We start from the raw sequence: 72,089 nt of genomic DNA, 5'->3' as shown, positions 1-72,089 counted from the left end.
TCCTCACTTGACAGGTATATATATATTCATGGTTTTAAAATTAAAAAGAAAAAATTAAAGCCAGGCATGTGTGGTGGTAGAATATGGCCTAGTCTAGACTTCAAACTACAAGATAAAAAAGACAAATTAGCAATGTTAATTAATCTTGTAAGGCAGAGCCTCCCAAACTGGGGCATCACAATGACCCAACCAGGGAACCTGTGTCACTGCCCCCATTCAGGGTTGGGGCAACAGTGATGGCAGCGAGGCAATCATGGCACCACTGGGGACAAAAGGTTTTTTCTTACCTGGTGATTAATGTGGCTCTCCAAGGAGCCTGTGATCCTCCTGCAGGCCTCCCTGTGTCTTCAAACGGCTATAGGTGATAAAAGGCCACTTCTAGTTCTTAAACCAGCTGCCATCGCTGTTGCCCCACCCCTGAAGGGGGGCAGTGACAGAGGTTCCCTGGCTAGGTCATTGTGATGCCCCATTTTGGGAACCTTTGCCTTACACCAGGCGTCTCCAAACCCGGCCTGCGAGCCAGATGCGGCCCGTGACCAGCCTCTATCCGGCCTGCGATAAGCCTCTTGTCCCCTGAAAGTCTCTGACCCACTCAACTTAACACGACCAAAGCTGTGCTCTGGTTGTGTCTGGACAGTGTTCTGAGGTCCAGAGAGGTTGAATGAATGAGCCCATTCATTCATTTATTCACTCATCTACGTTCCATCTCTAATTTATTTATTTAAACTTTGTTTAAATTTTGTTCTGGCCCTCAATACTATGCCAGATATTTGATGCAGCCCTCTGGCCAAAATGTTCGGAAACCCCCTGCCTTACACAATAACTGCTGCTGTAAGATGATAAAAATCTATTATCCTTAATTAATATCCTTATTAATATTATTAAAACCTGCCAAGGTGGTGCTATCCTATTATAAACTCAAATGCAGGTCATGATCTGTCTGATGGTCCAATCTTATCCAATGCTGGCACAGCAGGGATGCCAGGCCCAGGAACTGAGCAGGCAGGAGGTCTCCTTGGGGTAAGGGAACATTTGTTCCCTGACACTGTGTAGAGTCCCAGTCTGTTCAATGGGGCTACTTGAATCTGTGACAGGTAACTCATTGGCACAGAACTGAGTAGCCCCATATAGGGCTTTCAGGCCCGAGATGGGGATTAAGGATATGGCAGGAGCATCCTCCACTGTCCCTACCCCCTTCTGGGCCTGAACTGCCCCGCCTCGCCCTCCCTCACTCCAAAACACCTCTTCGCTGCCTCTGTTCCACCCTCCCTCCACTTCCCCATCACCTGGCACAGCACGTATCTTCCCTGGCAGCCATGGGCAGGATGTGGCACTCGTGGGACAGTGCAGGCCTTCCTGCCGGCACCATTTACTCCCTGAGGATCAAAAAGCACTTTATGACAAGGCCACAATTCTATACATACTTACCTGGGAGTAAGTCCCATTGACTATAAGGGACTTACTTCTGAGTAGACATGCATAGGATTGGGCTGTAAGACACCCGGCACTCTCGAAGCATAGCACTGGGCTGTAAACTGTGTAAAAGGGGGGAAGGAATTGCATTAGGTTATTCTTTAGTTTCTTAAGCCTTTCTGCTTTCACTTTCCTGAACTGTGGTTTCACAATTCATTATTTCTTTTGTTCTTTTATTTTAACTTAACCTCAATTCTTGTAAAAGGGCATATTTTAAGTATGAGTTGATCTGAGAAATTTAACACATGTAAATCTTGTCTTTTTTATTTTAACTGAGAAGTAGCATCATGAATGTTGGAGACCATGCTCACTGGGTAGAAAAAAGTGGCTAGTGATAGATGGAGACAAGGGGCAGGAGAATAAGAGATAGTAATGATGCTCATGGTCCCTATATCAGTAGTTCAGATTAATAAAGGTGCATGGCTTAATGGTTAATTAGTTGGTTATGCAGTAAACCAGCTAGTAGATCAATTCACTGACCACTATCAAATAAAAGTAAAATGAATTGTAAACCAGTATTTGCCCTCCTGGCATCTTTTAAAAGTATGAATCATATATTTGCACGGACTGTTTTATTAGTCATTCCATATAGTTATTGTCATTTGACTGCTGTGTGGTTTTATTCAGACCTATGTTTCCTCTCTGTGTATCATACACAAACAGTGAATCTATGTTGGTGAGACAATTCACAGTAGTGGTGTAAAACCACAAAGTAGTCTGGGGAACCCATAACCTCTTATGGTCAAGAGGTATTTTTAATTTTTAAAAGTGGAATGTAGCTTGCTGCCAATAGCTGCCATTAGAGATTCAGAACTAATTTTCAAAAGTTCTTGAAATTCTGTTAGTATCTATAGAGTACTGAAAATATAGTATCTATAGAGTACTGAAAATATAGGTTCCCTCTCCCTACTCCCAGTCTTATATGTGTATACAGCAGTAGCTCACAATGCAGGGAATCCATTCCTGGAAGTTACACAGTGTGCAAAACAACACTATAGAATACATCACAGGTTTCCAGATGGGGGCATCATGATGCCCCAACCTGTGAGAACCTTCTCTGTCCCCTTAAGGTAGATGGCAAAGTTTGTGATGAAAACCTGAAGCGAGTCATGATCACATCAGCAAGCCATTCTGAGGTGCAGGGAGGCCCACAGAGTGGGTCACAGCCCCCATGCACTCTCCATGCACTCTCCATGCACTCTCCAGAAGGCCCATGCAGTCTCCGGTAAGTCGGAAACCCCCCTTTTTCATAGTGGCAATATGATCCCAGGAGTGGTGCTGCTGCCACATGCACGCACACACACGCACCCCCCATGCAAATACTTAGGGAGGTCCAAACTCTCCTGCAGAATTTGGGAACCTCTGGAATACATCATTAATCTAATAGGCAGGAAATAGGAGTTGATTGGCCCAGAGTACACTACTCTGATTGGCCATTAACCCATTTCTGCCCAGCCCACAGGTGTACATATTTGATCCCTGTTGTGTATATGCAACATTGGGCAAATATAGCTTCAGATAGTCAGTCGTGATGGGACAAAAAACTCTGTAATGAATCAGTGCTTAAACAAGCAGTATGATGGGAGGTATTACTTTTTAGGCTGCTGGTTGTATAGCTGAAAAACATCTTTGTCTTCTGCAGTCCTTAATATTGTACAGTCTCAAAATCACAGAGAATCCCCCCCTTCCCTTCAGCTCCCTTTTTATTTTGGAAGCTTCTGTAAAGTAGTGTCTGAGAGACTGACAGCCCAATCCTATCCACACTTTCCTTGGAGGAAGCCCCACAGACTTTAATGGGACCTACATCTGAGTAGACAATGCATAGGATTGGGCTGTCAGGTCTGTGAACCAGGAAGTTCTTGGAGAAAGGGATTTGTAAGGCTAAAATAACCAAGCAGCTGCAAGCAACTTGCAGAGAGGCAAGTTGTCAACTAGTCCTCAGATTAATTTTGCAGGGAGAGAAACAATCAGGGCTGCAATTCAAGATATACTCGGGTATTTGTTTTGAAATTAGTCAGTGTTCAATGCAGTTGCAAAATATGCTCAGCAAAAAAAATCACATTCAGCTTGGCATACCTTTGTTTCTCTTGCTGCTGTTGCTTCCAAGTACCATTCTTCTCCTTGCTCTTCTTTGCCCTAACTGTTCTCAGCCACCTTTTCCCGCAGGGTCACTTAATCCAGTAGGCTGCAGTGACCAACACGGTTTAATTCCCTGAAATTCATAACAGATCATCAGTGGTGCACAAAACAGCATATTCACAATGAGATTCAAAAACTGCTGAGGATTACAAGATGCTTTTTAACACTCATGAACGTGAAAGGAGTGTAATTTTCTTTCTTAAAATGTACAGATTCACACTGAATTTGTTTCGCAGACAGTGAATCTACCTGACAGTAGTGTTCCTCCATTCGCGTTGTTAAGGCTGGGTGTGTGTACAGGTCTGGGCATCCCCAGATTTTATTTGACCTTATATGTTTCCCATAAATTGGCTGAGGATTAGCTCATTGTCAGCATTTTTAGAAATGGCCACACTTTAAAAACATAACATCTTTTCAGGCCACAGCAAGTAAATACAGTTGTTGTGCTTTTTTTTTTTTTTTTTTTTTTTTTTGCAAGAAATGAAATACTTTATGTGGCAACCAGTGTGCAAAAAAAAAAATCATTGTGTCTGCAACATGTAGAAAGCCTTCATAGTCTCAGGGCCAGTACTTACATGTTTGACAACTCAAAGCAACAGTTGTAGGCAGCAGACAATAAGGCAAGAAGATGTTGCCTTATATCAGCTTTGAGAGGGGGGGAAAAACTATTTCATGAGATGAGCACATTATCACTAGATTTACTTAACTCAAGTTGAGATGTTAATTCTTTGCACTCAGGGACATGTAAGGCATCTGTGACATGTCTTGTCAGGCAGGGCTTTCCATCGAAGGAAGGATGCCAGAATAGTTTTAACTCATGAAGTTCTGCATTTTATCTATGTCACGAAGGCATTTTAATTGTTGCCTTGACCCAACCTACTGTTTTTGAACCACTTTGTTTGGCAAACATGCTGACCACATTGGGCTAGCAGTTGTGCGATTTGGTTGTTTAATGGTTATTTTCCCCTCATCTTGCCATCCATTTCCCCATCTCCACCTCATGCCTGGCTGATACCTAGCATGGTAATCATTCATATCATGCTTTATTACATCAGCAGTAACCATGAAGGAAGTTAGCAGAACAGTGAATTGTTTGAGCCTCCACCTCTATTCATGCTGGTGCTCCATGGGCTAGACTAGAGTCTGGTGTGGATGAGGCCTTGATCCTCAGCTTTGGTGGAGGACATTCTGTCCCTTCTAAATGTAGTTGAGTAACGAGCAGAACTGGGGAGAATGAACTCTTATTACAATGGAAATTTCACTGAAATAGTTTTTATGAAACAGCACCAGTGGCGGAGTGAGCTTGAAGGCAAGGTGGAGGGTTGGGGCTTCAACCTTCTCATTCTAGCTAGGGCAGTGGCGTCACTAGGATTCGCGTCACCCGGTGCGGGAGGCCTGCGCATCACCCCATGCAGTGGGCAGGGCAGCACCCCAGGTGGTGGGCATGGAGATGTGCAATCGCCCTGCCCCGCTGGTTTTTTGGCTGTACCTTTTGTTAGAACACAGATATTTCAATGTGGTTTGCTTCATAGCATTCTGTATGAAATTATGCATTGATTGATATATAATGTGATGCTATTATAACTCCAAACTCTGATTTTAGTTATTTTGAAAACTTGTAGAGTCTCACACATACGCATCCCTTGTCAACTTACTAACACCTTATTGCAGCAGTTCTCAAACGTTTAGCACTGGGACCCACTTTTTAGAATGACAATCTGTCCAGGACCCATTGGAAGTGATGTCATGGCCAGAAGTGACATCATCAAGCAAATTAAAATAAATAATTATAAATAATTAAATTAAATTAAAAGAAATAATTAAATAAGGGGGAACAAGTCCTGCTCCACCAAGTGAATCTACTCTGAAGTAAGTCCTATTGTGGTCAATGGGGCTTACTCTCAGGAAAATGTGGAGAGGATTGCAGCCTGTGAGCCCAATCCTATGCATGTCTATTCTGAAGTAAGTCCCATAGTGGTCAATGGGGCTTACTCAGGAAAGTGTGGGTAGGATTGCAGCCTGTGAGCTCAAGCCTATGCATATCTACTCAGAAGTAAGTTTCATTGTGGTCAATGGAGCTTAATCTAGTCTGCCTGCAGTAACAACCCCTCAAAAAGAATCAGTGAGATTTCCAGCCCTCCCCAGTGCCCAGTTTAAAGTTCTTCTGTTTCAAGCATATCAATACAAAGACCCACCTGGCTTTACAAGTGCAAAATAGAAAACATTCCCCTTACCAGTTCAAGCCTCTTTTTTTGGTCCTTTATAGTGTGGTGGGGGGGAGAGAAACAAGATGCCTTCTGGAGCATTTGTGCTCCATTTCCATCAGATTGGGAACATTCTGGTGTCCTCACATTCCCCTTTGTCTGGTCTGACCACCAGCCAAGGCACGTCTGCCTACTCATGAGTAAGCGTGACCATGAGGCTGCTTTGCTTTCCATAGGGCTCAATAGACTGCAGCTGGGAGGGGGGACCTCCTTCGTAGGTGTTTTGGGGGGCTGCATTCATTGGATCGGGACCATTCTGGTGTCATTGAATTCCTCTCAGCCTGCCCTTTCCAGTGGACTAAGGCAAGTTCACCTACTCGCAAGTAAGCACGGCCACTTGGCTTCACTTCGGGCTCAATAGACTCGCAACTGGGAGGGAAGGATCTCCTTCGCAGGTGTTTTGGGGGGCTGCATTCTTTGGATCGGGACCATTCTGGTGTCATTGAATTCCTCTCAGCCTGCCCCTTCCAACGCCCCTTCCTACTCACGAGTAAATGCGCGATACGACTCACTTTCACTTTCCATAGGGATTCATTCATTTTCTCTTTCTGATCCATTCATTTTCTCCTTTTCTTTTGAAGGAAAGGAGCTATTTCAATTCTGTTTTTTCGCATTGCATTCTACTGTGAATCCTGCATCCAATGGTGTATGGCATGACAGGGTAGCTCCTGAAGCCGCGATGCTAGCACATCACCCCCCCGGGTGCGTCACCCCTGGCGCGTCACCCGGTGCATCCCGCACCCCTCTGCACCCCCCTAGCGACGCCACTGAGCTAGGATCCTGTGTCTTTGAAAGATGTTTGACAGGTGCAACTTTCCCCATCATCTCCCTGTTGGGAATCATGTTACATTAGCATCTGTCAAGCAACTTCCAAGGGCATACGACAGAACTCTACTAGATCACACATGTGTCAGCACCATAGAGAAGCTGTTGGCTTCCTCTGACTGGTCACCGCTGCTACTAGATATGCATAGTGGTCTGTATGGCATGATTCTTAAGTATATAGAGAATATCCCTTGGTACTTTGCATGTTGATAAGAGAGACTAAAGGAGCATGGAGATGGGCGTGTTTAGAAGCTGCCAATGGTGATTTTTAGGTTTAGGTGCTCATTAGGAGGAATTATTCAGTAATTTCAGAATGAATGTCATTCCTATTCAATATTCCTTAGTCTTGCTTCATACTTACTGGGTGTGCACTTACTTGGTAATTCTGCTATCTGCACATGGAGATTCACCTACCTAAGGCAAAAAGATGTTGCTATCAAGATGTTGGTCACTCATTCAATGGAGAGGGTTGCACCTACACTTTATGTTTGTCCCACTGCATTTTCCTTTCTATTAGTCTGCAAGGGATGTACATCAGAGATGATTGTTTGATCAGCAGTACAAAATGGTGAATGCTTGAAGACTGTTCGTCCCTGAAGTCCTTCCTAATGTATGGGAGAGGCTGATCTGCATTACAGGGTTTGTGGCCAATATGACCCCTTTAATGCAAGCAATGTCTTCTTTGTCAGAGATGCTCTGTAGCCATGTGCTTGGGTGCTCTGCACACTCATAGGGGAGCTTAGAGAGGAAAATGCAGCCCAAGGTGAGCCCATTTCCTTCCCTATCTGTGCTTTATCCTTGGAGTCCTAGGTGCTGAAGTGGAATTCTCACTGATGTTTTTATCTAGAGTTCAGAGGTAGAGTTCCTGTTAGGGTTCAATATGTACAGTACGTCCTATGTTTACTGTTTACTGAGATCCACTGCAGAAACCCTGTTCTGTGGCCCACCTTTAGCCAGTGATCAATTGGCAAGTACCAGGAGCAGGGCCTTCTTGGTAGCAGCACCAGAACTATGGAAATTTCTTACTAAGGAGATCAAGCAGTCTCATTTTGGGTTCAGATGAGTTCGCTTTTCTACTTTCTGTTTAAAAATGGTTTATAAGTATTAACAACAACAACAATAATAGTGAAGACTTTTATATTTCTGAAAACTTTTAGGTTTGCTGCATTTTGATTCAACTGGTCTAAAACTCAGCTGTCTTAAAAGCTTCTTATTGTTAATTATGTGCTAGTTTTTGCTATGTTTCTATTTTTATTGTTTTAATATCTTAAAGCATGTTTGAAGTTGCTTTGATTATCTTGATTAAAATTAATTAAATTAAACGAAGTTTTCATTAATTTTTTTTTAATTTAATAGTTGTTCCCGTTACTGGAAAGTCCTTTGTTAAAAAACTTTTGTCATTTTCATTCTGCCCACTATTACAGTTAATGAAAGCTGCGGAAGCTACTGTTTTCTATGACATGCATGTAAACAAAATCATTATTAAAATATGTCTTTTGAAATTGTGGATTCAAAAGACTCTTTAAACTCTGCATGAAAGGGAAGTATTTCAGTCCCCAACATGATAAATGATATATGATAAGTGGTGTTCAGTAATCTGGGTGGGGAAGAAGCACCCAGATGTAGTGCACAACTTGTTGTCAAAAAAGCTAAAGATCAAGTAAAAATAATGTTGCAGTTGATTTAAAGTTAGTGTGTTGAGGCTTGCCTGCTGCTGTTGCTTAATATGTTAGAAAAACAAAATTCCATCTGACTTTTTAAAATTCATCTGATTGCCATAATAGATTACAGTGTTAGTAGCATATTATGCCAGAGATGATTTGCATCCCAATTCTCAAGATCTCTGCTTACAAGACCAGTTGGGATATGAGCCATTAGAGCATTTTCAGAATCCAACTGCCCAAAAGTTCAAGTAACTTCATGCTTAGACAGAAAAAAATCAAGTCACGTTTTCAAGATATTTCATTCAAAAGATGGTTGTGTTACTTTGTAAAAAAGAACAATAATCTCTGTAATGTTCCTTTTTAAAATGTAGCTAATCACAGCTACAGAAAGGGAATATGTAAAATTACAGACTGATCTGAATGAAATAGAAAGAAACTTAAGAAGTATCCTGAAGATGTATCAATAAATAATAATGAAGAAAACCTTAATGTAATTTGTGTTAAATTGTATCTCCCCTTTTGTCTAACTGCCAAGTTTTCTTTGCTTAGTTTAAGAATATGCATGACATCTGTCTTAATATCTTTCTAAACAGTCAGTTCATTGTATACTTTGAATGGTTGTGATTAGGAGTGGTGCTGCCAATATATATATTTTTATAATGAGCTACATGGCGTATTTAAATAATTACAATCAATTTCACTGTTGGAAATGCCAACTACTTAGATGCCACAAGATTAATGTTAGTCTTAGTGTCAGCCAATTATAGAATTTTCATGACTGATAGTCTTCAATTATATAATTTATTGAATGTGTATCTCATCTCTTGGCCTGCACTACACAATTAGATGGTATATATGATAGCAGTAGTGAGACATGAGTATGGAATATGTATATAGTTATTTTTCACATTTGCATACCACCCTTTCTCCAAGGAGCTCAGGGTGGGGTACATAGTTCCTTCCCTCCTTTTGTCCTCACCATAACTTGGTTAGGTAGGTGAGGCTGAGAAATAGAGACTCAAAGTCATCTAGGAAGCTTCAAGACTGAGCAGTGATTTGAACCTGGATCTTCAGCTCTCAAACGATTACACCAGAGGTTTTCAGACTGAGGTGTCGCAACGCCCCAGCCTGAGGGCCCTGGCCTCTTTACCTTTAAGGTGCAGGGGCAGCCAGGAGGCAGGGAGAAGGCAGTGGTGTGATTCCCAGGATCGTGCAGCTCAGGGGTGCCGGTTTTGTGGAGGCAGAGCGCGATTGCTCACTTTCACTGCTACTGACCTGGGGAGGCCTGCAGAGGCTCGCAAAGGGCTCCCCGCACCCAGGGACAGCTGCTGCAGGGACTGGAGGGTGCACCCCAGTCCCTGCAGCCCCCTGAACAGCACGATCCTGGGGATTGCGTTGCTACCTTCCCCCACCCCTGCTGCCTCCCCCCCCATCCCCACAAGGACTTACTGCAGGTTTCAAACTCCTGGACAGTTTGAAAACCGCAGCATTGCACCATCCTGGCTCTCTATAGATTATGGAAGCTAGCTGGCATAATACACCAATTGCTACTGTCTGTTCTCCATTAACTTCATTAGGACTCATGTGAGACCAGAAGGGAAAAAAATTGATAACCCAAAAGAAATTTGATAGCAACAAACTATTTCCCGCTATAATACAGTATTATAGGCACAGATTAATGGTTTGGATTGACTAGGTAGCAAATGAAATTATACCTGACAGGCATTCCAATCCTAAACTGTGCTGGCAGAGTGGGCTGCATGTCCTGTGCTGCACCCAATGCAGCTTAGGAGCAGACTGGAGGTCTCCTTGGGGTAAGGGGATATTTTTCCCTTTACCCCAAGTAATGCCCAGCCTGCTCCTATGGGGCTCCTTGGACATCAGCCAGCTGTGAAGCTGGCGGAAATCCAAGCAGCCCTGCGTATGGCTGCCAGGCCCGGAGGAGAGAATAGGATACAATGGAGGAGGCCTCTGTCAATCCTGCACCCTTCCTGTATCTGATCTGCCCTCTGTTCCACCCTTCCCCAGTCCAAAATGCCTCTCCTCGCCTCTGAACCACCCTCCTGCTGCCCCTCCACCACCCAGCATGACTGTAACTGCACAGTCCAATGGAAGGCCTGGATGTAGCATTGGGGGGACACCGGTCTTCCCACTGGTGCTGCTTGTTCTCTGAGGTTGTGATATGCCTTACAGGACTGCTGCGCCAGCAGATCTTCAGTTTAGGATTGTGCTCTCAATGGATTAGCTCAGTGGTTTTCAAACTCTCTTGGAGTGTTTGCACCACTATAAATCCTTGCAGGGGTGGGGGAGGCGGCGGCGGGGGGAAGGCAGTGACGTGATCCCCAGGATCACACCGTTCAGGAGGACTGCAGGGACTAGGATGCACTCACCAGTCCCTGCAGCAGCTGTCCTGGGACGCGGGGAGCCCTATGTGAGCGTCTGCAGGGCTCCCCAGGTTGTTAGAAGTGAAAGTGGAGCAATCGCGCTCCACTTCCGGTTTGCGCAACCCAGGAGGGCTGCTGCAGGGACTGGTGGGTGCATCCCAGTCCCTGCAGCCCTCCTGAGCGGCGCGATCCTGGGGATTGCATTGCTGCCTCCTCCCTGCCTCCCTCCTGCCCCTGCCCTGTAAAGGGAAAGAGGCCAGGACCTTCAGGCTGGGGCATCACAGCACCCCAGTCTGAAAACCACTGGATTAGCTGATCAGTAGGGCTCATGTGAGACAAGAAGCTGATTCTTTAATGTATTTTTAACAGAAAATAAAACTATATATTTATGCTTGTATCATATACAGTATCCTAATTACTGATATGCGTACTTGAATTGTTGTATTTATACTGCTTACTCAATAATATGAATTTGTTTTACACAAACCATTAGCTATTCATTTTTATGATTAACTTTTTTGCATGAAATTCAACTGGATGCAAGAAATGTTCTCTTATGCACTCGTTTTATTTGCTTGCTGTATGTAACAGTCACTACTTAAATTTCATAACATTTCCCTTGGTAACTTATGCTTTTCTGCAGTGAACTTCAATGCATCTTCACCTTCCCTAAGGTGACTAATCCTTTCTTCTTTCTTTCCAATGCTAACACCTCTGTGCATCTTCTAATGTCTGGCTCGCAGGATGATGAGGAGGGTATATGGGCATAACCGGTTCCTTTAAACCAAAGTTCCAGTTTTGTTTTGAGGGGTGAGATACCATTTTTATTATATTTCAGTGCAATATGTTTGACTTTTAAACTGCATTGGTAAGCATATCTGATGAACATGTGAAATAAATGCTTTCTTAAGGAGTGAGAGAATAAACGTAGTTCTGGTTGAGCAAAGTTAATTATGTTGTGTGTTAGCTGAGCTAAAATGTAAAAATGCAGTGGTTCCCCCCCCCCCTCATAATATACCTGGCTGATTGCATGTTCCAGTCTAAGTCCCTTTGTCTTTAATGAGATTACATCAGCACATGGATTGCACCAAATATTTTGTTGCTTTTGTCTTGGCACAGTTCACTCATGCCATCCCATTGGCAAATAATGCTCCCAAAATGAAGTGATTGTTTGTCAAAGGAAGAACTGCTAGCGGTTCTATAATGTTCTAAAACACATGATGTACATTCAAAGTTCCAAACAGGAAAAATGTATCTTGTTATATATTCAGTATATGTTCGCTGCTAGTTTTCACCTACTCCATATGTATCTTCTTTATATGTACTGTCTTTTAAGGTATATCATTTGTATAGTTCACTGGTCCAGTCATTAGGGATGAAGTCTGTCAACCCTATCCTACCTAACTCTGCATGCAATGATGCAGCAGCACCAATGGGGCATCTGCTGTATTCTTCAGGAGAGTTCTGTTCTCTAGAGGCCTCCTGGAGGCAAGGGAACATTTATGTGGATCTGTGAAGGTGGATTGGACCTGGGATGGAGGCAAGGTTTCAGTAGATGCCACTGATGCAAATCCAACCTTCTCTCCACCCCCTGTCACCTCCCTGTTCCACCCACTTCCCACCTTGATCCATCCCCTCCCTGCCACCCTTCTGACCACTAGGCAGTCTTACCTGCAGTGGCAGGTGTCTATTGCCATGCTGACCAGGCTGTTCGCCATTTCTCTTTGTGGCAGTGGGAAAGTGCATTACACTTCTGATACATACGTTCTGGCGGCATAATTGAAGAATAGGATTAGACCATAACTTATACCAAAACCAATCTTATACCAAAACTACTGAGAAATTTTAAATGGAGTCTATATGGGTATAGAGGGATCTTTGAGCAAAAGATAATGAAGCCTGCAAAATTCATTTGTGCAAACCTTTGTGCACTGTAGGCCTAGGGGTGTGCAAAATGGACTTGAAGAATTTCAGTCTTCTGTTTTGTATGCTGAACCTGAGCGGTGAAGTTCTGGGAAAACTCTCTGCTAAATGAAATTTCCACTGGAGCCAGTTCATTCAATATAAACAATTATTCATGTTGGCTAAGTGATACTTTTGCATATGAAGATGTTATTCACCATTATGGGCTTTTTTAAATTGATGTCTGCCTGACCAGTTGTTCTCATGCTTGTTTGCTGGCATCAAGGAACATAGAGGATGGAGGCAGTTTGGCATGACAGGTTCAAAATATCTCAAGAGAACCTAACAGTTTGTTGTGAAAGGAATAAAATGGGGGAAGGTGTACACAGCTTGTTGTTAAACTGAAATACAAATATTGTGAGAGTAATACTCATGTAAGCATGACTCAGTCATTTTGGGTTCTCTCTCTTTGGGTATGTGGGCGTGTTAATGAAAGTATTTCAGAATTGTTTTTTAATTCAGAAGAGACTGGACCCCATTGTTGTTCAGTAGTTAAGTCATGTCCAACTCTTCGTGACCCCATGGACCACAGCACACCAGGCCCCCCTGTCTACCACTAACTTCCAGTTTGTCCACATTCATGTTCATTGCCTCTGTGACACTATCTAACCATCTCATCCTGTGCTGCCCCTTCTCCTTTTGCCTTCAATTTTTTCCAGCATCAGGGTCTTTTCTAAAGTGTCCTCTCTTCTCATGACATGACCAAAATATTTAAGCTTCAGCTTTAGCACCTGTCCTTCCAATGAACAGTCAGGGTTGATTTCCTGTAGGACTGACTGATTTGGTCTTCTTGCAGTCCAGGGAACTCTCAAAAGTCTTCTCCAACACCATAATTCAAAAGCCTCTATTCTTTGGTGCTCAGCCCTCCTTATGGTCCAGCTCTCACAGCCATACATTACTACTGGGAAGACCATAGCTTTGACTATACAGACATTTGTCGACAAGGTGATGTCTCAGCTTTTCATTAAGTTGTCTAGGCTTACCATAGCTTTCCTCCCAAGAAGCAAGTGTCTTCTAATTTCACAATTGGTTGTGATCCACACAATCAAAGGCTTTAGCATAGTCAATGAAGCAGATCTAGATGTTTTTCTGGAACTCGCTTGCTTTCTCCATATTGTCAGCAAATGTTGGCAATTTAATCTCTAGTTTTTCTGCCTCTTCGAAAACTAGCTTGTACTTCTGGTAGTTCTCTGTTCACATACTGCTGAAGCCTAACTTGTAGGATTTTGAACATAACCTTACTAGCATGTGAGCGCAATTTTGCGGTAGTTCAAACATTCTTTGGCATTGCCTTTCTTTGGGATTGGAACATAAACCAATCTTTTCCAATCTTGAGGTCACTGCTTTCCAAATTTGCTGACAGATTGAATGCAGCACATTTTTAGCATCATCTCTTAACGTTTTAAGGAGTTCAACTGGAATATTGTCACATCCGCTAGCTTTGTTGTTAGTGATGCTTCCATTGACTTAGCACTCCAGGATGTTTGGCTCAAGTTCAGCGATCACACCATTGTGGTTATCAGGGACATTAAGATCTTTCTCGTAGAGTTCCTCTTTGTTTTATTGCCACCTCTTCTTAATCTAGTGGTACTCAAACTTTTCCGGCCAGTGGCTCCCTTGACCCCCGTGGCTGTTGGCCATGACTCCCCATCATGTTCCTGAGGGTTGGAAGTGACATCATTAAACAGGAAGTGGCCAGAAATATTAACTATATTAATATTAATTATATTAATCATATCATTAAATGCAGATCTTAAAAATATTTTATTAATACACAGCAATATACATACTTTATAAATGATCTGCTGCTGATCACTGTTGGAGACAGGATGCTGGAGTAGGTAGATTTTGTCGATCCAGGAAGACTCATTTTTTAATCTTTGTAAGCATACCAATAGAATTGTTTTATCAAATGAACTTTGTGAACAACCAGTCTGACCAACATCACACATACACACACACCCCTGTGGACCCCAATTCAACAAGTCATTTCTCCCATTCTCCTTGAATAGGATCAAACCCTTTATTAATTTAATTTAATTTAATTTTTCCAGCAGCTGGTGGGGAAAACAAAAATAGACCATGAAAATATATCAGAGCTGATAAGGGTTTGGTTAGGAAGCTGATTTGTCTCCTGTACTAGGAGATGTACAGCCCAAACCTATGCATGCCTACTCAGAAGTAAGTCCCATTAGAGTCAATGGGGCTTACTCCCAGGAAAGTGTGGATAGGATTGGCCTGGCAATCACTTCATCAATGGCTGATAAGTATCTCTTCAAATAGCAAGATTCATTACTTTAAAAATACAGCCTTTCCTCTTCAGTCAAAGAGCAAGATTAAGAAATCGCTTTAAAAACAGTACCCTTTTTCTGCTCCTGGCCAAGTAAAGTGTGTGCTTGTCTCTCCTCTCCCCCTTTGCCAACTGCATGGAAACAACTTTAAGGGGGAGGAAAGCAGGAAGGTTTGGGGATGGAAAGGGGAGAGTGGAAGAGGGAGGGGGTTGAAAAGAGAGATTTCACTTTGATGAGAAGCGATTCCAGTCTGGGAACTAGGAATCAACCAGACAAGGATCAAGGAGGGTTTCTTTCTGATGGTCAGCAAGGGCAAGGACTGCAAAATGAGCCTGCTCCGTACTTGCCAGCTGGGGGTTGGAGTCGAAGAGCTTTGGAAACAACATGCAGCGAACACAGAAGGTGGCAGCCTCGGAGTGGAGGGAGAAGAGGGCGGGGCGGCAGCAGCCACTCTTGCAGTCACTCTTGGAGGGAGCAGCTGAGCAACTCCTGTTTCTTCTGCTTTAAAAAAAAGCACAGAAGACAGACTCATATTCTGCCCAGGGGTGTGACTGTATCGCTGTGAGAGGACATCCCGCGCCTCCCCTTTGAGTTCCTGGCGCCTCCCTAAGGAACTGTGCCTCACAGTTTGAATAACACTGTCTTAATCTTGTCTGCTTCCATTAGGTCCCTACAATTCTTGTCCTTTACATGCCCATCTTTGCGTGGAATGTTCCTGTGATAGCTCCAATTTTCTTGAAGAGATCTCTAGTCTTTCCTCTTCTATTGTTTTCCTCTTTTTCTCTGCATTGTTCTTTTAAGAAGCTATTCCTATCTCTCCTTGCTATTCTCTGGAAATCTGCATTCAGTTGGGTATATCTTTCCCTTTCTCCCTTGCCTTTTGCTTTCCTTCTGCAATTTGTAAAGCTTTGTCAGACAGCCATTTTGTCTTCTTGCACTTCTTTTCTTTAGGGATGGTTCAAGTTGCTACCTCCTGAACAATGCTGCAACCCTCTGTCCATAGTTCTTCAGGCACTCTGTCTACCAAATCTAAACCTTTAAATCTATTTGTCAGTTCCACTGTGTATTCATATGGAATATGATTGAGGTCATACCTGAATGTCCTAATGTTTTTCCCTACTTTCTTCAGTTTAAGCCTGAATTTTTCAATAAGACACTCATGATCTGATCCACAGTCAGCTCCAGGTCTTGTTTTTACTGGCTGTATAGAGCTTCTCCATTTTGGCTTCAGAGAACATAATCTGATTTTGGTGTAGACCATCTGGTGATGTCCATGTGTAGAGTTGCCGCTTGGGTTGTAGGAAAAGGGTGTTTGCTATGACCAGTGTGTTCTCTTGACAAAACTCTATTAGTGTTTGCCCTGCTTCATTTTGTACTCGAGGGCCAAAATTGCCCATTATTCCTGTTACCTCTGAACTTCCTACTTTAGCATATCAATCCCCTATAATAAGGAGGACATCTTTTTTTTGGTGTTAATTCTAGAAGGTGGTGTAATTCTTCATAAAATTGGTTAACTTCATCCTCTTCAATGTCAGTGGTTGGAGCATAGACTTGAATTACTGTTAGGTTAAAAGGTTTGCCTTGAATTCAAACCAAAATCATTCTGTCATTTTTGAGATTGTACCCCAGTGCTGCTTTTCCCACTCTTTTGTTCACAATGAGGGCTACTCAATTTCTTCTATGGAATTCTTGTCCATTTTAGTAAATAGAATGTTCATCTGAATTAAATTCGCCCATTCTTATCCGTTTTAGAGCCCAATCCTGGGCATGTCTACTCAAAAGTAAGTCCCATTATAGTCAATGGAGCTTACTCCCAAGTAAGTGTGGATTGGGTTGCAGCCTCAGTGCACTAATTCAAAGATGTCGATGTTCAATCTTGCCATCTCATGTTTGACCACATCCAGCTTACCTTGATTCATAGATCTCACATTCCAGGTTCCTATGCAATATTGTTCTTTACAGCATCAAACATTCCTTTCACTTCCAGACACACCCGCAACTGAGCAACCTTTCAGTTTTGGCCCAGCTCCTTCATTTTTTCTGGGGCTACTTGTAATTGTCCTCCACTTTTTCCCAGTAGCATATTGGATGCCTTCCGTTTCAACATCGTATCTTTTACCCTTTTGATACTAAAGTCTATAGGGTTTTTATTGCAAGGATACTGAAGTATCCTTCATGGATCACTGCCTTGTCACGGCGAAGGGGCTTGAGTAACTCAGTGAGGCTATGAGCTATGCCGTGTAGGGACATCCAAGATGGACAGATCATAGCGGAGAGCTCTGACTAAATGTGATCCACTAGAAAAGGAAATGGCAACCTACTCCAGTATCCTTGTCAGGAAAACCCTATGGACTTTAGTATCCTGGACCCCATTATTTGACACTAATTCTTAGTTTCTCAAACTTCAGTAACAGTGCAATCCTAAACCTGTCTACTCAGAAGTAAGTCTCATGTTTGGTGTGGCTTATCAGCAGGTAAGTTTGTATAGGATTGCACTGTAAGTTCTTCCTAACAGTTACATTCACTTCCAGTGCAATCCTGTGTATGTCTATTCAGAAGTAAGCCCCAGTGAGTTTACTGGGGATCACTCCTACTTAGGTGTGCCTAGGACTGCAACATTGGATAAAGATTTGCATGTTCAGGTTGTGCTGCATTTGAATGTCATTAACAATGTACTCTTACATAAGCCATAAAATAAATGATTTAAACTGATATTCCTTTTACTCTAATGTTATAAGCATATCTATATCTGTATATTAAAGTATCTCCAGCCATCATGTAATTTGCACCTGGTGCTAATATAACTTTTCATTCCAACCTCCCCTGCCCTTGTTGTGCACCTCTACAATAGTTTCTTCTGCACCACTATGTAAGTGAACAAAGGGCTGTTTAACCACCCTCCCATCCTTCTCAATATGAACAGAAACGGAGGCATTGGCAGAATTGTCACCCCTTCTGATGCCATTCACACTGGTGGGGGTTAACATACTCTTTACCTACATCTCATCTATAGCAGGAATGAATCAATGGGGAGAACCACCCACTGTTACAAATCCTTAAAGCTCTTGTACAATTCAAAATAATGCCCCGTTTAAAGTTCTGATCAAGGCATCTATGGGGTGACTGAATGCTATTAGCTTAGTAATGTTACTATTCTTTGAGATCTATGATATTCTGTATAAATATCACACTGTGAGAAAAGAATGTAGCACATAATTAAGTGTGCACCAGTATCACTAAAATCAGTAAGAAGTAAACATGCTAAGTGTCTGCTGGATAGTGTCCACATTCCATATGGTAGCGAAATCTACCAGCACTCGTATAACAGGATGCAAGCCTATATATACTTTCCTGGGAGAAAACCCCACTGAACACAATGAGATTGACTTCTGAGTAGGCATGCATAGGCTTGTGCAGTTAATCTTCTTTGCTCCTAATCCTGATGTCCTCTGTAGAAGTCAAGAAATGTGTCTTAAGTGAACCTGACCTGTTCGTCTTTCTGTGACCTTCCAGTAAATGTTTGTTGATTGTTTTGATGTTCTGAGTTTTTCTAAAGCTCTTCTTGCTTAGGGATTTATGTCAATTCAATAAGAGTTCCTTGTGTGGTTTGCACGCCAAGCAGTTCTCAGCTTCTGTCAGATTCCACATCTCATACTGTGTGTCTGTGTACATGTGCACACGTAAGCATGAATGTACACACACACAGTAGAATTTTGTTTACTTTCCAGGTGCAGAAGTACAGTATTTAGGTCAAACAGCCAATAGGCTTCCATTCCTTTGTTTGGTTGCCAGTGTAATTTACACCGTATTGTTTTATTCCAGAACCCTGATAAATATCTTCTTTGCTCTTTTTTGCTATGCCAGCAAGAGGCTGGGAGGATTCCAAAACTGGAAGCAGCAGCTCTCAGCTTCTTCTGATATGCAGATGCAGAATTATTTTTCCCGTCCTCGTAGCAATTTCTGTAGGTTTGTTGAGACATTTGTATGTCCCCGAAGTTAATTTTTTTTTAAATGGCAAACAGGCTTAATATGGGTTTATTGCCCCCAAAAATACGTACAGGAACATAATATTTTATTAAGAAATTTTATTGTAGTACCTAATTCCTGGTATCTGCAGATGCTGCTTATGTGGTGTGATATATGATATGATCTAAAATTATTTTTCTCATTTTTTTATTTTTATGGTTGTTTTAATCAGTGTGCTTTTTAATTGTTTTTGTAAAGGCTTTATGTTAGTTTTTTTTTAAAAATGTTGTAAGCCAATTTGATCCATTGAAAAGTGGCTAAAAATGTTTTAAATAAATGAATAAAAACATTAAGATTAGGGTATTGTGACAGAGAGCTGGGTTATAATCCTCTGCATGTATGCTTTAAAGTACGTTCCAGTGAAGTCGGTGGATGTTGTTTTTTTTAAAAGGGGCTATTTAAAGCTGGGATATTGAATTGTCCATTTTTTTTTAGTTTGGTAGGTATCCCTCACTAGTATTCCTCCACTTGTGGTTCACTCCCAGCTTCCAGGCATGCCCCCTTCCACTGTGGCTCCACTGCAACACAAATGATTCTACTACTGTGTGACCATCAGCAGCTGCTTTGGGGAGGGGACCAAGGCTTTGGGGAAAGGAGGGTTGGGGAAGGTGGCTCTTGGCAATGTCACTTCCACAAGTGCTACTCTCTGGATTCAACCATTGATTGTAAATGTGTTTATAGTTTAAGCTCCAATTAGTTATAATAAAATACGTAGGAGGAATATAATGGAGTGACATTTAGTGATCAGTTCATCCCATGATAATGAAAACTGAATGGAAGCTTACATTGGCAACACATTGTTTTATTTTTTCCCCAGAGCATTGAAGATAGTATGCTAGAGACATCACTGAACACGAAATGGTGTACACACATTTCTTTTGTCTCAGTGTCATTTCTGAACAAGAGATTTTGCAGGTGTTTGAAGCACTATGAAAACCTGCAAAACCTGTTTGATCAGAGATGATAATGGAACAAAAAAAAGTGAGTATGCTGCAGTCAATGATTGCTGTATCGTATCAGCATAAACCCTGTGACTCTTTCCAACTTTAAATCCTGTGGCCATGAACCAGATGGGCATGTCTCTATATACTCAACCTTGTATATGCCTGATTTTTTTTTTCTGTTTCCTTTCCAGAGATTTTCCTCATAGAATTTTCAAATTGCTCTTTAAACTTGTGTAACTTCAAGAAGCAATTTGTGATTTGGCACTGTCTATTTTAAGAGCAATGAGGTAGAAAGGGGAATGAGTGTGTGTGTACACTGCTGGAATTTACCCTGTTAAAAGCTCTCAACTCAGAAGGAGTTTAAGGAGCAATTTGTGGGTTCTTTGGAAGGAGCTTCTCAAAATGTAAGTCTGAGAAAATGTAGTTGTGTGTCCAGAGCATGCTTGTGTTTCCCCTGGATCACATCCTGTACCTAGGATTAAATTGAACAGATGGTTTCAGCTTCTAAAACTTAAGGTCTCTCAAGGGACTCATGAATATATTGGACATGATCTTCACCAGACTTCTCCAACCCAATGAAAAGAACAAGATTCTGAGAAACCAGAACGTGAGTTGTGTATAATTAAATTCAGTTCATATTATCTGTATGGCAGACCCTTTTTACATTATTGTAGAAACACATTTACATGAAAAAGAATAACACAAATGAGACGGAAACAATAGACTTTCACACGGACAAAAATATTTCTCTATTATTAACTTAAAGAATGGAAAATTTAATTCTAGGATACAATAACTTAACCTGACAAAAATTTGTACCTCAAATATGTTTCTTTCCTCTCTACTTTTTGTACTAGGTTTCGAACCACTAATTATGGTTGAAGCAGTGCAGTAAATTATAGATTAATAAATTCCCTTTTAGGTTTGCTGACATGTTTGTTTTGAATTCAGAACATTGAGGACCCAATCCTATCTAACTTTCCAGCAGGGATGCAGCCATGCCAATGGTGCACACACTGCATCTTGCTGTGGTGGAGGGCAGTCTTGGAGGCATCATCAACGTAAGGGAACATTTGTTCCCTTACCTCAGGGCTGTGTTCCGGCTGCATTGGCTCTGGAAACTTGGATAGGATTGGGCCCTGAATGTGTCATTGTAATTTTCCTTGGATTCAGCAAAGGCAAAGCATGATTTAACAATGAAACAATATTACAGAAATGCAAGATAGCTATTGACATGAAATTGGATTTCCTTATCAAAATTATTAAGAACATCTCAGTCGTAACTGAACCCCTTTTGTCTGCCTCAGAAGCAGCAACTTGCAAATAGCAAACAAAAATTTGTGTATGTAGTCCCCTGCTATGTTACCATGCTCATGTTTAAAAAAAAAAAATCTGCAATTATAACCACTAGCAGTAGCTGGTACCCCTTTCTACATCTTGCAGAGATTTTGGGTTCTCTCAAATTCCTGAAAATGCAAGTGGATCCTCTTGATAGTGGCAAGCAGCATCTGAATTAATGGGCCAGGTGATAACTTGTCCCCTAAGTATAAATTTGTCCAGGCCTGGACTGAGACTAAAAAATTGCCTGGAACAAAATTTTTTATATTTTATAATATGGACAGTATTTACAGTTCATTGTCAACATTTTGTTGTTGTTGAATTCGAGGGGAGGATACCAAGTTAGTCTGTTGTTGAAGCAAACATTTATTGTGGCACCTGGTATTTTTTGTTTTTGTTCTATTTATATATTCACTAATATAACTTGATTTCAGGCACTCACCATACAGGGAAGCATTGTCAACTTGTCTTTGTTATTGTCAGTTGTCAATATTTTAGCTGTTTACTGCAGCATCTATAGCAGCGATTTTCAACCTTTTTCATCACATGGCACACTGACAAGGCCACTAAAATTGTCAAAGCACACCATGCTGCCAGTGGGGGGGGGGTCACATCCCCATTGACCCTACTAATAAACAACCTTCTGCCAAATTCCAGTGGCACACCTGTGGACCATTCGTGGCACACCAGTGTGCCATGGCACAGTGGTTGAAAATGGCTGATCTATAGAGGTAATGTATGTATAAATTATTATAGAAGCAAGGTTATTTTTGCTGTGCCCCCCAACCAGTGTAGCTAAGGCGGTGGGGGTACAGAGCTCTGTGTTCCAGTCCTCTGTGTCACGTAAGGGAGTTGCCACTTCTTCAGTGGGGACCAGCAGGGAGTCCAGCTAAGCCCAGCCCTCCAGAACTCTCCGTTGGCAGCATGCAACCTCCCCAGGCATTGGAAGGCCTTCTGGAGACCTTAGAAAGGCAGTTTTGGTTTTCAGCAAAAAAAAAAACAGTAGTGCCTTTCTAAGGCCTCAGAGGCTTCTGAGGCACAGCTGCCCATGGCCTGCCCATGCCTCAGACCACCTCCTGGATGAGACTGGAAGAATCTTGCAGGTGAGTCCAAGAGTACAGTAAGACCCTGCTAATGTGGGTTGGAACCTGCATTGGGTCAATCTTCAGATTCTGAACCTGTGCACCAGGAGGGCAAACTGTAATTCCCCCTATAATTTATATGGGGGTGTTAAATTTCGTTTTGTTGTATGGAGGGATTTTAAAAAATTTTGTGCTGCCATGTGCTACCCCACTGGTTCCTCCACCCCTTTTTGGTTACAGAAAGGAATTTGCAAGCATAAATGTTAAGCTTAGTGCTTATATATTCTACCAGTGCTATGTTTTATTTCCTTGTTTTGATATGCAGCTAGGTGCAACTGGGGCATTGGTACGCCTCCAGGAATGTCTTGACTCTCAGGATGTGGTGGAATTAACTGCTCCTTTTCTTCTTTCATTCACCTTGAACTCTGATGTGATTGCATGTTTGAGAAAAATGCTCTGTGCAAATCCCTGCTGTGAAAATAGTTGTGATTACTAAGGGTGTTTCCCATTTACCGTATATTGTTTGCTGCTGGCACAAGTCTGTATTAAACAGGGCTCTGAAAAGTTGTTCAGACAAGGGTAAAAAACTTAAAATTTGACTGTAGACTACGTTTTTAAGTCAATGTTTGGATAAACATGTATTATTCTCTTTACACTTCTTCTATCAGTATGGCCCCCGGCACTCTGGGGTATTGATTTTTGGTCTGGAATGATGATTTGAATCATAATCCCTGCTAATTGGAATGATGATTTGAATTGATTAACCCCTGCTAATTGGGTAAGAGGCACTTTTTCAAGTGGGTGCTCCTTTTTTTTAGCAGGGGGAGAGTAACTGGCCCACCTCACCCCAGCACTGTCTGTTCTAGTGGCTGTCTGCTGGCATCTTTTCCTTGGCATCTTTTTAGATTGTGAGCCCTTTTGGGACAGGGAGCCATTTAGTTATTTGATTTTTCTCTGTAAACCGCTTTGTGAACTTTTAGTTGAAAAGCGGTATATAAATACTGTTAATAATAATAATAATAATAATAATAATAATAATAATAATAATAATCCATTTGGGTTAGAGTTCAAATTTCATAGTTTTTATATGCTAGTTTATGAGTATAAATAGCTTATATTCCAAGTCTAAGTAAGAAATTGAATCAGATATGATTTTACATTAAATTGATAAAATTTGGGGAGAGGATTGCAGGCTCTGTGTGTGTGTGTACATACTCTTTGGCCCAAATCCTAATCAACTTTCCTGCACTGGCAGAGCTGTGCCAGTGGGATGTGTGGTGCATCTTGTGGTTGGGTGGTACTCATGGAGGCCTCCCCAAAGTAAAGGAATGTTTGTTCCCTTATCTCCAAGCTGCATTGCCCTTAAGTCAATGCTGGAAAGTTAGGATCATGCCCTATGTCTATAATTGCACACATATTCTTTGGATGTTGCATATGTGGATATTTATGCAGATGACTGTACAGATAAGTCCAAATTTTCAAGTATTCATTAATTTTAAAATTTTCATTTAGGTTTTTGGAAGCCATAAGTTCCTTTGTGTCATGTAGGGGCAGATTTTCAAAAGCAAGTGCCATGGATATGTGGGAGAAACAAAGTTATGAGATGATGATGATTCAGATGAAATGTAATAGAATCCAGTTCTCTAACTTTGTAAGGAGAAAAAAAAATATTATGTTCAGTTTTTTTGAACTGTGCATCATGGCAAGCACTTATGAACTTTTTTTGGTGATAGACCAAAGTTTAATCTTTCTTTTGAGATCATAATTCAGGCTTACTGATAAAGATACCGCATAAATAGAAGATCTGTTTGCTGCAGGGTTTGGCAGCACAGGTAATTGTGCTGGTTTCAGCTTGTTAGAAACACAGTCTTTATTTTTGCTTTTAAATAATAATCAAGTAATTTGTTTTTAAAACTGTCTATCATGGGTATATGAAAACACTTGACTTTCAGACACGAATGACAGGCCTGAAGTATGTATGTGTAAAATAACAGCTCCTTTTCCCCTTCTCACAACCACAGGTAACAGCAATGAATTAATGTGAAAAGGAGAGGGGAAAGTTTAAAAAAAAATACTGTACTGCTCTTCAATCAAAATAACCAGTGTGGTTCACATGAAAGAAATCGTAGTGCCAGATTTGTTCAGACGTTTTCACATCTGAAAAGTTTGGAGCTATCAGGATTGAGTTTTGGCATCCGCAGCCTGGGATGTACCACATCTGCAGTTTTTCCACATGTTTAGGTCGTAACATTAGTTATGTCACATGTCTATGTAAAGACATTTCAAATTATTGCTACATTAATCACACAAATCTATTCACACCATCATAGCAAAATTGCTTTGGTTGCAGTGCTACGAACATTAATATCCAGTCTTTGGCAAATTGAACAGAGTCACATAGTAGAGGCAGGACAAGCCAGCCATGAGGCTGACTGAAGCACATGTTTCAAGCTACAGGCTGGGAAATGACAGAATGTGCCCTGCATCATACTCTCTGCAGCCTGCTGACCACTGGACACTTCGATCAGCACTCCAAATGTCTTTCCACTCGGTGAGAGTGCGTAGGAAGAAGGTTGGGGCAGCAGCAGCCAGGTTCTTCCTCCAGTGGTGCCCAAGGGGAAAAAAACACCTGCTGCTACTGCCACTACATCTCCCTCCTCTTTGTCCATGCTGCTTAGGTGAGCAAGGAAAGGAGGACTATAGCAACCTGGAGCCCACCCCTGCCCCTCACAGTCTTTAGCTCCCATGCCACCTCCTTCCTCTGCTTGATAGTGTTTCAATAAACAAGATGAACAGAGCATGTTGGAACATGCATTTAATTCAAAGAGCACTGCGCAGAGGATGGCAGCAGTACCATAACCGAAGGCGTAGGGGGTGGGCGGGCTCTGGATTGTTGTGCTCTTCCTCACCTTTCCTCGCCTCACCCCTCTCTCTTGCCCACTTGGCTGCCTTCCTAAGCAGCTGGCTAGGGAAGGAGGCAGCAGCAACAGCGCTGAGACACATGAGAGAGGTTTTTTTTTTTTTAAATTTCATGTTACTGTTATTGGTGGGTGCATACTAGCAGGGGCAGTGAATCTGTTCCAATTCAAGCAGCAGATCCACCCAGACCATTCCTGGATCTTAAACTGAGACTAGAAGAAGGCCCTTACTGTGCTGGCACAACCATGCCAAAAGCCACTGTTGTGCCATTTCTGGAGTTGATGCTACTGCAGAGATGCTTGTAGAGACCCTGGCACTTACGATAAAGTTATAAAGTACCTAAGAATTTCAGCCATACATTAACCTTGTGCTGACTTTTTGCCCCTGATTGCCTACTGCTGGTTGTGGCCTTGATCCAAGAGAGCATTCAGGTCTGTGCAAGTTCTTCCATGTTCACACTGGGCTGCTTCCGTTCCTTCCCCGACCCTACATTTTTTGCTGCATTAGAAGCCACTGCTGAACTTGAACTTCCCACCCCCCAAACCTATGCTGGCCAAGGCAAGCACTGTAATGGATTTTATTTTGAAAGGAGTTCTTTAGCAAGTTCTTCAGACTGGGCATATAAACTCCACCAGATAGAACCCAAAATCTTACAGGGTGCATGTAACCTGGACCTATTCATGTTTACATGGAAATAAGTCCTGCTGAGTTGAAGTTGAGTTGAGTTTCTCCCAGGTAAGCAGACCATAAGAGTGCAGCTGGCTTAGGGACAAATCCTACCCAGTTTTCCAGTCTAGTGCAGTCATGCCAATGGGGCATGGAGGCCTCCTCCAGGTAAGGAAACATTTGTCCCCTTTCCTCAGGGCTGCATTGCAGTTGCACTGGCACTGGAAAGTTGGATAGGATTGGGCTCTTAGACATTTTAAATTAGGAAGGTATGTCTTAAAAATTTCCGTTTTAAACCTTTCTTTTCTTGGATGGCATCTACTGTTAGCTTTGTGTTCTGAGGGAAGCAGAACCACAGCTTACAAGTTGGTTCAGGGAGCAGGTGTAGATTGCTGAGTCAGCAGAATCAGCAGGCACCTGGGACTGGCACACCCTGGATGTGACCAAGCCAGCACTGATTGGCTAAGCTGACTACATAAGGTTAGTCTGCTGGAGCTTCCAGTGCAGCAGTAGGGGAGTTGTTGGAGATAACTGTGGAACTGCTGCCAGTGACTGAGGAGGCTGGATATTGTATGTATATGTTATTACTGACTTATGGACTGAACCTTTGACTGTGTATTGTTGGAAACTGATTTGGATTTGTTATACTTGGACTGACTGCTCTTCGTGTTGGCTCTTGGACTGTTTACTGACTACTCTACTTGTGATATCCCTTGCTCAAATACATCTGCTGAAAGTACTCTGCTGTATTTGCTGTTTTTCGTGCAACCTGCTCACATTGGGACAAAGCAGGGATCCTACACCAACCATCCCATACAAACATAACCTTAACATCTACAAGTATTATATTGTATGAAACATTAATTGCATTGACCACTTATATTTATTTTTTAAAATAAAGATTTGCTTAAAGAAGATTATCAGACATATTTAGTCCATGCCCTGGAAAAAAATATGACCACATTAAACTGGGAATTTATAGCTTGCAAAGTAGTGGACATAATTGGGGGGGGGGATTGAAAAGCAGGACTGTTCAATTTAATTTTCTCATTAAGTGTACGAATAGCAGTTCTGTGCTTAATTAGGCAGAAGGGTGTTGTTTCATTGTCTGGAGCCCAGAGGCCTTTTAGCATGTGTAACTTTTAAAATACTATTTTTGTTTGACTATTATACTGAAACAAGACTTTTCTAGGATAAAAGAAATGAAATGTTAGAAATGTACAAAAATCACTGCAATATCATTGAGGTTTATTTCCCATCACATATCTTTTTTTAGTCACACTTACTTTTCATTTATCTATTAATGATGCTGCAATTTTACTACTTTTTTTTACTAAAGATGATACAATTTTACAGCATCATCTCCTCCAAAGTTAATTTTTAAAATAGATTTGGTCCCTCCCTGGCATCTTTTTAAATTAGACCTGCATGTAATTTTTACCCACAAAGATTTCCAAAGCAATAGGCTTTATGTATATATATATATTTTTTTCAGGAGGGTTGTTTGCAGCCATGATCTCTGCTGCTCCTCCAGTCCTATTTTCTTTCCAGCATCCAATTAGAGATCACATACCAAACAAAATGATGTCGTCATTGCATTATGTACCAGTGAGGGCAACCAAACAGCATTGCACTCACTTGCAGGAAGGGAATATGTATCTGTGTTGTGAAGGCCATCTAGGGATTCTCTCTGACTTTGCGCTGCACTGCTATGGTTTTATTGCCTGACCTCACAGCGTGATGTGGCAAGGAAGTATCCCCCTGTTGCCTTGGTAATGTGGAGACATTTTGTTCTCCCCTGTTTCCGCACAGTGGGCAAACATTTTTGCCCCTGTTCACAGATCCCAAAAATAAACACAAGGGACTGCTCTTTGCAGAGGATAAAAGTTTTCATGAAAAGAATCTCAGTTCCAATCAGCTTGAATTCTAATGTCATGCTTTGTGGCAAACACCTAGTTTTAAAACTCTTTGGTCATGATCCCCACTGTTCCTTTGGGATATATGGAAGAAATCTCCTTCCTGTTGCATTTGAACTCCAGGCTGTTGGTTTGTTATGAATAATTTATTTGCACATTTTTTGCCATTGTTCCACTCTGTTATAGCTGGATCCTGCACCATAGGTGAGCCCAGGGCTTTTTTTCTAATGGAACGCGGGGGGATGGAGTTCCGGCACCTTTTTCCAGGGGCCCCTCCCCTTTGAAGGCATTCCAGGAGGGGGGAGCAAAATAGAGGCATTAGCTGGGTGGGTGCTGGGGGGTGCAGGGTGGGCGGGCGCCTGGCCCCTGCCTGACTGCACAACGACCCCCTCCTGCTCCCATCTCCAAGCTCTCGCCTGAGCCCAGCGCGCCTCCCCTCCCCCCGCGCTCTGCTTCCCTGTGCAGCTTCCAAGTCGGTGGAGGGCGCGGGGGACATGCACTGACACTGAGGAGGAGGACAGCCAGCCAGCCAGGGAGACGGGCTGCGGTACCCACGGAACGCCCAGGTACTGGCTTGGCGGAGGAGGAGGGGAAGGAAGCTGGCTGGTGCAGCCCCCATGCCAATCTGCAGCACGAGCCTAGGCGTGTCTACTCAGAAGTATGTCTCATTGTGCTCAGTGGGACTTGCTCCTGGGAAAGGGTGCATAGCCTTGTAGCCTGAGAGCCCAAGCATGTCTACTCAGAAGTAAGTTCCATTGTGTTCAATGGGGCTTACTCCCGGGAAAGTGTCATAGCCTTGCAGCCTGAGTAGACAGGCAGAGGAAGGGCTCTGTGGTTGCAGTCCTCTCCACACTTTCCTGGGAGGAAGCCCCACTGCCTCTAATGGGACTGACTTCTGAGTAGACAGGCACAGGAGGGGCTCTGAGGCTGCCATCCTATCCACAGTAAGCCCCATTCACTAAAGTGGACTTCTGAGTAGACATGCATAGGATTGGGCTCTTAGGCTGCAATCCTAGGCACTTTCCTGGGAGTAAGCTCCATTGACTAGAACGAGACTTACTTCAGAGTAGACATACCTAGGATTGGGCTCTTAATCCTGGCAGAGATATATATCTGCACCAGTTTTCACATGCTAAAGGCAGGTGAAAAGGGATTCTACGTGTGTACAATGTGCTGCCCAGCCTTGCCAGAGATCCTCCTCGTCCTTCCCCCACAAGCATGCCCTCCGCCAGCCAGCGTTTGCAGCTCCTCTCCAGCAATGCACAGCAGCTGCTCAGGGCAGCAGAGAACATGCAATTGCATGCCAAGTGCCTTCCCAAAGACACAGAGTATTCTGATACCTGAATTAAACCATATTTAATCGCTTGTTTTCAAATGTAGCTGTTTCTATGTGCACCTAAGGACCCATCTCGTGTAAGAATTCCTTTTTTGTTCTTACTCCCACAGTTGCTTAGAGTAATTTTATTACATGGAACTCATGTAAGCCATTTTTCAGAATCCATTCACTGCTTCCTCTCCTCAAAGTAGTGCCACACTACATACTACACGCTACAAGTGCACCTGTACAGTATTTTTCCCCATGTGTAGAAAAAATAGCTAGGGGGAAGGGGAGGTGGAGATTGACAGCCCAATCCTATGCATGTCTACTCAGAAGTAAGTTCATCTTTAGGGGGGAAGCACATAAAAATATTTTATTTCTCCAATAAAAAATGGTTTATAAATAAATAAATAAATAAATAAAAAGATTAACAAGTTGTGGGTTCCTGCACCTTTTTATTTACAACAAAAGCACTGGGTGAGCCCATCAGAGGACGGGGATGCAGTAGCCAGGCACCTGTCAGAACCAATTGGGATGTCCTCAGCAACATTTTTTATTGGATTTTAGTAGCTTTTTGCTTCTTAGGGAGTTAATTCTTGGGTTAAAAAAGAAACAGAAAATATAATGAACACATCAATGAAATAACATATAATGCAAGTTTTATAAAATGATGGTTTTTCATATGGAACAAACTTTACTTAATCCTGGGACTCTTACTAATACCATAAGAATGGCTATGACTCTTTCAATTTTCTGCTAATTTCTTGAAAACTGAGCTCCACTTATAGAACACTTTGATTCCTATAGGGCAGAGTTTCTCAAACTGTGAGTCGGGACCCACTATGTGGACTGCAAGCTAAGTTCAGGTGGGTTGTGTAACACCTATCTCAGCCGCCATTGAAAATACAGGATACAGAACTGCTGGACAGGGCAGGCTCCTGGATGGAGAGAGGCTTGGTACTTTGCCCTGAATAGCTGGGAAGACGGGGCGCTGGAAAGGGGAGATGTCTGTGTGGTTGGTGAAAGATCCAAGTCTGGGTACTCCATTGATTACGGAGCTGAAATGTTTGAATTCAGAGCTAAGCAAAATAACAGCACAAGCACGTTGTGTAATGGAACCTTTGGCTGATCGTGGATTTGTTGTGGCTTAGTCTAAATGGATGGTGTCACTTCCAGGTTAATGGCATCACTTCTGGTTGGCCCCAACAGACTGTAATTCTAAGAAGTGGGTCCCAGTGCAAAAAAGTTTGAGAACCTCTGCTATAGGGAATTAATGGGGCTTACTCTCAGGAAAGTATGGTTAGTATTGCAGCCTGAATTTGGTCAATGCTGACATTTCTTCGTTGCATTTTTTTCTCTGGCTAACTTTCTGGTTTTATTCGTTGTGCAACTTGTTACAAATAAATAAACCTGTATACTAAAAGAAAACCCACTTGACTGTATCTAAGAATGTGCATTTGAACATTGCTGTAAATATTGCCTTCTGATTCACATTTCTCCTTCTTTCACCTCACTTAAAATTTGAAATGCTGTCTCTGATATTTGAACCAACACAAGACATTGGGGAGGTCCTAAATAAGAAGCAAAATTATGCTTTGGTATCTCCTGTTAATACTTGGAAATAAGGATGACCCTGGACTTCCTTAATTATGGGAATCAAACTTGTCTAACAGAAGTTGGAATTAACTCATTTTTCTGCACACAAATCTTTAAATCCAGAAACATATTTGTTAGGTGGCAAATCCCAAAGGAATTGAATTAAAGAATGATTTCTTCTCACAGATCTTAAATTTTTACTTTACAAGGATTTAGTAAGGTTTTATGAGTTGCTGTAGTTCCCTAAAGCTTCACAATTCTACCACTTGAGTTGCTGAAGCTGCCAAGTGGGAACAGCTGGTAAATTCACAACCGTGCATATTTTGTGTGATTTTTCAGACATACTCTGGCTTTTTGCAGAACTCTCCAGTTGAGATTACAGTTTAGTCTGGTGATGAAGATGCTTCTGGCTCTTTCATTGACATTTGTAATTAGTTAGAAGCTATTTTAGCTGCTGTACTTATTGGCAGGCTCATGACAGAGGACAGACCTGCATGTCATACGTCTGACCAATTCTTTTTTGTTAACATCCTTGGGGTTCTTATTTCAATGTATTTGTGCTTGCTTTTTTCATCCGTTTAAATGGTGACAAGGATAGGGGATACGGGAAGCAGCTGAATGCCACCAAGTGGTCACAGAGGGTGGGAGGAAGCCCATTTGGCTACTGGAGGACTGGCAGTGGTAGAAGTGGGAATGTGACTGGGCTGTCCTGGGAAAGCTGTTTGCAGCACTCAATCCAGGCAAATGACATACTGACAGCATAAACCTACAGCAAGTGTTACTGGCAACTCAGCTTGGGGAGCATGCGCCATGCAGCCCTGTAAAGCCCTTGTTCTACCTCCACCACTGTAGTGCAGTCATAGAAGGTGTATTCTATTCAACATTCAACACACATCAACAGCCACCAGCAGATGCATTCTACCTGCATGCACAATTGCCATTTGGTGTAGATAAATGCTAGAGGCTGTGAATCGTACATTCATCCAACCATCTGAAAGCGATTGCCTCTGCCCTCTGCAAATGCCACCTGTGTTTCAGTGCTGCTGCTGCCACCACTGAGTGGACCAGGAACAAAATCCACCCCGCTTGCCCTTCCAGTGGTTGTGAACATGGCAGCTGCTACACAATCAATTTATTGCCATCTCTCAAATCAAATAATTTGATTTGATTAAATAATATAAATATAATTTTATATTATAAATATAAATAATAATAATAATAAATAAATCAAATAATTTATTGCCATCAGTATGCACAAGGCATTCTTTATTTATGTAAAGAAGGTTTCCTGTTCCCAAAGGGCTTATGATTGCAAAGAGAAAAAATAAATAAAAGAGATACTAGCAACTGGAGAAGACACCATGCTGGATTAAATAGGAATAACTGCTCTTCTCCTGTCAAATATAAAAAGCTAATGCATTAAAAGGTGACTCTTTTTCCAGTTAGCAATGTCATTAGAGTTCTCTTATGTAAGACTTCCTGTACGACATCACACTGGGAGGATTGTATGGCCTTAGGGAGTCCCTCCCATCAAGATAGCCAGGGTAAGATAAATTAGTTAAAAAGAACTGACAACTAGCTAAAAGTTTAAAATATTCAATAAAGTTTCACTACAGGAAGCTAAATAATTGCTCTGCAGAATTATTTTTTACCTATGAAGCTGTTTTGCCTAGAGAAACATGGGCTTCTAAAAAAAATACAAAGCAAAATGCCAACATCAAATTTTCTACATTGCTACTTCAGCTTGTCGGTCATACTTTGATCTTATTGTGAAGTTTTGAAAAGCAGCCCATGTCGCAAGGTTTTGGAAAATCTGATCTTACAGGTTTAACTTAAATATTGTTTCCATTTTGAAGCTTGTCATGTGGGTGCACCACAAAGAGTGTTTGGTTTTAGTCTTGATGCCTTGGGTGGTAGTATGCAATAAGTAACAAAATACTGGGAATAAAAGAAAAGTCCTGAAATGTATCCCTCCAGCTATTGCCCAGTTGAGAGACAGAAAGAGAAAGAGAGAGACAGGATGTAAAGTAAAACCAGCATTTCTCCCTTTGATCAAAGGAGAGATTCTCCCGCCACCCAGCAGGCGATTAACACATAAGTAAATTCTCTTGTAAAAGCCATTGACTGGGGAGAAGTAAGTATCTGCTTAGCACCTAAAAAGCAAACTTTACTTATCCCGTATGCAGCTTTTTTTTTTTTTTTTTAAAAAAGAACATTCCCTTTCCAAGTTCAGGGTTATAAGAAAGACTCAACTCACCTCAAACAACTATCGGTCAGCAAAGTGAGTAGTTTTTCCACATTCACTCTCTGGAATTGCATGACAGTTGCCAGGCTTGTAAAAGATGAAGCAGCAAATTAATTCGTACACAAAACATGAGATTCAATAGGCATTGTCCTGTTTCCTTGGATCTGATATTCATAGTATTGGAAGTATTTTTCACATGCAGTGTATTGTATTTTATGGGAACAGTTTAATCAGTTTCATTGTGACATTGCTTACAGCTCCTTTTTATTATGCAGCTTTTTGAAGCACTAGTACATGTCCTGACACTTGCCCTTGACATGATGTCACAACTGTCAGTCATAAAGAGTTAATCTGGCATCCATCCTACTTAAATTAGAGAATTGGTCATGCGCTACTGTCTGCTACTGAGAAAAAGGGAACATAATAACACAAATGCCAATCTACTTGAAATGCTCCTTGGAACTATATTGTATTGAAATGCTCCTTTCCTGAATGGCCTTGGCTCACAAAGTTGTTACTGGCAGTGCTTTTTAAAACACATGAAACATGTACACACAGTAAAACAATTGTGAGGGTGTGGTAGCTAGTTGGATCATTCCTTAGCTCACTTCTAGGTTGGACTTAATCATGGGGTTGGTGAGGAGTGTTGGAAGCGTAAACCTTTTCCTTTGGGGCAAAAAAAAATTTTTTTTCCCCCAAACAGCAGCCCCTATGCTTGATTTTCCCCAAACCCCAGAACCTCTGAAATCACTATGGAGGCTGAACTCTCACTGCCACATTTATAGTTTCTTGGAGAGGTTCAGACAGTCTCAGAGAGACTAAAGCTTGCAGCATGGACAGTTCAGCCTCCCCTGTGATCACACAACCATTCAGAAACTAGGTGGAGCTCATGCACAATCACAGAGGAGGCTGAACTGACAAGATGGGAGGCTGTGCCTCACCTGACTGTACATCCCTGGCTTATGCAACAGGGGGAGGGGGACTGCTCCCCCTCTAGTTTCATTGAATGCGTTGTTGGGATATCGGCTTGCAGAGAGTTATATATGTGCAGACCTGAACTGTGTAATTGTTACTTCTCAAAATGGGGGTTGTGTAAGATCAGGAAGACTGTACAGATCAGGCTTATAAGAATCTAAAGCACTATAACTGTTACTCACAGAGCCCCGTTCCAACACTACTTCAGTTGTGAATGTAAAGCAGGATAAGTGTGCTGGGAAGGCAGGTGATCCCACTCACCTGTTGTTCATAGACTCTGCCTGCTTTGAAGTAAGGGCAAACAGGGCACCTGACTGCAGGTGAGTGATTTGAATGGACTATTCAAATCCATTCTATGTGCATTGATGTAAAAATGCACAGAAATTCAGTAATTATCTGTTTTGTTGCAACTCTGCTGTAGCAATGGCTCCTAAACTGGTGGGGTGTATCCCACCAGCCAGGGAAAGCCTTGTCACTGGCCCCTTAAGGGTTGGGGAGGAGAAAACACAGAAAACCAGAAGTGGGTTGCTGTCTCTCTTTTTATCCATTCTGAGGCTTGGGGAGCCCTGTGGAGGCATCTGCAGACTCTTCACACCCTCCAGGAAAAAGGCACTTCTAGGAGTGTAAAAAAAAACCAAAACCCTTTCATCCCCTGTAGTGGTAGGGTCCTGGCACTCAAATTGCTGCATTTTACCTCTCGTGCAAAGACTTAAGTGGTTCCCACTTCTGAAGAGAAATTTGGGAACCAGTGCTGTAGAGTAATGGAAACTTTTCTTCAGCTGGTGACTTATTTTTGAAAATTTGTATAAAAGAGATGATTTGTTTTATTCTTTCACCAGCTGTGGTTGCACCATAGCTTTGCACTCTGGAGAATTATTCTTGAATGTAAATCATCACAACAAAATTTTGGCTTTGCCGCTGGTGTAAGAATCATGCACAGAGAGGAAGAAGATACTATAAGGTACATAATACAAGTCGGGGCCCTGTTTTAGGGTTGTGTCCCAGTTTCTATATTGAAAGCTAAATTCTCTGTGAGTGAATGATAAAACACAAGGAAATCACATAGTCTGACCAGTGTGATCATTACACTATCTGCTTATCATGGAATGGTTGTCTAAGGACGTTTTCTCCAGCTTACTTTGGATGGCATTAACATCAGATTTGCAGCTGGTGCATTTTTGCATGGTCTTGCCTGTTACAGCAATTAGAGGAAATTGTTAAATATTTAAGCTGATTTTTGACAAAGTAAGAAGGACAGGTCCTGGTTTTCAGATCTTCCCAGGTAACTGTGTTCTCTTGTTCATGGATTTTAAATTGTTTTTCCACACTCTTCAGTATGCTAGTAGATTATTTCAGTTAAAATAAAAAAAGTTAAACTGAATGAGACTGCTTACTGGTAACTTAACAATAGGCAAATGAAGTTCACAAGGAGAATTAGCCCCTCAATCTGATCAATTGTTTGTTCTGATCTAATTGTTTGGTGACACTGAGTACAGGATCTGAAGAAAGGTTGTCATCCCCAAACAGTTTTTATGAGAGAGAGAGAATTTACATTTCTTATCAAACTGTAATTACCTAGAATGTGAGAATAGATAGCTGTGGCACCATGTGTTTTGCCCAGCTTTAGCTGGTGTGCCATCTGTACCTATTTTTGTCTCAAGGAGACCTGTCCATGGAGGCCCTAGTCTTAATTACCTTTCAGTTATGGTACTGTAACATGCTCTGCCCTTGAAATCCCTTCAGGAACTTCTGCTGATAAACAATGCAGATGTGAGAGTGTTATTGAGGGTGAAGCTGTATAGTCATGTCTCTCCCCATGACTCCAGCTGTATTAGTTGCCAGTTTATTTATGGGTGCTATTCAATGTGCTGGTTTTAATCTTTAAAGCTCAACAGCTTAGGACCAAAGTGTTCTGAACAACCATCTTCCTCCACATGAATCTGGCTGTCTAGGAAAATCCTTTATTAAAGGGCTACTGGAAAGTTCCACTGCCTTCTGAGGCTCAGTTGGTGGAAAACTGTGAGATGGACTTCTCAGTAGTGGCCCCAGACTTATGAAATTCCCTACTTTCTGAGGTGCACTCAGAACTGGTTCATTCCTGGTTTTCCTGTGTGTGTTGAAGGCCTTTCAGTTTCAGGATTTTGCAGATTTGTTATAATTCAGTATCATTTCAGTGCTCATTACTCACACTCCTTCACCACAGCCCTCAATCGCTTCCTCTTTCTCTTTGTAGCCACTTTGAAGTATCAGGATTGGTCTACTTCAGCCTGGAACTTTTGGCTTAATGTCCGGTCTTGCCACTGATATTGATTGCTTCTCAACCTTGTCTCATCACCCACTGCTTATTTCCTGATCTGGAAGGCAATATGCCCTCCACAAATTGTGCCCTTGAGGGGGGCTCTTTTTGCTTTGACTTGAGTGTGCTGTGAGTGCCATTGGTCCCTGATCAGCCTTGGTGGAACCTGAATTATGAGGATAGACATCCTGTCACAAAATGTGGGGGAAAATGAGATTTATGAGACTGAGAACATTGATGAAATTTTGAAAAAATTACTGTAGAATTCTGAGCATAAATGAGGGTTTATGGAAATTATAGAATCGGATCTAGTCTGTTGGCATAAAGTTGTAACTAGATGATGAGTGGCAAAGTTCTTACTAGGCCAAAATATATCTCTTCCTCCAAAATTAAGCTCCCCACCTTTCACCACAGAGTACATTTTTTTTAAACCCGGGAAATATAATCACACTGTACGGGAAAATGAGAAGATTGTTACCTGCAGTCACACCAATTATTTTCAGCACCAGCTGCCACTACCCAAAGAAATATCCTCCATTTATACAGAGCAGCAGGTGGTATTATAGAGTTACCTTTCCAGACCAGCTGTATTGTTATTTTTGAAAATCGTTGCAAAAGAACTTTGACACAAGTGCATGTTTTCATTGCATTTCAACAATGCTGTTTTGTTTAAGATGAAGGGAAGCATAGAAAATGGAACTGAGAATCAAAACCTGGTTAAGCAAGGCTAAAAATTACGAAGCTGTGTGTTGAGGTATATTACAAATAGGCTGCAAAATGTATAGCTTAGTATTATTTGTATGTATCCACTGATAAACTAAAATGTTGTGATTTCACCACGTTAAAAAAATGTAACTCCTTTGTAGCAGGATTAAATCTTAAAGGAGAAGCTTGGAAGGGGCTTCATGCTCAAGGAATTTCTACTTAAAGAATGGACATTGGCACAGCTTTTGTAAGACAACTTAAGAATGGGAACAAGAGTATTATACCCAGAAAGTGTTCCAGTAAGAGTGAAAGGACCAGTGTTCCCTGAACTTAGACATGAGACATATTTCATCCAGTTTTCTGCTTTTGCCAAATCAGGAGAGGCATTGTTAAAGTGTGTATGTGGGGGGGGGGGGATGCTTGTCATCTATTCTGTAGCTTTATAATTTGATGACTTTTTCTGCTCTCCAGAAAGCACCTTTTGTACTTTGCTACAAGTCCTTTAGTATGGTCACACCTCATTCATGCTGCTCTCTTGTCCTTTGCATATGAACGCATGAAGATGCGTTATATGGGACTCAGACTGGTGAATGGAACCCTTTCACTTGAGTGAAAGCCCTGTGTGTGTTTTGCATCATGCTTACAACTTAGGCATTTGATGTAGTTTCCCCAGTTTGACCTCAGTAACTGGTACATCCTTCAAAAAGGCATAGGCTTGGATGTGTATTGAGCATGCCAAAGAGTCTGGCACTGACCTAGGGTGAAACAGATGGCCAGGCAGGACACAGCCAGCACTCTGGTTGTGTCTCTTCACTTGCCTGCTGAGTCTTTTTACTTGCCTGTCTAGTGGGCAAGTCCATCACCTGATCAGAGCTAACCTAGGGCTTCCTGCTTTGGAGTAACCAATCAGAATGGTGAGATCTTGATCCCCCAAATGGTCATATAAGAAGCTGTTAAGTTGGAACCAGCTCCAGCTCTATTCTGCTCCAGCATAGGCAGAAAGTGCAGTATTTGTATATTGCTGACTGACCCTCCAGACTCCTTGATGTGACCTGAAGAATTACAATTAAGTAAATGCTTTCTAGCCAGGTTTAGGTAGTCACATTAGGTTTTAGTATTTTCATTTAACATCTGAGTTCAAGGACCTGTTTTGCCCATTTGACTGTTTCCCATTTCCCCCTTCCTTTTTTCATTGTTTTCCTTAATAAACTCATTCTTTTTGCAAGTTACTTGCCTGTTTTTATTCTGCAGTTGCAGGGCTAACTGCAATTGTACCTGGCTCCCCAATACCTCAGGTGTGAATGCTGCAGGGGCTTGGGCTTAGCTAGACTGGGTGGCTTTCTGGCTTCTTGTAGCAACTCACTTCTGTGCTGGTAATTAGATTCCCCCTTAGACTAGGATGATCTTTTCCCTTCTGGGTAGATCATCTACTCCTTTTTTTTGACACCACTCATCCACCTCAGAAGTATCCAAGGGCGTATGGGAAGAGGTAAGACATACAGGATGTGTATGCCTTGTGTCTTCCCCCATCTCCACAAATTGAGTTGCAGAGACCCACTGGATCATCTTATAGACTTTTGGTCCATCTCACATAGTCTTGTCTACACGGATTGGCAGTAGCTCTCTCAGTTTGAGAGATGAGGTGTCTTTTCCCGCAATATCTGAAGCTGCTAGGGAGCTACAGTCCTACCCCAGATTACAGTCCTGCCATTGATTGGGCATCTTGATATTTTTGCTAACTAGTAGGAGGTTGATGTGTAGAAATTTTGCTTGAAAACGGACTGTGCATGTCAATCAGCTCTATTTCAGCATCTTGCATAATTCTATTATCGTATTTGAAGTTGATTTTCCCCCCAAGATCTGTTTAGTTAACAATTGGGAAAGGGGGGTTGGAAGGGGAGGCTCAAGGTATTGTTTTGTTCTAGAGTATGTAGCCTAGCTCAGGGGTAGACAAGACAGTAGATTAGGAGCCACGGCTCTTGGAGATCTCTGAGTGGCTTGCAATATATAGACAAGGGTGTCTGACTCTTAGAGTGCAATCCAGACAGCACTCTGAGCTGGCACAGGCCCCCAAGTATGCTGTAAAGCATGTTTGCATTGACTCAGGAATTAGCTGGACTGGCATAGAGGCCTATGCTGGCCTAGGAGGGCCAGATCCAGACTCTGCGTTAGCCAAAAGGGGTATGATTGTGCTGGGTGGTGCAGGGTGTGGGAGTGGGTGGCAGAAGGGTGTCCCAGGGGCGGGAAGGGGCATTTTTAGATGGGAAGAGGGCAGAATGGGAGGTGGATCAAGTCCAGGACAGGGTGGGATAAGCCACAGCCGCACAGCTCACATCCTAACTTCCATCCCTGGCCTGAGCAGCCTTATATGGGCTGCATGGATTTACGCCAGATAACTGGCGCAGATCTGAGTAGCCCCATAGGGCAGTCTAGGGCTTGACACCAGAAAAGGAGAAAAAATTTCCCCTTATACCGAAGTGATCCGCAGCTGTACCTAACCTGCGCTGGATACAGTGCAGGCCACTGTGACCTAACCTGCGCTAGAATTGGTAGGATTTGGCTGTTGTTTGCTTACCAATAGCAGTGATAAAAAAAAATCCCCCCCCCCCCCACTAAATTAAGCAGCTGAAATGAAGTTTGGAAGAAAACTAGGACTGGATTTTTGTGTGAGAGGACCGTGAACTCTGTTCTGATACTAAAACCCTGAATTGTGGATATGTTCAGTAATACCCTGGTCCTTAATTCTCAATGTATATCGGCCCTCCAAACCAATATTTTGTAGCTTGTTCCATTTGCAGGACCTCAGGGCTCTAGTTGAAAAAAAAGCAATAATGTAGATGCACAAACCTGAACATTGTGCACCCTTTACCTAACTCACTCGATTAAACAATGATGATTTGATTTCAATGAGTTCAGTATCCAGCCCAGTCCTGTCTTGAAATGCAAATTAAAACTTGGAACACTTTGACTTTCCCCGTCTGGAAAATACATTTGAATTGACTTTTTCATTCTCTTGTGGATTTCTACCCTTTCCTCTGTTTTGACCCTCCCTGGACCCATACTTGACCTGATCGTACTTGGTCTATTTTTCAATTTTTCTGCTCCTTGCTAACCCAGCTTCTGGACTCCCTATCCCAGCAGCAATAACACTCACATTCCAGCTTGCCCCAGATGCACAGGCATCCCTGCCAGTATGCACCTGTTCCACACATGCACATACTTTTCCCCTTGTAACCGTTTTTGTGTTGGTGATAGTTACGGTGATAATCATGATATAATATGTGAAGGTTATGGTTCATACTGCTATTTGTATTGCTTAATGCATAAAGAATCCTGCCTTGCAGCAAGGGGTGCATATAGTTGAACCCCAGGTGCATTTCAGCCTTGTACTAGAGTGACACTACTTATTTACTTGATAAGTGATGTTTCTTTGAAAATCCTTGCACTTCATGGGGCAGAGGGAGGTCAGCCAGGTACAAAGGAAACAAAGGTGTCACTTCATTTTAAACAGATATGGGCCCCCACTGGCATCTTCCTTCTAAGGAATGTTGGACTTTGTTTTCTTTTACTATTATTGGGTATCATTTTTTTTAAAAGTTGCTAAAATCTGCCCTGAGCCTTTAAGAAAACACAGGGTAACACTTCAAAAGGTTCACCAAAATAATATTATTATTAATTTTTGTCTCATTAGGTTTTATTATGTCACAGCATTAGGTTTTATTATGTTGACAGCATTGATTGTCAGGAACTCATTGAATTCAGCAGGAAACTGAGGTGGATGGGCAGTGCAAACATTTTTCATAACAACTTGGAGAAACTGATACCCTTAATATAGGTATTTAAGCTATACCCTAATATAGCTTATGGAATAGAGATTCACAAGAACATTTGGAGAAATGTCATTGAAATTTGGTTTGTTGAACTTGGAGTAATTAATAAGCTTATTTATATACTGCTTTTCAATTTTAAAAAGTTCACAAATGGTTTACGGAGAACATCAAGTGCAAAAGATCTCAGAAAAAAAGATAATGTTCCATTTCAGAGTGACATTGTAAAACGTTTCCTATTATCTGTTTTAATGCCTCACGCATGTCTTTCAAGAAAATAAAATCCCTCTGGGTTGTGTAGATTATTTACCACAGAAACATATAATTTGTTTTCCAGATAAATTGGGACATTGATATTTTGAAATCTCTACCTTCTTAAAGTTGTTATCTTAATTTATTTATTCAATAAATGTTCATCTTCTCTATGCAGATGCATCTCCTGAAACACTAAAATATTCAGTCCATGATAAATGCTTTTTTTTCTTTTTACTGGGTTATTCAGACCTTTAATATTAAGGGATAAGCCATGGTACACAACCGATCATCACAAATTCAATTGTGAACACTTTCTTAGAGGCCAAAGAGTGTGGTCAACTCCACATGTAAGGCCACACAGAAACATCTTCTTATGTAACAGCATAGTGACAGGCTCTGGAAACTGGGGCGGTGACATCGTGATGTCATGTGGCATCATGATGTCACTTCTGGGTTCTCCTGGAAGAGGAGAATGTTGTGCCTTTTCAATCTGGGCATGGGCTTCTTTCTTCTCATTTGGAGGTTCAATGAGAGTCTTCAGAGGAGGAGGAAAGGGGCTGCATGCAGATTGTGCTGCTTCCTCTTAATGTCTCAAAATGATCCCCAATTGAGACTGAAACACTAAGAGATGGTGGCCACCATCTTCACTGGGCCTCATATTGTACCCCCTCCCATGACACTCCACTGTGGTACCTAGGGTGCAGGTGGTGTACCCCACTTGCTACATCTCTGTTCTCACATGTCAACTATCTTCTTGTCCCTTTAGGGCTAGTCACTTCTTATGCAGGAAAATACTTTTAAATGTCTGCCCTTTAGTAATCGCTCCTTAAAATGGTATTGAGTTCCTTTGCTTTTTTTTTTTTTTTTGACCTTGCTTAAATGAACTGTGTTCCCTGAAAAGTTTCTCAGTTTTTACAACTGAGACTGTCCTGTCAGGCATGAGAGGCAGCTAGGTCCCCAGATGCTTGAGAGGTTAGCAGTCATTGCTGGGACACATGTCCTGATATTCCCAAAGAATGCGACCAATGAAAAAAAGGCTTTCTCTTTGATTGCAAAGTTTTTTTCTTTTTTTTACATTACTTAACTTCAGATGACTTGTTCTCAGAAGAATAAGGTTCCTGTATCAGTGGTCTGGTGTTTTGTTGTTGTTTTTAAAGAAGAGGCTTCTTATGTTTGTGCTGTCAATGGCTAATTTTTCAGTGGAAGAATAGCAGCTGTTCAGTGATTGAAACATGAAGAAAGATGTGTTGGAATCAGATAAGCATCACTACCAAAGCAGCTTTACCTCCACATTTGCAATATTACCAGCAGTTCAGGAATGCTGAAATTGAGCTCTATGGTTGTTTTGAATCACAATTTCACAAGATACATTTAAATCTACCTTTGCGATGTTTTGATTGCCTTTTGTTGCTTCTCTTGCTGCAAAATGCTTGTGCAGTATTGCAAATTAAAATCATAACCAATGGAAACACCCCCTGACCTTTGATAAAAGCACTATAAGGATTCTTCTTGTCATCTCATATGATTATGATTTGTCTTTTTGATGGTTTATGAGATATGTCTCCTTGTTTCTCCCTGTTTTTCTCCAAAGCGATTTGTAGCTGAACAGCATTACAGGGTCCTTGTTTTTATCTTCATTTCCAAAGCTGCACTTGTAAGACTACATTCAGCAGCAGATTAATCCCCAAATAGCTTGGTTCAGTTTTCACAGCTGCTGCCAAGTAGGCCTTCCTTCACAGCCTTTTTCATAGTTTATTGTAGTTATAATTAACAATTACTTATGGCAAGGTTGGTCCTACGTTTCAGAGAGTGAAAACAATGGACTCATTAACATCCATCATGAGCAGAAATTTGTGAACGAACATATGAGTAAACTATTGTTTTTTAATGTTCAGAAATAATATATATTTTAAGTGTAATAAAAATGTCTAAGTAAGCTCTGAAGTCAAGCTAGAAAAAGTAATTCTCAGCTTAATTCTACTCTTGCATATATCCCCAGATCATCAAGAATACTGCCAGTCCCTTTCACCAGAGAGACTTCACCAGTTCCCTGTCACAGACACTGGGTTTTTTTCCACTTTGTTAAAGTGTCTGATGGATAGATTTCTTAAGTCTCAGTCATAAGACTGCAAGTTATATTATATTATTATAATATATTATTATTATTACTAAGCAAACAGCCACTAGAAAAGACACTGTGCTGGGGTGAAGAGGGACAGTTACTCTCTCCCTGCTAAATATAAGTTATAAATATCAGTGATATTGCCACTAACATGACCATATGAGTACCCAGCCCAGTGTGCAGATGTCTGTTGTTGGGGCTGATCAGAATTGGAATTATACGTGTTAATCTTGTGCCCTCATATACTATTTTGAACAGAGCTGGAATAGGAAAGCATTAATTAGTCATTAGAGTGTTGGTCAGGAGAGATATGGGTTCTAATCTCTGCTCATCTATGAAATTATCTAAGTGTCTTTTTTCTTGTCTAGATCAGCTAATTCTAACCTTCTTTCTATGTTAACATAAGGACAGCCCCACTGGATCAGGCCATAGGCCCATCTAGTCCAGCTTCCTGTATTTCACAGCGGCCCACCAAATGCCCCAGGGAGCACACCAGATAACAAGAGACCTGCATCCTGGTGTCCTCCCTTGCATTGGCATTCTGACATAGCCCATTTCTAAAATCAGGAGGTTGCGCATACACATCATGGCTTGTAACCCATAATGGATTTTTCCTCCAGAAACTTGTTCAATCCCCTTTTAAAGGCATCCAGGCCAGATGCTGTCACCACATCCTGTGGCAAGGAGTTCCACAGACCAACCACATGCTGAGTAAAGAAATATTTTCTTTTGTCTGTCCTAACCCTCCCAACACTCAATTTTAGTGGATGTTCCCTGATTCTGGTGTTATGTAAGAGTGTAAAGAGCATCACTCTATCCACTCTGTCCATCCCCTGCATAATTTTGTATGTCTCAATCATGTCCCCCCTCAGGCGTCTCTTTTCTAGACTGAAGAGGCCCAAATACCATAGCTTTTCCTCATAAGGAAGGTGCCCCAGCCCAGTAATCATCTTAGTCACTCTTTTTGCACCTTTTCCATTTCCACTATGTCCTTCTTGAGATGTGGCAACCAGAACTGGACACAATACTCCAGGTGTGGCCTTACCATCGATTTGTACAACGGCATTATAATATTAGCCGTTTTGTTCTCAATACCTTTTCTAATGATCCCAAGCATAGAATTGGCCTTCTTCACTGCCGCTGCATGTTGGGTGGACACTTTCATCGACCTGTCCACCACCACCCTAAGATCTTTCTCCTGATCTGTCACAGACAGCTCAGAACCCATCATGTTGAGATGATAAAAGGGTATGTGTGTGGCACCCTGAGCTCCTTGGAAGAAAGGTGGTGTATAAATGTGACTCATATTAAATGTTGACCAGTGAAAGCACTTACTCCCCAACTTCCGGAAGCACCAGTCATTGTCTTCAAGAATAAGTGCCAAATTTATGCCTCAAATAAAATGATTTATCCAAAAGCAAAATCCTTTCTCAAATCATAAGAATGACTGCCTTCTTCCTAAATGGTTGGCAACCTTCAGTCTCGAAAGACTATGGTATAAGCCTACAGCACCCGGTATTCCTAGGCGGTCTCCCATCCAAGTACGAGTACTAACCAGGCCTGACCCTGCTGAGCTTCCGAGATCAGACAAGATCAGGCATGTGCAGGGTAACAGTTGCTGCCTTCTTCCTGGATCCTCATAAAACATTATCTTTGTACAGTACACAGACTGGTCTAGTTCAAAGCATTGGCATATGCATTGCCCTGGCCACTATCGAGCATTTGTTAATGATGTATTTTGGTCCTTGTGTAGGCCATTTGGTCATTCAACTTGCTTTCAGAAGGCAGCAGTTTATGGACTGTAAACCAGGATTGAGAGACGTGGACTTTAAGCACTGTGTCCTGATGGTGTAAGAGATTGTCCTACCATTCTGGTGGACTATCTCTCACCATTCAACTGCCACCAGGTAGTAAAGATTATGGCCTAATCCTCCACAGGGTCAGTTTCAGGCATGTGGCCATGGCAACAGCAATCACAAAAGTGCCATAAAGCACTTTGCAGTGGCCTGGAGGCAGGTGCTGGCATGGAGGCCAACTTAGGTGGGCGCTGGGCCTCTGTGCTAGTCGGAGAGGCCCTGGTAGCCAATGGCACTGAGTTTGCCATTGAGCAGTATGCAGGTGGGGGGGGGGTGGGGAGGTGGGGGGGGCAAAAATGAGGGGAGAGATGGGCAGACCAGGCACAAGAAGGGGATGGGGACAGCAGCAGAGGATCCTATCATTCCTCCTGGGCCTGAAAGCCCTAGATAGGGCTACTCAGTTCTGCACCAACAATTTTGCTGGTACTGATCCAAGTAGACCCATAGCAGTTGCTGGGTCTCAACATGGGGTAAAGGAACAGATACTCCCTTACTTTGAGGAGACTTCCAGCTGCCTTTTTGCCTCTGTGGGATACAGAGGTGGCTGCTTCAGCACCACTATATTCCAGTGCAGGCAGTTCGGTTAGGATTTGGCTGTTACTATCACACTCTCCTAGTTCCATAAGATGCAGAGTATTCTTCAACTTGAATGTCTGCATATTTCAAGAATATACCAGGAAACAGGAAAAAATGAATGTTTCATGACTGTTTGGCCCCTTAATGTTTTGTTTTTTTAAAGCTTCTGCTCATGAAAAAAGCTTGCATCAATTTCAAGATTGATGCAAGCATTTCTCCTCCTTCCTCTTATGCACCTTATCCCAGTCCTTTAAATACTTTCTGTATATTCTTTTCTATGTGAAACAAAAATTTTTTAAACTGCACTCTACTAGAAATAAGATATTTTAACTGAATGGGTTGCTCAATGCTCTTCCTTCTTATGACAATTTATGAAGATGGTTTAATCTTACAGTGTAAGTGAATGCCCTGCTGACAGGTTCTCATATGAACAGATTAGACCTCTATTTTAGACATTTTTATCGTTTAGATTCATTCCTTTGGAAGAATGTTGGCTTTTACATTTTAAAAAAAATGATTCCAAATAGCTTGCCAAGATTATATCTTGCATTTGAATTTCAACTGGGATTATGTTACAGTGGAGACTGACAATGTATAATAGGTATATTTCAGACAGTGCAGGAGAATGTGAACAGGCTGATCTTAATAAATAGAACATGTGTGTTTGTGTGTACATTTTGAAATTAGCTTTTAGCTTAATGGTAATTTTGACCATGAAGCTTTGGAGAATGAATATGTCAGACTGTGTAGCCTTCTGGTGAGGGCTGAAGACTTTCCTTCTCTGCTTGACCTTCCTTTTTTAGTTAGTTGCTTTTAGGTTTTTTGGTTGTATTCCATATTTTGTTTTAATTTTGTTTTTACACTTTATTTTAAAATTACTGGACTTTATATTTTGTTCCTAATTTGCATTTTACTGTGCTTTTTTCTACAGTATATTCTGCCTTGAGTGCTCCGTTTATTTGAAGGGAAAGCCAGAATATAAATCATTTAAATAAAAAAATAAACTTATAGAAATAAAGTGTAATATTTGCAGTTTATATTATCATTTATAGGCTACAAATAGATACAAATCATTGGTTTGTCAGGAGCCTCTTACAGTTTTTATTTCCAAACAATAAAGCAAATTTAATGTAATCGGGGTGTTTCTGCATGCTGGGAATTAATTTTCTCCCACAGTACTCTATTTTGAGAAAGTTGAAAAGACCTTGCCATATATCAGGGTGTCAGTTTTCTTTGAATTTAAGGCAGTAATCCTATGGGTATAAGTCCCATAGAACATTGTGGAATTTACTTCAGAGTAAATGCGCATAAGATTGTGCTCTAAACAGTATTCCAAGCAAAGGCCTTTATCTCAGGTGTTGCTTAAATTGACACCTTCATTGTAAGTTTTCAGATTTAGATAGGACACAAGAAAGGATAATGATATGAGAGGATATCATGATTCTCTAGGTAAATTATAGTAATGACATTTGAGGTAATTGTAAAGTATCTTGATCATTGAAATGTGCCAATATAAGCCCTTTGCATTATTTAAATATGCAAGTTAAATATGCAAGTTGCATTATTTAAATATGCAAGTTCAATATGCAAGTTCCACAGTTAAATACTGTGAGTTTGCTAGGAAGCCACAGCCAAACCTGTTGGTGCTTCTAGTTCTGTGCCCCCAACTCTCCATAGGGAGAGTGTTTGTCTCTTTAAACAAATGCTTCCCCCCTCCCCCCCATGGAAATGGAGGAGATGAAACTATGAGTGCAGGGGCAGCAGGGAAAGAATTGCTGGTATATTCTTGATGTTGTGAAACTGTGGCTCCACAGTTCCCTAACATCTGAAGAAGGCTATAATTAGCAAAGGAGAACTGCAGACAATACCTCAGAGGAAGCTGAATAAGTGCAGAGTTTAGATCTGGCCTGGCATATGTGGGAGATGGTCACAGACATATGCTTCCCCGCTGTGGCCTGATGCCATTCCTGTGTTTGCTTCCATGAGAGCAGGAATGAGGGACAGGGCTGTGTCATGTCCAACAGTGTGGAGAGATCATGCCTTGATGGTGAAATTGATGTGATGGTCAATGTTTCATTTCTGATGGTGAATGTAGAGGGTTTTTTTTTTTTTTAAAGTCTCACTAAAATTAACATCTGTGTCATTCTTAATACCGGAATCAAGTCAATCATAAAATATTAAAAAGAACAAGATCCATTGAAGTTCTCTCTCTGCTTGCACTCCCCCTTCACTCCCTCCTCCACTGAAGAGCCACTTGTTGAATGCAGCAGCCTCTTGAGTAGCAACATATTCCCCTCTTCACTGTGTGTTGGATGGATACAAAACATACCCTTTTGTGATATTTGATGCTCTGAGTCGGCAATCCACTATACTGACAGTTTCCGGGGAGTTTGAGTGGAGAAAGACATTAAAGAAAAAAAGAAGTGAGCCCAGTCAAGGACAGGAAGTGGAAGGGGGCTGCATTTAATCATTGATGAGCAGCAAGGGAAAATCCCATCTGCGTGAAGTTAGCAGTTCCCTGAAGGAAAGACGGGGGACCTGAGGAGAGCCTTCTAACTGCTTTTGCACATGTTCCAACCTTTGAGCGAGCCACCGATTGTGCATAGTGATAGTCATGATCCGTGTTACTGGATACTGTGTGATCATTTCAACCACCATGAACAAAAGCAGTGACTAGAGGGTGGAGCCAAAGAGTGCAGTTTATGAAATGGGCTCCCAAGGAGAAGCATTGATGGGAAGGAAGGGAGGTGAGGCAGGCACCAAATACCTTTTGTATTTCTTTTCCAAGAAAACCCAAGGTAGCCAGCAGCCAGATATCCATTTTTATACATTTCCCTCCAAAGACTCGGAGGCATAGTGAATACATATCTGATAGCATAACAACTGTTTGTACATAGTATTATAAATATGTATATTATAGTAGTAACATAACATTATGTTATGATATAACATATAACTATTTTAATAGTAACATAATATAACAGATGTAGTGATAGACTTGACTTGATTCAGGAATAAAGTTAGTATCTGACCTACATGCCTTAAGGTGTAAATATTTTATAAAATTCCATATCAATTCTTATGGGAGCCATTTCTCAAATGATAAAAAATTAAAACAAAACCAGAATTGTGGGCATTGCTTTCATGAAACCAACTTTTATAGGCGCCACTAGTTAAATAGGAGCTTAACCAATCTACTTAGAACATCATATTACGGGGGGGGGGGGGTCTCTTTATCGGCAGATCCTGTATCCACGGTTTCAGTTAACCGCTCATCTTTGGAGGATTTTCTAAGCCCAGCAGACACTGCACGCATCCTCCTGTGACCTCTGCCAGGCTCTCTACTGTCATTCAGAGGCCACGGGTGGATGTGCACAGCCTCGGCCAGGCTCAGGAGACTTTCCGGAGCCAAAGGGAGCTCAGCTCCGCTCCAGAGGGCAGGGGTGTCACAGATTCATGTGTCCACAAGGGTTCCAGAACAGAGCACGCCTGTACATTCACAAATTGAGAAATATTTCTGGATAAATACACAGTGAGTGTTAGTATTCAGTGATCAACAGCAAAACTGTTTCATGAATCTCAGCAATCCCAGCCCACCAACTAACCTCTCTCACCGGCTCTGCTGCCCCTTTTGTTTTGTCCCTCCCAGGCTCTGTGACCAGTCATAGGCTGCATTCACTCACTCCTGCTGACCATTGCTTCGTAAGAACTCTCGGAAGGAATTTTTGAATAACCAGCTGAGCAAACCAGATAGATGATTGATGATCTAAACTTCAGGACCGTTTAGATAGTACTTACGTACTCAAATCTCCACAGTTCTGTCATCTTTTAGTAGGTGTGAACGTTTACTATGACTGACAGAACTGAGACTTCTCTTTCTCACTCAGCAAGACCCAAGCAGTATTTTCAGTCCTTAACCTCACAAAGTTACCTTTAAATCCTTATTCCTCACAGCACCTTAAAGACAAACAAAGAGCAGGCCTAGCCCATCCGTGAGGCCAGCTGAAGCTGTTGCCTAAGGCAGCAGACTGGCAGTGGTGCCCACTACTGTCCACCTGCTCACTTCCATTGATCCTCCCATTCCCTGGCTTGGATAAGAAAGAGGGGGACAAAACAGAACTGTCAAAGAGAGAATAGCAGTTGACTAGAGTGTCTGAGGAGCAGAAGCTGGGACATCACCAGGTGCAATGGACAGCATTTGGCCTGCCACCATGGGCACCATAAGGTCTTGAGCCAGCCCTATAATGTGATGTAGTCTTTAAGGTGCCACAGGTTATTTTTGCTATTACAGGTTAACATGGCTATCAGTGTACCTTCCAAGCCATTTGGCTGCACAGCTGAGACTTGAGCCCTTTCCTTGTTGGTATTCTGGGGCTCAGTGATGCTGTCATCATTCTTGAGTCACCCCTGTGCAGCCACCGTACTGCTCTGCCCACTCCCGTCAAAGATTAGAGGGAACATAAGTGGCTTTCCCTCTGGAAATTGATTCCAAGAGAAGTTATAATTCATTTTTGTTCAAGGATTTGCAACATGAATGTGCCTGGTTAAATTAAATGGATCAGATACAATGCTACAGGAGTGAAGTTAACTCACAGTTGCCTTGTTTCTGCCTAATATGGCTCCCTGCATAACTGATGTTCAAAAAGCTTCAGCATCTTGGCATCTTCTTGAGAGCCTACCTTTTTTTCCTTTTTAAGGGAGCACAATTGATAAGGCTGTAAAGAAGAGGAGTTAGGGTTGGACTGCAGCCATAGCCTCCAAGAACCCAACCAACTCTGAGTGTGTGACTTACTGTACACCAGCATTTTCTTTATCTAATGTTCCTGACGGAGTGAAGTTTGTTATCCTGAATGCCAGAAAAGCAACTACAGAACAACAAACTCCCTAATGGGGAGGAAATGCTCTGAGTAATCTTCACAAAACTAGATACTGTTGAAAAATGCTTCTGTTTCAGTGATAATGGTTCAGCCCTTCTATTTAAGAAAAGAAAGCCTTATTCCTAAATGGAAGTTCAGCTCTGCAAACATCTTTGTATTTCACATGCTCAAGCTGATCTCTTGTTCAAGATAGCAAATCGAACCAAAACATGAAAAAGATGGATTTATTACTGGTCTGAATAATTTTACAATGTAGGACCTGTTTTCCTGCTCATCAGCTTGTTTTGTTATCGGCTTCAGCTTGCAGCCTATCTTTCTACATGTTTATTGAGCTGCCCAGTTCTAACGTGCACTGGAACGGGGAGGCCGGCTGGCCTGCCCCATGTCCAACATAAGGCTGGAGCCAAAAGCGACTCAGCTTAGGGCAAGGGGAATCACTTTCTCTTACCCTGGGTAAAGCCACAGTAGCCCCAATGGCCACCTAAAGAGGTGGCACAGATCCGAGTAGCCTGGGACTGCCCCAGGCTGCCTGGGATCGGGGATAGCATCCGTCGCAAGTACTGAATCCTGGCGCCACTCCCCGCACACCCACCGCCCACCAATGGGCCCACCCGCCACCCTCCCTCTTCCATCCAGAAATGCCTCCCTTCTGCTCTCCTTGCACCCCTCTGATCCCTATGCCAACCTGGCTCAGCTGGCACAGGCTTACTGTTGTGCTGGCCCAATGGGGTTTGGGCCAGCATCTGTGCGCTAGCCTCCTTGCTCCTATGTCAGTGTGAAAGTGCTTTACAAGACTTGCACCAGCCGACCTGCTGGTCAGGATTGTGCCCTAAGTCAACTTTCATTGTTGTTTTCAGTGAATAAATTACAACTCCTAATCCAGCTTCTTTGTTTGACTTATATTTAAACTTTCCCCGTAACACATGAACAAAAAAAGGCAAAACATTCAGGGTAGCTTACAAATTAAATAGCCATAGCCTTAGTTTTCTTACAAGGTTGTTAGGAGATCTGGGAAATAGGAATGCACTGGGGGGGGGCATCCCATGGCATCCAGCACCTGCCCTCTGATTGAGCCCTTCTATTTCCAGTGGTACTGAGGGTTCCAGGTCAACCCTTCTATAGGAGTGGGCCCTTTGGCAGTGCCTGATTCTTGATGCCATCCCTACCCTTAGTTCTCTGAGAATATTGGAATTTTAGAGCATGACAAAGGAAAGTGATATCAAAAACTGGTCAGTATATTGTCTTCAAGCATCATTATGTGGAAGGGTGATTGATGGATAACTGCAATTCCTTCTCTAGAAACACAAGTAAGACTAATGCACAGGTCTTATTCCCATTCCCACTGGAAAGTAATACATAGGCCTACAATATATCTATTTACTATTTGTGACTTTCCATCCACACCTGCAGCCATGGAATGAGAGGAATATGGAAAGGTGGGATACAGAGTTGGCAGTGATCTGGTTACCCTGCACATCCCTGATCTTGGAAGCTAAGCAGGGTCAGGCCTGGTTAGTACTTGGATGGGAGACCGCCTGGGAATACCGGGTGCTGTAGGCTTATACCATAGTCTTTCGAGACTGAAGGTTGCCAACCATTGGGTCTGTGATAGATAGGATCTGGGGATAGATAGGATATGTCGTGACCTGTTCCATGGACTTTATAAAGTAGTATATAAATGAGACAATAGATAAAAATAAAAGCATGAAATATTAATATATAACAGTACATGTGGTTAATTTGCACTTCAGTCATTCTTTGTGAATACTTTCCATGTTTGTTGTTAGAAGTATTTTCTTACCACTTTTCAGCAAAACAGTTGTCAAAGAAGCTCATGTAAAATGAGTGAGACGATGTTTCTCTGTTCCAAAGGACCTAACATTCAAAGAAGAAACTCAAGAGAAGTGCCAGCATGCAGTTCCTGAAAAAGATGATAGCTGGGGTGAATAGGGACAGTTGCTCTTCTCTACTAAACATAAGAGAACAACTTAAAATGTGACTTTCTGCCCAATTAGCAGAGGCAATGCTAGAGAATACAGTCCTTTATATGGACCCCCTGTTAGACAACCAGTCTGAGACCACTTTAAAATTACTTGCCTTGCTTAAGGTGTACACCGCATCACATTTGACCTCCTTCCTTCCTTGCCCTTCTGCCTTGGACTCAAAAATGCACAACAGTCATAAAGTCCTTTTTAGAAGGGATTGTCCTAATTCTGTTTCCAATTCTACTGTCTTCAGCTATGGATGGGAGACATACTACACCTGTAGCTATCTGCACATGTGCGTATAGTGGCCAGAGGAAACCACGTGCAAGATTCTAGTCCCTTTAATAGTTTTGTAGAGCAGAGAATTTTCACAGATGCAGCTTTTCTCAATCTTGCAGGCCAAATGGCCCTTCCAAAAATGTCATTTTTCTTACAGTGTTTAAGGCACAGTATGCTGTCCCCCTTTTTATCTGGTTCCCATATAGAAATGACACTGACAGAACTTCTTCCTATTGTGTGACCATGGCTTGGATCCTGATCTTTGCTGAAGGGACATTCTGTCACCAAGAGCTCCTTTTGTTTGCAGTAGGAGAGTTGTGTTGTCAATAAGGAGTCTTCTACATTCGGGAAAGGTCTTTGCCCAAATTTAATTCTCCTTCCATTCACAAAAGGAGTTTCTGATAATGGAGTGCATTCCAGGGAAGGTAGAATGTCATCCAGTGGATCCAACTACAAGTTCTATCAGTTGGACCCAAATTCTGAGCAGAGCAGCTAAGGGTTTCCAGATGCTGCTTGATGTCATTTTATAGATCTAATGCTGTTTTATTATTATTATTATTATTATTATTATTATTATTATTATTATTAATAATAATAATAATAATAATAATAATAATAATAATAATAATTTATACCCCGCTTTTTTGCCCAACAGGCACACAAGGCAGCTTACAAACAATTTAAAATACAACATTAAAAACAATCATTAAAACAATTTACAATAATTAAAATCTAAAAACAAACCCTGTGGATTCTCATTAAAAAGCAAGAAGCAAGAACACCAGCCAGCCTGTCAACAATTAAAAGCTTTTTGAAATAAAAAGGTCTTCAGTCCACGCCAAAATGTTAGCAACAAGGGAGCAGTTCTCAATTCTAAGGGGAGGGTATTCCACAGTTCAGGGGCCACCACCGAGAAGGCCCTCTTCCTGGCCACCGCCCCTCTCACATCTCTTAGTGGCGGCACAGTCAAAAGGGCCCTCCCAGATGATCTGAGAGCACAGGCAGGATTGTAGGGAAGGAGGCGGTCCCTCAAATACCCCGGACCCGAGCCGTAAAGAGCTTTAAAAGTCAAAACTAGCACCTTGAATTGGGCCCGGAACAGAACCAGCAGCCAGTGTAGCTGCCGGAGCAACGGCTCAACAGAGTCAAACTGATGTGCCCCAGCAACCACACGAGCAGCCGCGTTCTGTACTAGTTGTAATTTCCGGACCGTCTTCAAAGGCAGCCCCATGTAGAGCGCATTGCAATAATCTAATCTAGATGCCACTAGGGCATGGGTTACTGTGGCCAGGTCCGCGCAGCTCAGGTACGGTCGCAGCTGGCGAATCAGCCGAAGCGGAGCGAAGGCTCCCCTGGCCACCGCCGCCACCTGGGACTCCAGGAGCAGCTGTGGATCCAGGAGAACCCCCAAGCTGCGGAAAATACAGAGATAAATAAGAGGTAAGAAATACAGAGATAAATACAGATATAAGAAATACAGATATTTATTTATTTATTTGTTTATTTATTTATTTAATATCCCACTTACACCATTAAAGCTTCATGGAACATCCTAGTATTTTTTGTATTTTGTAAGCCTAAGCAACAGAGACTGTGCCATTGCCTGTGTGGGTTCTTGATAGTATTTGACTAATAATTGCAAGCAGCAGAATTGTATATTCTCCCATTTGCTAATATAGGATTTCAGCAACCAAAATTTATGGGACCAAGTTTCCATTACCCATCAAGGTTAGAGCAGGGATTATGTGCAAATGAACTTTTTTTGCTTTTTTTTTTTTTTGCTGTAATGTTTATGCGTAACATCTGAAGAACTGGGAGCAAGATAATTAGTCTACATAATGCACAGCATTAAAAAGGTTATGTTGGAATCTTTTGGTAGAATTAGAGTCATTGATTCACTCATTGCCTCATATGAAAATATTTGGCCATTGTAAAGAAGAAAATAATGTACTGTATACAAAATAACTGGGAACCTGAGGCTTTGTGCAGTTAGTGTTTTGCCTAGAAAGGAGTTTTATTGCCAATTCATAAACTGCTACTAAATGGCATTTACAGTGGAAACACTGACTCTGCCTTAATTGTAGCCATGGAAATGGCAAGGCGTTTATATGGATCTGGTTACATTCCATCTGTTGACCACACCATTAGTTTTTGTGTACCCTAGGAGTGAAGAAGGGGAAGTCCTTATTTCATATATGATTTAGACATATCAAAAACCAAAGTAAAAATTTTCATACTAACACACTGACATGAACACTACATAGATTTAAAACTGGAAGACTGGCAATCCTAGCGAATGTTTTTTTATTTCAGTCTATATCCAAGAAAAGTGCCACTTTTGCAAGGTGCCAAAATCATTGTTAGATGTGGATCCTCCCATATATTTCAGGGAGCAATGTAAGTGGTAGTGATTTGAGTAGTCAAATGACAGGCAAGGAAAGGTTAAGCAAGGTCCTTTCCCTCCCCCTTCCAGTCCTTTCCTCAACCTAAAAATGACCCTCAATGGTTTTTTGAATGAAAAATGGCATTGGGGAGGGGTGGAATCAGAATTACACATAATATAATTTGGCCCAAAACAATGACCATAAGATGAACACGCCCTAACTTTTAATATAGAATTGCGTAGATATACTAGCTTGGGCATCATTTCCCTCCCCCCCCCCCCACACACCTACACACACCCTACCTATTCTTCAGAAATACATTTATCTCTGGCCAAGTGACTGGTACTGCCGGCCAGCAGCGAACCTTCCACTGATTTGAAGGGGCAAATGCCCCAGGCATGAAATCTTGCATCTTTAGGACTGCACTGGCAGGCTCAGTAAGGTTCCCAATGCTGTCGAAAACTGCGCTGGAAGCACTGTTTAAGAGCCCGGGGAAGCTTCGGTAGGCTTCCCTGGTGTGTCCTGGAGCTGTGCAAAGATCCATGTGCTCCAGGTAAGTGGGAGGGCAGCTTTGTGCAGGGGGCGCCATCACAGACCTTTGCCCCGAGTCGCCCCAAGCTACTGCTGCCTGCTAAGGAAAAATAAGGGAAAGACTGCGCATTCATTACAACTTCATTGTAATGTGGCTAGATAAAACAGTTCAGTTCAAGTTTCTTACTGTTAATGTGTGACAAAAGAGGATAGCTTCCAATTCAGAGCGAGTTAGTTGTGCTAAAGTCCTATTGGAATTAATGGGACAAGTAATTTTATTTTTATGCTATTTATTTTAGCACCAGTGTACCTGGGGGGGGGGGTCAAGGGGGACAAGAGGCCCTGGGTGGCACATCTGCAGGGGCACCACTACCACCCACTGTCCCCATGGCAGCCCTGGTTTTTTTTTGCTGTTTTTTTTCCAAAGTGAAAGATGTGGGCAGTGCTCAGATCTGATACCTGTGTCTTTTGCTTTGGGAAAAAGCAAAAACAACCAGGGTCTTTCGGAGTGGTTGTGCACCACTCTGATTGGCTGCCCACTTTTTTCATGCTGTTTTCAAAGAAAAAGACACAGGCAGCAGACCTGAGCACTGCCCACATCCTTTGCTTTGAAAAAACAGCAAAGAAACCCTGACTGCCACAATTATACCTAAAGCAGGACCCCCCATGAGATGGGGCAATCTCCCTTGGTACAAGATGTTCTCTGACAGTTGTGACTAACTTGAGTTACCTTTAGTTTCAGTGGGGACTAACTGGGGCCTCTGATCAGCTGTTTTTGTACTTTCTGTGCTAGGAATCACTTTCCTAAATGGATCATCTTTAGCTCTAAACCAAAATAGCTGAGGTTGTTTTTCTTAATATAGGTTTTAAGAAGCATCGCAGCAACATGTTCCTTCTTCGTTGAAATGCTGGCAGTGGCATAAAACCTTAATGTGGATTGGAAATATTAGACTTTGGGATCGATGTTGGGTGTTATGACATATACCCATTAATTGGAGGTTTACACTGATCAGCATGAAGTTTGTCACTCAAAACCCTCCTGGCTGCACCTTTTCCCCACTTCTCTTTATGTTCTGCTGCAAAAATTTGAAACCATGTGTAATACCTGACCAGCGCACGCTGGCAGTCAGTAGACCATTTTGAATTGGACTTTGTATACTTTGTTGTGCAACCGAGCTTTTCAGTGCATTCTGAATGGTATTTACATAGCTCGCAGTCCATCTCCAGAAGGCAAGGTTTTAGTCAATTTTAATTTCTCGCATTCATCTTGTCATTTGTATATTTCTGCTGCATTGCTGTATCTGCTGCATTACAGCAGCTGAACCCCTTTGCTGCCTGGGAACCCGTTTTTCCCATGGAACCCTGCTAAGTACACCACTGTTGCTGTTTCTTCGAATTCTGTTGTCACAGATCACAGGTTTCTTTTTGTGGTTGCTGTTACTGCCCTGCTATGCAATACTTGTTTTAAAGCATTTGTTTGTTGTTTATGAATGATTTTTATATAACTGTAAAAGTGAACCAAGTAAGTCTTGTTTTTTAGAAGTGCTTTCAAGAGTTCCGCAGCCTTTGACAAATAGAGCTTTTTAATGTTCATGTGGACTTAAACATTAACAGAAGATTCTTTGTAACTGTTATAAAGTATACAAATTAAAAAGATCAAAAACACAAAAGCAATCACAAGGCTAGGGTGGTAGAGTAGCTAGAGTGTCAACCAAGGGCTGGGGAAGCTCAGGTTCCCCTTTCAGTCTGGAAGCCCATGGGGTGACCTCGGGCCATGCATTACCTCTCAGTTTGAACGAGCTCATATGGTCACTGTGAGAATAAAATGGGGTGATCATAAAGCTCCTGGGAGGAAAGGTGGGATAAAAATGTAACTTCGGGTGCAATCCAATCGCACTTTCCAACACTGACATGAGCAATGCAGCTCCAAGGTAAGGGAACAAACATTTCCTTACTTTGAGGAAGCTTCCATGAGTGCCCCCTAACTTCAGGATGCAGCACGTCCCATTGGCATAGCTATGCCAGTGCTGGAAAATTGGTTAGGATTTGGACCTTCTTGTGTGAAAAAGAAGAACTTGCATTAATCAATGTCCCCATTACACTAGCTGAAAATACTCAACATGCATGTTCCACGCACAGCATGCGTGTTCCAAATCTTTGCAAGCTGTTTGTTTAAATCTGGAGCCATTTGCTTATGCCATTTCTTAACAAGGATGTTTGCCTCAGCATTATTCATACAAGACCCTGATATCCATAATTTGTAGGATTGCCCAAATGTCCAAACAAAATCACTAACACAATTTTTGTTTTTTGTTTTTTTGCCCTGTAAAACATTTCTTGATTTTTAGGTAGTTCATATATGCAAAAAGTCCGCTCTTTCATAGTCATGTCTCCAGTGTTTGTTATTAACACTTGGATGTGTCTAATTGAAATAATATGTCATTAATTATCATTGGTAAAGTATCTTATAATACCTTTCTTTAATATTAACATCTTAATTTTAATATCTTTAATATTCTCCAAAGGGGAAAGCAGGACTTTTTGTACAAATTACTTGTCACATCTAAAATCAAGAGGCCTAAGACCTTCCCCTACATACATTCAAATTTCAAAATTTAAAGTATTTAAAATGTATTTTTGGCTTCAAGTAATTTCAATCAATTTAAACAACCTTTAATGGAATAATAAAAGTTATTACGGCATACATAAATAAATGACAGAGATACAGAACAACAAACAAAACAAAACAAAACATAGAAACGAGGCCACAGGAAAATGCTTGCCCAAATACACCATTGCTACCCAACACTGTTAAAGGTAAGGACTTTTGCTAGAAACTCGGCTACTAGAGTCGTAATTTCATGCGAAAAGTTGTGTAAAAGGAACGCAACAAGAAGGTGAGGGGGGCCGGAATAACTTGAAAGAACAGGGCCCAAGATAGAACAGTGAAGTTTACTGAGGGCAGGGCAAACACAAAGAAGATGGGTAACAGAATCAGGCTCAATACCACACCAGTTACAGCGCCTTTGATTGAAGGGAACCCGGGAGTAGCGGCCACTCAACACCACTGAGGGGAAAATATTGAACCGGGCTAACATAAAAGTCCTCCTCTCGAGAGGATTCACAAGGCGCTGGACATAGGAATGCCCATTAGCAAAGGAAGGAAAAATTCCGTAATAAGTGGGGGAACATACCCGGTTAAAGTTGGAAGTAATTTATTACCATATTTATATACCACCTTTCTCAATAGACACAAGGTGGTTTACATAAGCAGGTTGAACATAAATCCATTTTTCAGTGAGATTTTACAAGTATTATTTCATGAAACATAGAATTTCTGTTTCTCCAGGTGTTTCCCTTCAAGGTGCAGGTTGCCAGCTCTTGCTGTTTCTGAGCTCTTGCAGGCAGCTGCTTCAGACTCCTCCACGCTCTACTCCTCCACACGCATACTACTCCTTCTCTCCTCTGCACTCTGCTCCGCTCCTTAACACTCCACTCCTTCACTCCTTCACACAGACTTCTCTACACTCCACTCCATCATGCTCTTTCCGCCTCTCAATATCCCATCCAGCCAACCAATCCTGTTTAACTTTTTCACATTACAGCTCAATTTCCAGACCACTGCGATAGGTGATAGATGAAGAAGCTAAAAATATAATCAGTAATTTCTTCTGTATGAAACAGAACTGATCTCTTACTGGGGTAAACTGGGGTAAGTTTCTACTGGAATGGAAACTGGAGTAATTTTAAGGTACCACCAAGGTAATGGAAACTGTGAATATTAAGGTACCACAGTCAGTTCTCCGTATCCATAAGGGTTAGATCCCTGCAAAACCTAGCAGATACCAAAATTGTGAAGAGTGAATCATTGATCCAATTGATTCAGTGGGGTTAGGTGTAGAAGGGGGCAGCTTACCTGCAGCAGAGATCCTCAAAACCAGTAGAGATCAAAAGCAGCAGGAGGTCAAAGGCATCAGGAGGGCAGAAGAGACCTTCAGCAGATAGCAGGAAGCCAAGAGAGACCTAAGGAAGGCAGCAGAGACGTCCACAATGGCTCCCACAACCACGTGCAGCTCTTTGAAATGCCTTTGCGAAGTTTCAGAAGCTTCCCAAAGACATTTCAAATGGCTCTGTGCTGGTCTCAGCCACCATTTTGAGTATCTTTGGTGCCTTCTGAAGGTCTCTGCAGGCTTCCAGAATGTAACAGAGATGTTCAAAGTTGCGTCCGCAACCGGTGTTGAGAGACCTTTGAAAGGCAGCAGAGACGTTCAGATCACAGATAGGCAAGCACAGTGTCACAGGAAATGCAAGTTAGGTGACAGTCCTGCCCCTCATGGATATGCGAATTCGGGGTAGCGATTTCGCCTATGAAGAGAAATGACAGCATTAATGAAATTCCAAGTTTTCACTGCTGAGAACGCACACCCTTGCTTCTTGGTCTTCAGTGAATTGGCTGAGAAACTGTGGTGTCAAAGTGCTTGCTGGCCATTGCTATTTCCAATTGCAGTAGATGATTGAATTAGTGACAGTTCTCTCCTCCCTGACCAGCAACAGTAGAATGCACTCTACTGTGTTAGGCTGCGGGCAAAAGAATGAACAAGCACCCAAAAGAGTTTGCCTCACTAAACCTGCCACTCTGCCTGGCATGCTCCTCTTTTTGCATCTCTGCACGCTAAGTGGATGTCTCAGTACATTTATCCATCTACCCATCCCCCAGTATGCTGCTGGCCACAATAGTATTCGGATGAGAAATGCTTGCCTGCGTATGCTGTAGTCTGAAACATGTGTGTTAAAAAATAATGCAAGAACTAAAGAGTAGTAGGGGATGAAAGCCAGGAAAGTGGGGTTTCAGCCAAGCTGCTAGCATCTGGTGACATTTTCTAGTGACAGAATCCATTGATGGAGAGTTCTTGGTGGTTGGTCTGTGGCTACTGTAATAAACGTTACAAAATTAAATACTGTCCTTGTGGTGATCAGGCCTGCTGGGTGGGCAGACAGTTTCATTTCAATTTTATGTTTTTCTTCCATACTACTGAAGCACCAAATTGTAAGCTATTGTCAGACTGAAAAGCATTCAAGGTCCCTCTCCTGATTAGTTTTGTGCTATGGGACAAGCCTGTTAAAAGTTATCCAGAGAAGTGGTACCATGTGTGAAAAGGGAACAATGTGTCTGCAACCACAGCTGCATAAAGGTTTGTGTCCGCACAGCAGTTTCTGCTGCCAAAGAGAAAAGCCCTGCACTGACACATGCTCCCACAGAACACCTCCCAAGCCCTCCTTGATGCCACATTGGACACTAGTGGGTGTGGGCCTTTGGTCAGTACCTAACCTGACTGATTCTTGAAATGAGCTGCTAGTCCTACTTCTAAAAAAGTCCATGAGGTGTTACCAGGGTGTCTTCCCTGCACCAACAGATAGATGCCTCCTTCAGCTCTCAGACTCTGTCCCCCTGAAACTCAGGGGCTGATCCCCTTACAAGCATGTTATCAAAAGCAATGTCAAACCCCAACCTAGAAGTAATGAAAGGGAATATGAGTAAACTTTATTCATGATATAGAACAGTGAAACTCATACCAACTTCTTCATTGCTGATCCTGGAGCCACAGATGAACTTTTATGGGAACTTGGGAATAGTATCCTAAAGTGTAAAGAAACTTTCCACTCCCTACTCCCCAGAGCAGCCCCCTGCAACTCCTGCATATCCAGACATGAGTATTAGAAGACCCTTTGGAGCAGGGTGGCATGGCAAACAGGGGGGCTGTTCAAGAAAGGATGCGTTGGTGAGGATTACTCCCCTTTGCGCAAATGCATGTGACAGATGAATTCAAGACTCATCCCCAGGTCTCTAGAGAGTATTGTCTGAAAACCACTGACATTTATAGAACTAAATTTTTATTAACAACAATAGATGTAGGGTAAAGCTTAGTACAGTATTCCCATTCCTGAAGTTGACAGCTGGGGAAAGGGAGCAGCTATGGGTTGCTTATGCTGTCAGTGCATGCAGCCAGCTTTTAGCCCTTTGTGGTTCACCAAACCTGATATTTTCAGCATAAAAAATGACTGGCATAATGATTAGAAAACAGAAAATTTATCCTGATCTTAAAAAAAAAAAAATTATATGGCTCTCCTAAAAACCTTGTTTCTACATACCTAGCGGCTTAACAGATAGACATATGATTTCAAGCTGCTAAACATCAAGGACTGTTTTAGAAGGGGCAAGAATGCAAGTTGAAGACGGAACGCTGGAATTAATACCTAGAAAGAATTTGATTCTGGCTCGTACTTAATTGCCTTTCAGTTTCCATTTCTATATGGGCCGAAACTAAATGTTGTGCATTTCTGCATCTGTTTATATTGAACAAGAAAACCAGATACAAATGAGATTATTTAAAATATTCTTCAATAAATAAAGTGAACTCAGATGCACATAGTTATATATATATATATACTCCTCTGAGGTATAAGGATGTTTCTTTGCAAATGTAAGTAAGATTGAACTTCTATAAGTTGGCCACAGGAATGTTCTCTAAAAGCAACTGAGAGGCATCCATGCAAACTCTTAAATTTAATTCAGTAGTTTAACAAAATAATGTATCCTGGATTTAATGCATATTAATACCTTATGTTGCTGACCAAATAGTCACTGGAATAAAATGCCATATTTCTTTCTGCTTTTTTTTTAAAAAACAAACAACATAAAGTACCTTTCATTCTTTCAGTTAACTATTTCAGTTAACTAACCTAAAGTATTTAGTTAAACTGTGATTAACAAAATCAAAGTGGTTTCTGTTGTGAAAATGTACTGAGTAAACAGACAAGGAAGAAAAGCAGCCATTTAATCTACTTTCTTTACAGGGAGATGTTTCCTGGGAATTAATCCATTTTAATTTGTATATAACACATGATTATGTCTTAAAACATAATGTGGAAATCTGCTAGAGCAGTGGTTCCCAAACTGTGGGTTGGGACCCACTGGTGGGTTGCAACCTGATTTTTTGTTTTTCCCATAGCAGCTGAGCAGTGCCCAGTGGCAGACCTCCCCAGCCCCGTGCCCCAGGGCAAATGTTCGCGATGGGGCCCCCCACAGGCTGTCACCACCCCCTGCACGAAAATCTGCCCCCCCCACTCACCTGAGGCTCACAGAGCCTTGCGTGACCCAGGACTGCGTCAGGGGAAGCCTCTCTGAGGTTCCCCGATGCTATAAACTGTGCTTCCAGGAAACCGGAAGCACAGTGTCCAACCCTGTTGGGAGCCTCAAAGAGGCTTCGGTGAGGTCTTAGAGGCTCGCACCTGGAGCATTTGCCCCACAGAACCCAATAGTAGGTACACAACTGGAAGTGCCTCCAATGAAAACACAGATGATGGAAAGATCAGATAACAAATTGCCTCAAACCCTGACACTTTTCAAAAATCAGAATTGCTCTACAAAGACCTCCTGCAGTTTTCAAGCATGGGTAAATATAGGGAGATAAATGTTGTTGCGATTTTTTTCTAGTTAATATTATGTGTAAATAAATAAAAATATTATTTATTTCTTGAATTTTAAAAAAGTCTTGTCAAACCTAGGTGGGTCCTGATTAGAGTGCCATTTTAAAAAGTGGGTCCCAGTGTGAAAAGGTTTGGCAACCACTGACGTAGAGACTGCAGGAAATTGATGTCATGTGATTACTGCCTCCCATATCCTAACACAGGTGTGTCAAACTTGTTTCATACAGCAGGCCAAATAGCATTCATGATGCCTGCTGAGGGCCGGAACAGATGTCCTTAGGCAGGAATTGATGTCATTAAACAGGTCATAACCAAAAATAAGCATTTTTTCCTCCCTCAGGAACTCATTTGCAAATGACAGAAAAGAAAATACTTAATTCTTCATCATATTTCAAGTTATGGGAGAGCCCAATTTTCATGTGGGCTACCTTTTTAGCAATAACACCTTAGCACTGCTCAGCAGCTGAGAGCCTAAGGGCCAGATAAAAAGCTTCCACGGGCCACATCCGGCCCCCAGACCTTATGTTTGACACCCCTGTTATAACACAACATTCTGCGACCTAGTGTCGAGAGTTTTCACCCCAAAAACACAATTCTTTATTTATTGTTTTCACTAGTTTGGAAAACAAATTACAAAAAGGTTCAAAACCAAAACAACAAGAAAACATGACAAACCACTATAAATGAGGAAAAAAGGCAAAACAAAATACCACATCAAACAAAAATAATGCAGGAATCAAATAAATGTGCATTTTCTTTACAACTGTGAACTATCTGTGTACGCTTTAATAATTATGTTCATGTAATTCTGAGGCTAAGAGGCAAAGAAGGAAGGCCCATAGCCAGGGAGACAGACCAGGGACAGACTGCACTTGCTCCCAGTGTGGAAGGGATTGTCACTCCCGAATTGGCCTTTTCAGCCACTAGACGCTGTTCCAGAACCACCTTTCAGAGCGCGATACCATAGTCTTTCGAGACTGAAGGTTGCCAACAACAATTCACTTATATGGCCACAGAGCATTGTATGCTTTGTATCACAGAAATACAGGTATTGAATTTCATAGTGTTCACAAATTTGTAGTAGATGGGGTTGTTAGGAAGACTCTCCTTGGGCAGGACTTCCAGAGAGTAAGAGCCATGATGATACAAAATGTAGTGTCATCACTATCAAAATGCCATAATTTTGCTGACTGGGATGTGTTTGGAAGGAGGGCCTTTATATTATATTCGGGTGGGCCTCAGTCACAAAGTTAACATTGAATTCCACCATGGTGTACTTATTGGTGAATAATCATCATCATCATCATCATCATCATCATCATCATCATCATCATTATCATCTCTCTCAGGGATAGTAAACAGGTTTTGTTCCACTACATCAGTACTGCAAGTGCCACATTTATTTTTCCTAATGGTAGCAAATGATAGCCATTCCTTTAACTGAGAGAAAGTTAAGGAATATCCTTATGGGCACCACTGGTACAAAAACTGTCCCTTGCACATGGTGACTCCAGTATCTCAAGTGAGAAGCTGATTTTGTTCTTTTTCAACTATGCACAAGGCAAAGAAAATTACTGCCCATTTTCTTTGTCCCATAGAATTCAAAAGGAAACACTGATCACTGGAACAACCTTTTGCTGCCCCTTTGGCAAGCTGTGAAAATAGGGGGTTTTCCTGTAGTTTCAAGGGGGTTTCCACAGCTTTGATGAATTGTTTGAGTGCAGACAACTGATACCCATTCTTCCCCCCCCCCCAAAAAAAGGCTCTGTCAGCTCCTGCTGACCACCATTCCTCCCCCCCAAATCTGTGGAATTTGGAAAAAAATAGCAAACCCCATTCCTACCTTTAGAGATATGGCATTTCATTGAAAAGAAGAACAAAGATAAATCACTTCTACCCTGAACAATTCATTCAAATGTTGTGGCCCCTGAAAAAATTGCAGGTTTCATTCCTCCCCCCTCCCAACATAACTCTGGTGCCCATATATTTGCCACCATTATTTTGGTGAGTATATTAGGGTAGCACAAAACTAGCTCCTTCTTTGCCCTGCTTTCCACCCCCCATTTGCAGACAGTCACCCAGGTTTCTGTTTCTTAGTATAGCATGACAGTGCTTTCATGCTCTATCATATAGTTTATTTTAAGCCTCTCAAAGCTTGCATGAGGTGAAATAAATCTGTTAATTAAATAAGTAATGCACTTTGGTTTATTGTGTCCTATATAACATTTGGCTATGTGCCTGCATTTATTTTTCTGGCAAACTGTACTTCACATGTCATGTTTGCCTATAGAGACAGCCAGTTTGTCAGACATTTACAGCCGTTCTCTTCCTTTGCCTTCTGAACAATAGCCTTGATATACATCCTGGTCATCAATATCATATATCTGACTAGAAGATGGAAATTCATGAGTCTCAGCCTTGCTTCCTTTGTATGCAATCCTCCTGAGTTTTATAGGATGTTCTTAATAAGAAGCACATTATTCTGCCGAGGAAGTCCTTGAGCAGACTTTGCAAAGCAGAATGGCAAATTAGTTTCAGAACATGGAAGGTCAACTTGGAAACAAAAGCTGAAGTATAAGCATTATGATTTCTGTAACTAAGAAGAAGTTGTGTGTTCCTCCTTTGTGGTGTTTATATAACCTTTGTATTAGAACAAAAGGCTGGGCCCAGGGATCTAGGGGTTACTTTCTTAACCCTATTCGCTAACCCTATTTGTCTCCATCCAGGAAACCTGGGACCCCAATTTGTGTGTATGTTTACTCAGTTATACTGTTCATTGTGGGTTATTGCAGAAAGGTCTATTGTAGCTGCCTTTATTATGTTTTATTTAAGTTTCTTAGGGCCCGCTCCTAAGCAGTGCGCACCGGCTTACCGCCAACACGCACTGTCGCAAACGTGCCATAAGAAACATCTATGGCCCTCAGTGCCAGCCCAGCACCAGTGCTAGCGTAGTGCCAGCCAGTGGACCACCGCTGCTCCGCCAGTCCAACTGGCGTGGTTTCATGGACCACCGGACAGCAGAGAGGTAGGTGGGGGTGTGGGGGAAGCGGGGAGGAGACATTCTGGGGCCAGGGAGAGCGGAGTGGAGGTGTGCTGGGGGGTGGGAGTGAGGTGGGAGGGAGGCGGGACAGTGGAGCTTTGCTCCACTGGAACCTGTGCATCCATGTCAGGCCACCGGCCCAACACAGAGGCTCTTGATTCTACGCCCACCCTTGGGTTGCTGTAGAATCGAGTAGCCCTGTTGTGGACTACTTGTTTTACCCAGGGGAAGGGGACAAAAGTCCCCTTCTCCCGAGGAGCCACCAGCGCTGCCCAGGTTGCACTCAGGACTCAGTGGCAGCCATTTTTGGCACCGCTGCAGCCCTGGGTGCGGGGCAGCTCAGCTTTGGGCTGTTAGGTGTAGGCTAAATAGTTCCTAAATAATTGCTTTTCCATTCACACATCTGAGATGCAACAAAAACAAATGGATTTATTTTTATTTATTGTAGACATTAGTACCCTACTTTTCTATCATAACCGAAATGCCCGAGATTATAAATAACTAGAGATATTCTTAAATGTTTTTATTTTTTTCACATATTTCATTTTTCTCATGGGTACAGTAAAGTACAGAAAGCGGTGTTATATGTTTTTATTTCATTATCACTGAAGAATCACACACAAAGAAAGAAACATTAACATGAAAACTTGACTGCCTTGTGAAACACAAGCAGTGGTGTCCCAGTATCGCAAGGAAGTTCATCCTAACTCTAGGTTCATAGCCAAAGGTCCCTGAGTTCTACTCAGTCCCCTGACATGTTGGTTCTAGGTCTCCTATGCAGCCCACTTCTGGTGTGACCCTCAAGCTGATGCATTGCTATAGACAGGATATAATTTGTCTGCTGCATGTGGCTTGCTCCTGATGCCCTGGGAGCTATTCTGTCTAGTAAATTATCTCAGCAAAGGTGCTAGGGAAGAAAGGCCTGTTCTAGAGTTGTGAATTCTAGAACTCAGGCATTCTGCTCAAGCAGGGACAAATCAAGGTGGGAACAGCCGTTTCTTCTCCCTTCAATAGTCAGCTAACCAGCAAAGATGCCAGATGCAAGGGAGTGGCAAAAGGATGCAAGTGCATGTCGTCTTGAGGGCTCCCTGAGGCTTCTGGTGAGCCACTGTGAGATACAAGAAGCTGGACTAGATGGGCCCTTGGCCTGATCTAGCAGGGCTCTTATGTTCTTATGACTGTAACAATAGCTTCTTCTCCTTGCACAACATTTCATTGTAGAATGGGAGAGGGCTTACAAAGAAAATATAAATGGATGCTGCTTAAGATTTAGCTCAGTAGGGTTTAGGAGCCTCCCAACCTTGGTTAGACAAGCTTTACACTGCTCCCTTTCTCCCAAGACATGTAGACTGCCTTGAACCCTGTCAGTTTCCTTGGAGGCTGCTTATTTTCTTGGAGTTTTAATATTAGTCCGTGGGAGCTTTTGCACAGCAATTAGCTGTGATGAATGTTACTGTGGGAAACACCTGACCCATTTGTTCAGTCTGAAGTAGGCAAAGAGAGCAAAAAATTCCTACTTGGCCTCAGAATGATGACTGGCCAAATCAGGTGAACTTCATGGTTGGATTGGAGGGGCCGTCAAACTCTGGTGAAGACTGAAAGAATAAATACTGAAGCAGTCACATCAACTACCTCAGCTCCACCCACAACCAGAGCGGAAGCCAGTCAGCTGCCTCACATAACACCAGAACCAGGGGACATCCACTAAAATTGAGTGTTGGGAGAGTTAGAACAGACAAAAGAAAATATTTCTTTACTCAGCATGTGGTCGGTCTCTAGAACTCCTTGCCACAGGATGTGGTGATGGCGTCTAGCCTGGATGCCTTTAAAAGGGGATTGGACAAGTTTCTGGAGGAAAAATCCATTACGGGGTACAGGCCATGATGTGTATGCGCAACCTCCTGATTTTAGAAATGGGCTATGTCAGAATGCCAGATGCAAGGGAGGGCACCAGGATGAGGTCTCTTGTTATCTGGTGTGCTCCCTGGGGCATTTGGTGGGCCGCTGTCAGATACAGGAAGCTGGACTAGATGGGCCTATGGCCTGATCCAGTGGGGCTATTCTTATGTTCTTTTATGTTCTTATGTTCTCTATAGCCTGTGGGTCTCATGCAAGTCTGGGAAGGTAAAACCCCAGCCCCCCACAATACCTTGGGAGTGGCACACTGCTTAATTTCTTCATAGAGTTCTACTGCTTCTGGACTGAGTGGTTTGCTGATTTAGGGCCTGATCCTGAACAGTGCCATAAAGCACATTTGTAAGCTCCGGTGCTGGGCCTGCCTTCCGCCACTCAGAGGTTGCCCAAACCTCCTGGCAGCAGAGAGGTGAATGGGTATGTGGAGGGAAGTGGGGAGGAGGTGTTCTGGGGCAGGGGGAGGCAAGGGAAGGCAGGTGGAGGGCGGGGAGGAAGCGTGGCATGGGGAGGGATCCTACGCCTCATGTGGGACTGCGCAATCCAACACGGGACTCTCTGATTCTGCAGCAGGTCCAGAGCTGCTGTAGAATCGAGTAGCCCTGTTGTGGGGCTGCTTCCCTTACCAGGGGGAAGAGGATAAAAGTCCCCTTTCCCTGACAAGCTGTTGGCGGCTGCCTGGTTGTGCACTGGATAGTGTAGCAGACATTTTCGTGCCTCGTCAGCACTGGGCATCTCAAGACTGGGCTGTTAGGAAATTATATTGACTTCAGTGGAGACAGGATTTCACCTGCAGATCTGCTTCATTTACTGTAGTATGGCTGCAGATCTATTTAATTGTAGTAGAAAGACAGCAACACTGTTGTAATGATAACAAAAAACTTGTAACAGGATTATTATAATTCATCATCAACTATGGCTACATTCAGCAGCATAGGTACTATTCTGCATAAAAATTATTTTACTGAGTACTTGGTAGTAGTTTCCCTAAAGGGCCCTTAGATTTCTCTGCAATTTGAGGCCTTTTATTCCCAGTGGAATTTTTAATACTGGACTGTCTATTCGGTGGTATGTGTTAAATGCCTATAAATTGCCTAGAAAAGAGCTGAAGGGCTAATTGTCTTTTATCTCCACTGTGATAAAGTCACACAGGAAAAAAAAGGAAAGACTCCTGCTGACTTAACTAGCTTATCTGACTACCACTTTGAAATTCTCTGTCTGCATGCATTTAATAAAAGGATAAAGCACTCAAAATCCTATACAGTGCTTTCAATAATGACCAACGCTCCGATTCAAAATGTATGCTCTTCTAAAACTGGTTCATTAGCTCAGATCAGTTCTTGCATGGTTCTAGCTTTCAGCTGTATGCAGTTTGGCATAATCTGTGACAACTAGATGTGTGCATTCATTTTAGAATTGATGGTAAAATGACCACTGGATCCAGAGTCACTGGATCCATTCATTTGTCATCAGTTTTAAAACCAATGTAGAAAGGCTTCAAGTGGAATGAATGGCACACATGCCATTTGAGACCCCATTGGTTTTCGGGGTAGAGGGAACTCACCTTGTACCACAGCAGTGTGCATTGTAAGGGGCACTGTGAGGGAGGCGAATAATGTGGCTGCCATGAAAAGTGGCTGCCAAAAGACATTATGTTGATCCTTTTCAACTTTATAAACAGTTTTTGAAAGGGGAGAAAAGCCTACTCCAGTCTCTTACTCTAAAAAGTAAGTTCTCAAGTTAACATAAACAACATAAGCAAAGGCCTGGATGATCAAGCCAAAGGCTCATCCATGTCTGCTTTAAGTGTATAACAAAACATAAGTGAATGAGAAAAATGTGTTTGAAAACACTTGTATCATATAGGTATATTCACCAGAGAGTCAGAACTGGCTGTAGCTTCCTAACAGCTATACACTTTGTTCCAAACCTAGGTTTGCTGTCAGGAGAAAACAAAATTAAATGCAAATTGGCAGCTTTATGATATATGTTTCTAATCAGGTCCTGGAAAGAGTAGAAATTCCAAAGCCCCAAGAATTTCTACAGGAAAGGGTAGGGCTAGCATCAAGAACTCAAAAAAGAGCAAAACTTGTATCCCACTGTAGCAAAATTTAAAAGCAGAGGGTTAACCTAAACATGATGTATCCTTCACAATGGACGTCATGTGCATCAGAACTTATGCTCTCCATTGATTTCTGTATTTGCCCACTTCATAATTTGTTCCAGATTTAGGGTCGTTGTTTTTATCTCTTATACTGAAAGCACCTTGTTCCTCAACTGGAATAATAAAAAGTTGCTGGATGAAGATACAGTGGAAAGTCAGATAAAACTTAAACAAATCTAATAGTTTGCTTTCTAGTAATTTAGGTAGTAACAAACCTAGAGAACTCCCATTAACTGGTCATACAAAAGGTTTGGGTCATAATGCAGAATATTTCATAGTAGCTGTCTAACAGCCCAATCCTATGCATGTCTACTCAGAAGTAAGTCCCATTAGAGTCAATGGGGCTTACTCCCAGGAAAGTGTGGATAGGATTGGGCTGCCAGTCTTTTAGACACAAATGGATGTAAGAGATTTTCCTGCCTCCTCCATCCTTCAGGTATCCGATTATCCTGTAGGAGTACTTATCAACTTTAGGTTTGTTGTTACTAGATTCCCAGACAAGGTAAACAAAGAGATCAAGCTAATGTAGGATAAACTACTTCAACTGCAGTTCATAAGAACATAAGAACAGCCCCACTGGATCAGGCCATAGGCCCATCTAGTCCAGCTTCCTGTATCTCACAGCAGCCCCACCAAATGCCCCAGGGAGCACACCTGGTAACAAGAGTTCTGCATCCTGGTGCCTCCCTTGCATCTGACATAGCCCACTTCTAAAATCAGGAGGTTGCACATACGCATCATGGCTTGTAACCTGTAATAGATTTTTCTTCCAGAAATTTGTCCAATCCCCTTTTAAAGGCATCCAGGCCAGTTGTAGACTTTCTAGTTTAACAGAATTCTTTGAGAACTTGCCCCCAAGTTCATTAAAGTCTTTACAGTGATTAAACATTTAAAAAGCTGTGAGTCCTTCACTGCGCCCCCCCCCCAATAAAAAATTATCTTAAAGGCTTTGTTAGGCAATTTTAGATAAATTTTCTATCTTCTCAAAAGCAATTTATTCAAAGGACCTTTGTTTTTCGAATGTTAGCTCTGTACTGTACCCTCATTTTTAATCTATGATAAAAAAAAAATGCTTAGTGCCTAAAATTGATTGGTTGCATAGAGATATGGTGCTAGAAAAATTAAAATCAATTGTATTTCTGATTAATTTAAAATTTTAATTTAAAGTACTGCAGTGGATTGCTTTAATTTTTCTGCCATTCATTTTTGTTATGATTTTACACTGCAGTTGTAAAATTGTCTAAATGAAAATTAGCACCATAAAAATCCCACCATATCCACAGATCCCGTATCTGCAAATTCACTTATCCACTGTTCTCTGCGTCCTCCAACACTCATTACCTGTTTGTAGAGATATGACTGTGGCTGCATTTGCTGACACTATGCGACCTACCTAGTACACTTTAAAAGATATTATTATTTATAAAAATGTGCCCTTGGAATAAAAAGACATAACACCTCTTTCTGCCCTTTTTCCTTGGAAAAAACAAAATCTGCAAAAAAAACTAAAAATGTTTAAGAACATCTCTATATATTTGTCTCTCTTTATTGTGGTGCCAAGCACTCATGTCTTTTCCTTAGCAGAACACTAGAAGAGGAACTTCACAAGCAGGCAGCCTGAATGCTAGATGAGGGAGACAGAACATTCCTGCTTCCTGTTAGCTTTTTGGGGCAACCCAATTCTGAGCTTCCCGGTGCCTGCTGGAGCAGCAGCACCAAAACAGCTACCACTGTATCCACTGGGTGTCGGGAAGGTGACAGGAATC

Source organism: Tiliqua scincoides, chromosome 2 (genome assembly GCF_035046505.1).
Source record: "Tiliqua scincoides isolate rTilSci1 chromosome 2, rTilSci1.hap2, whole genome shotgun sequence".
In the NCBI taxonomy this organism is placed as follows: Eukaryota; Metazoa; Chordata; class Lepidosauria; order Squamata; family Scincidae; genus Tiliqua; species Tiliqua scincoides.
The sequence above is the reverse complement of the archived record's forward strand: the minus strand, read 5'-3'. Positions refer to the sequence as shown.